Genomic DNA, 72,089 nt, shown 5'->3' on the forward strand with positions numbered 1-72,089 from the left:
CGGCAAAATAGGGTTTAACCCTAGTTCCTCTTTAAACCCTTGGCTGTGGCGGTCTAGCAGCCACATATGTACACATCTTCACCTAAGCTCTCCAACTCAAGGATGGTCCAGCATTCTTTTGCCTTTACCTGCACCACATAGCACCCGTGAGCCGAAGCCCAGCAAGAAAACTCAATATGCTCATGAACAAGTAATAACATGTTACTAAGTCATAACAGGCATGCCTAGCAGTAATAACCCTACTCATGCATGCAAGCAGGTACAATTAAATGTTTGTGAAGTTCTGCGCTCTGAGTAGATGACTAATGAGTCTCTCACTCTGAGGTAGATGACTAATAAGTCTCTCTGAGGTAGATGACTAATAAGTCATTCTTTGAACAGTTGACTGATAAGTCACTTTCTAAATAGATGACTGATAAGTCCATCTCGGTCAGATGACTGATAAGTCTATCTCGGTCAGATGACTGATAATTCTGCCTCGGTCAGATAACTGATAAGTCCATCCCGGTCAGATGACTAATAAGTCCATCTCGGTCAGATGACTGATAAGTCCATCTTGGTCAGATGATTGATATGTCTATCTCAATTAGATGACTATTAAGTCTATCTCACTCAGATGACTAATAAGTCTGTCTCGGTCAGATGACTAATAAGTCTATCTCGGTTGGATGACTAATAAGTCCATCTCGATTAGATGACTAATAAGTCTATCTCGATCAGATGACTAATAAGTCTATCTTGGTTAGATGACTGATAAGTCTATCTCTGAGGTCCCATACCCTCCTATCCATGTGACATGTAGGTCACCTTAGCCTTTTGCCTCTGGCTCTAAATAACTAGCCTTTAGACTAAACAAGTGCTTTTAGTTTTCATCGAACTTGAGGTCGGTCCAGCATTAATGCTCATGATGAGTCATTCAATGTAGATGTCAATTAGATCTAATCTTTATCGGCTGGCGTTAAACACGCTAAAACCATCCTTGACTCATAAGCCAATGCCATACGACCAATGCTCAATACTACTGCCGAACTTGACTAGTAAGTCACAGCTTCACAGTTAATACTGACACCATTGCCGATTCTGACTAATAGGTCAATGCCATTCACAAGTGAGAAAGATTTGCTAAGCATTTGATATGCAATCAATTTCCACATTTAAACACTCAACATGCCTCAATAATACCCATGCATGTCACATATGGGGTGCAGTTTTCTTACCTCTGGTTCGAGCGAGAAATAACAAATGAACGACCCTTGAGAACGATCAATCCTTTTGATTCCTTAGTGGTCACCTAGTCATAACCAATATAATCTTCGATTAATGAAATCCACAATAAAAGGGTCTTGACCTAAACCTCACTCTCAGGACCCCGAATTATACCCAAACGGTGAGTAGATTTGATCCCGAGCCTTAGGAATTGAAACCCCAAGCCAAAAACCCTCAAAAGTGCCCAAAATATGCATCAGAGAAAACAGGGCAGCGCTTAGCGCTGCCCCCCTAGCGCCCCAGTGCTACAACTAGGGGAATTTTACCCTGGCTAGCGCTGTAGCGCTACACTTTGGGCGCTATAGCGCTAGGACGAGGCAGATTCACCCTGGTTTTAGCCTCCTTCAAATCCTCCATTTCCAACCTGAAAATCAAGCTTCCAAACCTCATTTAAACCCCTAATTGAACCCAAAAACCATCTACACATGACCTAGGCATCATAACCCAAGTAACCTTTGCCAAAAACTCTCATTGAAATTCAACTTTCCAACTCAAAAACCAACTGAACCTCAAATAGAAAAACAGAGCAAGAACAAGAGTTTTAATGGCTAAAAACTCACCTCAATCTCATAATCACACCCTCTTCAGTGGTGGAACATAACCCAAAACCCTCAAGGCTTGGTTCCTTAACTTGGTTCCTCAAAAATAGCTTCAAAAATCAAATAGAAATGAAGAAGAAATGGCGTACGGGAGAGAAGAGAAATGGTGCTCTATTTTGTTGTAGCTTAAGGGTTATATCTATCCTTAAGGTCAAAAGACCAAAATGCCCCTAGGTCATTTAAAATCCTCTTAAGGCCACCAAGGGCAAAATCATCCTTTCGCGCCTATCTCGTTAATCATAATTAACACCCTCCAATTCTCGTTATTCTCAATATTCTCAAATGCTAATAAATCATATCACATTAACCTTTAATTCCCGGTAATGATCTAATCCTCAAATCACCCCGAGCCCCGAAATTAACCCCGTTATGACCAGATCGATAACTTGCATTCAAAGATCGTCTCATGCCGAATGACCCGAACAAATCCACATTATAATGTGGTCTTATTCAAAATTCACCAACATGCATGAAAATACACAATTACGCCCTCAACGGGCCAAATTACCAAAATGCCCTTATAATGAAATGTGGACCCATATGCATGCTTTTATCATCATATAATAATATAATTCACATAAACATGCATATAATCATTTAATGGCATAATAAATCAATTATGTCCCTCGTCTGAGTCACAATCGTCCTTTTCCTTCCCAGACAATAGTATTTTCATTTGCTCTTCCATTAGAGCTAGTCTTGCGAGGCTTTGGTCCTTATTCCCTAGGTTAGATGGGGGCTGTTCAACAACTCCCATCCTATCATACGTGTTTGACGGGTTATTATCCCTCCAAGCTCAAGCTTGGTTAGGTGGGGCATTCTCATTGTCGCATACTATGGACGAACCTCCCTTGTGTCGAGTATAACTAATATCTTCATCTCAAGCTGGATACCTTCTTTGCGAGTTCAGATGATCTTGCAAGTCAGGTTGTGGGTCATACCAAGGACTTTGCGCTGAACTCAAATGATTTCTTAGGTCGCTCTCGGACCTACCGCTACGATAGCTCTCCGTCCAATAACTTCCGTTTGCGAAGCTTACAGCTCGCAGTTGAGATCGAGGGTCTGGATTCTTAACACGCGTTCGTGGGATGGAAGTATGTGCAGACAGGGGAGGATTTCTCCTGCTGTCCCCATGAATGGAATATCTCGTTGAGGACGAGGTGGTGTTGGATGTCTTACAGGTGACGGAGGATGCCTTATTGGCAAGGCTACCCTCGTTCCATTAGGACGGACTAAGTTAGCTCGCCTTTGTTCTACTCCAATGTCCCTAGTTCTCTGTGCCTGGCACTCCAATCGTGGCACAGAGGGATTTTTTGGAGCATTGTGCCTTCGTGAGCCTGTCCCAGCCCCTCCTCGTGGGTTGTCACGGGCATTCCTAGGAATCTGTGAAGAAGGCACCGAGCTTGGGGTCGAAGTCCTTACTGACCAACTGACATGCTGATGACCCCTGTGATGGTCAATGGGCCAAACATTTTGGTGATTTCACCCTGAAGGCACAGAACTCGGAGTGGCGGTCCTGACAGGTCGACTTAGTTTAGAGCAGTTATTCCTGTGGGACATGTGAGACCCACTTTGCCTCTTTCTGACATTAACGTCGATTGCAAGAGGGGGTAACCGAGCTAAGACCTCCTCAATCTGCCTGTTTTCCCTAGCGAGATGGCTCCTCAGCTGCATGTTTTCCATCTTGACGGCAATTAGATAGCCTGGATTAGGATTTGGCGGGAACGATGCCGAACTCCCAGTATCACCCTGACCTGCCGGTTGTTTTCCCGGACATTGCTAAACATCCTGACCCCTTTCATTGGGAACAGCGGTATGATGGGCCTCCTGCCCACCAGGCTGTTCCATCTCATTATCGTGCATTGAGCGAGTGACCACCATGATGAAAGTTGACTGGAACTTGTGAAGCACTAATTTACTCTCAATGAAAGCACCAAACTGTTGACGCAGTTTTTCGCCAACAGTATATTAAGAAATAAAATGGGTAGATTAGTGCTTGATAGTAAACTGCAATGAAAATAATAAGAACTCACTCAAAAGCACATAATTTTTATGTGGTTCAGTGGTTAAAATCCACCTAGTCCACGAGTCAATATTATTACTGTTTCCCTCTCTATTTTGGCAGAGTTTCGGTATATCAGAATATGGTCCCCCTTCCCTATCCAATATTCCCAGTATTTATAGGGGAATTCCATGGACAGGTTTTTGGGTTACCATGTAAATAAAACGCGTAATTATATATGGTATATAATTAATATAGATTATTCCCATTTATATTGGGATATGATTTGGTAACAGAATAAACACGCTCCTGCTATCTCGGGTAATAAATGATATAGATATGATACAGCCTGGTCATTAATGAGCATATAAAGAATTCTTGAGTCTCTTAGGATCCTTCAGTATGCATTATATCTAAGTCCTCATGAGCTAAATATCTCACCCGAGCTCGTGTTTGACAGCTATCTGACTTTGAGCTCGCAGTAAATCCAGGACGCTTTATATTGGGTCTGACCATTATGAGTCTCGAGTTGTTCACATGGTAAATAACTATATTTTACTTGGGTATTTTTCCACGTATTCAATTGCCAGCTGTACACGAGTTGGGCAAGTGAACTCGTGCTAAGTTTAGGGTACAACAACACTGTCCCCCTCTCTTCTCCCTAGTCCGTCTCGGTAAATAGGAAGAGGCATGCATTGGTCGTAGGTTCCCCGGACATTGCTCTATCGTGGGGGGTCTCGAACTGCAGAGCCTAAGTTCATCTGCCTCTTGCTTCCTGAGGGACGATGTCCCGTGCCAGGAAGGTTTTGTTCATTTGTTGCATGACGTCTAAGGATTATGGGATGCTGCTCGTCCCTATTCTGTCTGTGCTGCTGTGTATTACCTAAACCAACACGAGAGGGTTATTGTTGTTCGTTATTTCTAGCAGGATTCTGAGTCTGCCATTCCTGCTGAGCAGCTGGATGTTGTTCTGACCGCTGTGGACTCCTTAGGTCTTATGGATTTGGAGGAAAATGGGGGTGATCTGATTGCAGATTTTGAGGAGGATGAGGATTCGGTGGTAGATCTGGTTGAGAGGTTGGTGCAGGCGGAGCAGGTGGCTATCCTCGAGCCAACTGAATGGTCGCCTCTAAAGTCGTTGTCGCGTTCCTTTTCAATGATCCATGTCCGCCTGTCTTTCATTCAATTCCGACATTGTCGGTCGATCTCCATCTGCTGCATTACCATAGTTTCAGCCATGTTCTCTTGGTTAGCTTTTAGGGTAGCTAACTCATCTTGCAACACTCCCAAATTTGTTCACAAGGTTCCAGCATCCATCTCCTCCTCTTCAAATTCCACTTTTGGCTCGTCCTTCGTTACACCTGGTAGAGGAGGTGGATTTGGCACATTTTCCAATGTCTGTCCAACTTGACCCGCTCTCCTGAATTTCTTAGCCATTGTTTTCTTGGAATTCTTAAGTCCAGCTCTCAACGAAAGCGCCAAAATCTTGAGTCTTGATTTAGTCAACAACACGGAGTCATGAAAAATGATAAGGATTATAGAGCTGAATGCAAAAATGTAAACAACACAAGGAAGCTATAGTGGTTCAGCCTCAGATATTGGTAATAACATACGTCCACTTAGTGATTTTATTGATGTAAAACCCCAAAAACCTGCGATCAATGGACAAGGGTTCACTGAGTTTCACAAGTCTCGAGGATAGCTACAAGTTATGTGTATAAACTCACTATTTCTCTCTTAATACAAAATATTGCGCCCCCTTAAATGAATCCTATGAGTCCTATTTATAGGCTCATGGATTTACATATGGGCCTATGGGTCGTCCTTAACTTATGTTACAAACATAACAAAATAATAGCAAAAAATTATGATATTTACATTCAAAATAGTTAAATATCTCGAAAATATCTAACTTATAACCATTTTTTAGAGTTTGCCTCGGTTCAACGAGCAGATCTAGTCGTATTCTTTGGTATACCTCATTTTCCTACTGCTCAGCATATTCGTGCGCCTATCGAGCAGCTTAATTTCTTTCATGACAATCTGGTCGTCAGTCTACTAGTCCTTCATTAATGGTCAGTCACGTGCTGTTCATGTGCCTCTTTAACATGCCACGTCACCATGCCAAAATTTAGGGAAACAAACAATAACCCTTGAATTGTTCATTAACATTCACCATTGTACTCTCAATATAAACAATAAACTCAAACTCACAAAAATATGGCAGCAAACACATTTCATTCAAATTCTTGAAATCTACACATTTATAATTAAGGAATTTGATGATACCAATTTCCTTGAGTATGTAATTGCATTGAGTTGTCTCATCCTTTGTTGACGAAGACTTTGAATCCGCATCCACATTCATGTAGTGCATATCCAAATAGAACTTTCTTTGATCTCTCATAGTTATGTGTTAAACACAAAACAAATCTTGAAAAAAGAACTTGAGAATTGTAGAAGATGAACAAGTTTCACTCATTGTTGATTATACAAAACACAAAAAGAAAGTAATTAGAAAGTAGAGATCTTGATTGTTGGGAATTTATGGCTTTATACTTTCTAAATCAATAATTAATAATGGGAATAGTTCAATATTACAAAAACTAGATTCTAATTCAAAGTGTAAATGCAAATCTTGATAATCAAAGATTGTATGATTAGATGATTATAACATGGATTTAGAATCTTTTATTCATCAAAACTAACAATAATGAACACAATTAAAGAAGTAGAACACAATTACAAAGTTAAGGGTTAGAGAGATACAACATTTTCTTTGAGCACTTGAATCTCCTAACTTGGGGAATAGCTAAGGCTTATACACGAATTAGTATAGCTGTCCAAAATATCTATTCCAAACCTTCCCTTTGTTGCTTGAAGCTTCACCAAGATAGAATGAGATTTAGGATTGAACAAGCCTTTGAAACTTCACCAATTCAAGCAATACTTGGTGAATTTATTGGAGAAAACATATGATCTTTGAAAGCTAGAGAGAGTTGAAAAGTGTGACCAAGACTTTTTAGTGTAGGCACCGTCATTAAGTCTAACCAATAGGATTAGATATTTTAAACACATCATTTGGAGCTACGTCATGCATCTATACGGTCCCGTACGGACTACCCAGGTGATGCATCACCACCCAGCAGGTGATGCATGCCTGCTTGAGGTTTTTCTTCCTAGGCACTTTTAGGCGATGCGTCACCTCCTATAGGCGACGCAACGCAGATGCCTTTGTTTTAACACCCCAAAATGTCTCCAAATGCCTCTAAACTTTTTAGGAATGTTTGGATACCTCATTGTATCACTTTATACCAATAAAAGTCCGCTTAGATGTCTACTCCACATTCTCATGTTTTCACTTCAACTTAAGTGAAAATCGTTAAGTGTTTTGCACCTCATCGTGTAAACACCTTAACAATTATATTTAACTAATCTCAACAACGTGTTGGTCTAGTCAGCAGCTAACGGAGTGTAACAAACAAAATTATTATTTTACTAAGTTTGGGTACTTTCCCTAAGAGGAAAAAAAAAAGATTGGGTCCATGCAGCGTACAAATGCCAAACAATGGGTACTTTTGTCACATTTACCTTAGCAGCTAACAGAGTGTAATTGACGGAGATTAATGGAATTATTGTTTTACTAAGTTTGGGTACTTTCCCTGTGGGAAAAAAAAGATTGGGTCCATGCCACGTACAACCGCCAAACATTGGGTACTTTTGTTGCATTTACCCCTTAATTTTATTAAATTTGCAGTGTTATCCTTGTTTTCCACCTTTGACATGTGGCATAACCCAACGGGTCCGTGAGCCCTCTTAAAAGGTCCGGGCACATCCTGAGCCCAATGAACGGGGAAGGAGGAAACCCTGGTAGCCCAAACACTATCGAGCCCAACAACACTCAATGGGCACGAGCATAATGAAGAAACTGAGACTGAGATGCAGGTCTAACTCATCTCCCCAGCCACGACCAACCTACGTCTTCCGAGAAGCTAACCAAGGTAGCATAATAATTTATTCACTGGAGATGGTCCTTATCAAGAATCCAGGGGAGATGTAACGACCCAAATTCGTTAATAAGGCTTAAGGGCCTTGATTAGTGTGCCTGGAGGGCGTAATGGGAATTATGTGTGGTTTTAATGATTGAGATGCATGATTATGATTTAAAGCATGTTATATGAATATTTGAATATTTGAGATGCATGAATATGGGTATTAGTATGCATGTAGGCCCTGGTTAGGTTAGAAGGGCATAATCGTAATTTTGGCCATTATGGGCATAACTGCTTTGATATATGTGATAATTGTCGAGACCACATTATTATGTGGATATATCGGTGATCTGTGACTCGAGACGATCCTAGTGAGCAAAGTAGCAAAAAAGTCATGGCGGGGATTTATACCCGGCTCGGGGTGAGCTTAGGGGTATAAATGGGAATTTAGCGAATATATTGGAGTTTATCTTGACATTGAGGAATGTTATTAGTGATTAATTAGGTATCGGGAATTAAGCGGGAAAATATTAGAGACACTCGAGGAGTTAGCGGGAATTGGGTAAAATGACTCAAATGCCCTTAAGTGGACTAAAGGATTAGAAATAAAGGGGAGGGCATTAGGGTCATTTGGCATGTAAGGAATAGATATGCTGAGGCTTTATGTTAGTGGGAATTATAGAGAAGTGTAGAAGTCTGAAAAAGAAGGAAAAGGAAGGGAAAAGAAAGAGAGGAAAATAGAGAGAGTTCTCTAAGTCGGTTTATATTTCCTTCATCTGTTTCTTGAGGATTTCTAGAGTAAAGCTCAGAGGAGAGCTGGGATAAACTAAGCATCAAGGATCCTAACCTAGGATTGAGAAATTGGCAGAGGTCTAGCAAGGGTTCATCAGCACTTGAGGTAAGACTTTAGAGTTCTTCAGTTTCTGTTTCTGGTTTTTGAGCTATGGTGTTTAAGTTGAATTGGATGGAACTTTAGGGAATTCAGGCTTAAGGCTGAGGAGGAGCAAGCCAAGGAAGTCTAGAGGCAACTTGAGGTCAAAATTCCACCAGAGGTATAAATTCTAAACTCCAACTCTATTGTTCAGCTGGTTTTTACTGAGTTTTAGAGCTTAGGAGTGGCTATGGTGAATTTTGAGTTTGGGGATGCATGTGCTTGAGTTCTAGGTATTTGGGGTGCTTGGGATGAGTGGAGTATGGTCATAGGGTTTTTTTTGAGGTTGGGGAAGATTTGGAAGAGTTTTGGTTGAGGTTGGTTCGAGGAAATCGCAGAAGGGAAAAACTGGTGTTGGCCAGTTTGTGACTAGCGCTACAGCGCTAGCCTTTGGGCGCTGTAGCGCTAGGCCAAGTTTGTTGATGGGGTTTTGCTTCTGTTTGTAGCGTTGTAGCGCCCTCCCATGAGCGATGTAGCGCTACCCTGCCTTCTGAAGGGGATTTTAGGGTTATTTGCAAGGGCTTTTGACCTAAGGTTTGGGGTTTGATTCCACCACCTTGTTTGGTGGAACTAGGACTTCTCGGGGGCTCGGGATTGGCCCCGAGGCTAGGTTTTGAACTTGAGGATTGATGATGACTTTGGCCCATGATTGTGTTTAGGTGAGCGCTAGGGCTCGAGGGGGATCTTGCTCAAGGAGTCGAGGGATCAAAGCTAGTGAATTGAAAGGTAAGAAAACTGCACCCGATTATATGTTTGTGACGGGACTAAGTGCTCCCGAGAATTGTATCATGTCAATGATGGTATTATGCCATGGGACATGTAAAAGCGGCCTAAGAGTGTCGTACATTATATTTGCGCATAGGGCGCGGCTTGGCCACTAGTAGCCGAGGACAGCTTAATATTCACTAAGCTCGGCTTAAGCGGGCCGGAGTCAGTGAGATAACGGAGGGAGCAGCCTGAGAGCGCTAGCCCTAGTTATCATTTGTGCAGTGATATGAGATATGAATTGATATGCTCAGTGTGTTGAGTACTTGGTCATACTAAATGATTATATGTTTGAGAACTTGTGATGCAATGTGAGATATGGATTTGTCTGTTGATTGCTTATGCTCTGTTGTTGTGTTTTCTTGCTGGGCCTTGGCTCACGGGTGCTACGTGGGGCAGGTAAAGGCAAAGGCAGATTAGACCAAGCCTGAGATGGAGAGCTCCGAGGTGGAATGTACATAGCCAGCTGTTCGATCGCCATGGTCGAGGAGTGGATCAGGACAGGGATTACCTAATTGTCTGTTTTGCCTTAATATGGCCTGATATTGTGTATAAACCTTGTGTCTTTTGTAAACAGTCTTTAAACTTAAAATTTTTGGGGATCCCGTGTAAACAGATGATGCTTCTTAACGAAAATGTGGCTTTTGAGACCAAACCATTTTTAACCCTAGTTCCTTTATAGTTTCAGTAACACAATTTTAATTAAATGACTTGATTAGCAAGTTTAGCACTTTATAAACACACAGTGTAACGGTCTTGGTTATCCAGGGCGTTACAGGAGATCTCCGGCACCACGATGTCTGCCTTGGCAAATGAACCTGGGTCCTGGTGAACAAACCAGGACTCTAGTAAATGAACCAAGACATTAGTAAATGGACCCAGACCTGACGTCCAGATAGGGCAAGCCTAGTTTTCCCTGATGCTGACCTGTCCCTACGAAATCCGACAGTTGGTCTCCTCAATTAACTTACAAAAGAGGGTATGCACGGAACGTACACTGCTCCTAGGAAACAATACTGCCACTACTCTAACAAATCATGTCCCCAGGATCCCCCTTAGTAGCCCACACGAACCAGTCCGTGCTAACGTACGATGAGCATCTATAAGGCTTGGCCAAGCCTAAGCCGGCTTAATGGGCCTTGATTAACAACATTTAGTTATCTCACATTCTTTGTATTATTGCTCCATTAGAGAGCAACCTATAATTACACCCCTATTGGGCTCGGATTAGTCCAGCCCAAGCTACTCAACTGCCTATAAATAGGGTTAGTTGTGCACTGTCGCGGGGATCCCAGATTTTCTCTTGTAAGCAAAACCCTGCTAAAACTTGTAGAAAAACTCCATTGTGATAGTGACTCGTGGACTAAGGCTCATTAATGCCCCAACCACGTAAAAATTGTGATTGTTCATCTCTAATCCTTTCTTTCCAGCTCTTATTTCATAATATATTTCTAGATTCTGAAAAACTTGGTAAACATTTTGGTGCTTTCATTGAGAGCTGAAAAAAGCTTAAGTCAACCTTGATCATCTGCAAAAATGGTGAACACCAGGCATACCGTGTTTGATCCTGCTCATCAACAACAAGACAATGGAGAACCATTGCCCAATCAGCCACCTCCTCAAGACCAACCCGAGGATATGCCTTATCAGGGGCCTCTGCTCGACGACTCCCAAAACTTCAGGGATGGGGGTGACTACGACGAAGGCTATTACGAGGAAGATGAAGGGGAGTATGAGGATCACGGGCCGAAAACCCCGTTGATCCTACCGAGAAAGATATGGATCCTGAACAGGCAGATCCAGAGGTGGTCTGTTTAAGACAACAGGTCCTAGATCAAGAAGCTAAGATGGCTGAACAATAGGAGGCCACCTGCCAAATGCAAGATTCTTTCCTAGCTCTGCAAGCCTTTATTGCTGCCCAAGGATTGGCAGCCAATCATTCAGTCGTTCGTCCCACAGGAACGCAGCCGCCTGTCCCACCTATAAGGACTGGCGTACCCAATGATGCTACCACTGTTCCTCCTCCGGGACCATCCCCACATCCCGGAGCCATCTCGTCGAACCCTGCTTAGGGAAAAGGGAAGGCCAAAATGGATGATCCTGTTGAAAAAACAAACCCCGAAAAGAAAGCTCATCCCGTTTTGAAAACCAGGGCTAACGCAAGGCAATTCCCTATGAAAGAATGGGATTAATCCTGTCCCAGGACGGGATCATCCGAACGATCCGCAGGGGAAGCACCCGCAAGGTATTAAGCCCTGAAACGTCCCCAGATAGGATGATCATTGATGACGCTTTTATCCCAGGGCCTCCTTGAACAAAGATCACAGAGGGTGTAAACACGGAGAAGAGCCATAACTAATCAGTTTGGTAGACAACACTTCCCGAGTGAACTTGCACAATGGCCTCAACGCCCAAAAGGAGCAAGCCCACAAAGAAAAGATTCGCCCCCGAGAAGGCGACTTAAGGAATAACCTCAATTACAGGAGGAACAAGAGAGTCCCCTGGATGATGGAATGGCCAAGCAGTTCATGGAATAGCTGGCCGCTCTTAAAAGGGTCACGGACTGTCTGGTCCGGAAGCAGGAAGGCGGAGGTTCCAATTCTGAAGAAGAGGAAAAAAATCCATGCACCAAGCACATACTAGACGTCATGCTACTAAAGGGGTTCAAGATGTCGGATATACGCGCCTATACCAGGAACACTGACCCCTGAGATCACTTGTCTCGCTACAATTGCCTGATGACCATAGCTCACGTCTGTGACAACGACAAGTACCTATGTTTCTCAATCACTCTAGCTGGACCCGCCGAAGAGTGGTGGAAAAGACTTAGACGGGATCGATCCATTCATGGTTTGGATTGCAATCAGCTTTCTGTAAACAGTTCGTGGCCGCCATAAAGCTGGACATGTAAGTCAGCGCATTGACCAACACCAAACAGCATCCCACGGAGACCCTTAGGGCTTACATCCAACGCTTCATGGAAGAAGCCTCAAAAACTAAGGTGGATGATGGACAGCACCTGGTAGCTCTCCAGTCCGGAATCAGAGTTGGGTCCTATCTCTGGGACAACATGCAATGCAGCAAGGCTGCCACCCTTGAAGAATTCATCAAGAGGGCTCAAGGTTTCATCAACTGGGAAGAGGCTCAAATCCAAGCCTTTGGGTGGCAGCCAGCAACCTAGTTGACAACACAAACCTTTCCCGGATACGGAGCGCAGTATCCAACAAATATCTATCCGGCACCTCCAGCGACATCCGAATCCGCTGGAAACCTTGGGTTGCAATTCATGACTCCAACAGTCTATAGGCCCACTTCAACAGGATATGCTCTGTCTCCCTCGGCCCCATTCTCCGGGTACAGAGTGGCACCCATCAGGTACTGTGCCACTCCCAGCGGTGCCCAACTGCCTCGGGTCAAAGCAGCTAAAGCAAGCATAAACCTCTCTTGAGGAAAGAGATCGGACAAAAGTCAAAACTGATCTGAGCCCTCAAAGAAGGGGAAGAGGGGGTACGAGCCCCAATACACAGAGTATACCAACTTGGTGGACACCCGGGAAAACATCTACCTTACAACGGGCAATGTAGTCCATTACCAGAAACCAAGCCCCATGTTTAAAGGGGGAAATAATTCCAGGGACACCAGCAAAAGGTGTGCCTACCATAAGGACGTGGACCACACGACCAAAGAGTGCCATCAACTGAAGGACGAGATCGAGAATCTGATCAAACTGGGGCATCTCCACCAATGGGTCAGGATGCCAATAGGAGTTCCAGGATTGCCAGCAACTCCCGGACATCCTTTGGCCCGGGGTGCGCCCGGATCGTACCAAGCTCCTCAAGGAGGGTACACTCCAGGTTCGGGAGCACAGGCCCCTCAGGGGGCCCCAATAGTGCAATCTCCTGGAGGCCCAATGGCCCTTGTTCCCAGAATGCCATATCCTCCCAGGACTGCGCCGAAATCGAGTTGATGGCCATGTGGCCACCATATCAGGGGGTCTGCACCTGGGAGGACCGTCCCGGAACGATATGAAAAGGTACCTCAGCGAGCTCGATCATGACCATGAGGTGTGCGCCTTGGTCCAAACTATGGCCCAATGCCCAAAATTGATGAACCTACCCATCACGTTCACAGAAGAGGATGCCCGAAACATTTCCTGCATCATGACCCCTGGTCATTGATGTCCAAATCACCAACAAAAGGGTATCCCAGGTGTTGGTAGATGACGGGAGTTCCGTCAATGTTCTATTCAAGCCGACATTCACAACGATTGGCCTAACAAAGGCAGATCTAGCTTCCTGCCCAATGCAGATCTACGACTTCAATGGGGATTCATTTCTCCCGATGGGCAAGATCCAGCTACCCGTTACATTGGGGAACAAGGTTCAGGGCTCGTTCAAGTATTGCCATTTTGTAGTGGTGGACTGCTCCACTGCATACAATGTGATCTTCGGTCGTCCCGCTCTAGTTGACTTTGGCGCCATAAACTCCATTCACCATCTATGCATGAATTTCCCGTGTGATAACGGCAGAGTGGGAACTATCCGGGGAGATCAGAAGAGTAACCAGAAATGTTATCACGTCTCCGCCTGACCAACCGTCATGGTTTGTGAAGAGCCTCTTGATGAGGAAAATGCTGATCCAATCCCACCACTACAGCTAGCACGAAGGGTGGTCTGGGAGAACGATGAATTCGATATGCAGATAGAGGTGGATAGGGCATTAGAGCCCATGGAGGAAGTTGAGGAGGTGTTCATCAATGACACCGACCCGACAAAAGTGATCCGAGTTGGGAGAAACCTGAACTCGGAGGTCAGGGCTGCCATAATTGCCCAGGTGAAAGAGAAATAGGATGACCTAGCCTGATCTCATTCAGATATGACCAGGATCAACCGCAACGTCATATGTCATACCCTGAACATTGACGAAAACGCAACTCCCGTCTGGCAGAAGCGGAGGCCCCTAGGGGCGGAGAGGGCAGAGGCCCTCAAGTTAGAAGTCGAGAAGTTATCCTCGATTAACTTCATCCGGGAAGCCTTATATCCCGTTTGGCTAGCCAATCTAGTGCTGGTGCCAAAGCCAAATGGAACGTGGAGGACCTACATCGACTTCACTGACCTCAACAAGGCTTGCCCGAATGATTGCTTCCCTCTGCCCCGGATTGACCAGATGGTGGATGCTACATCCAGGTATGAGTTGTTGAGCTTCATGGATGCCTACTCCAGTTGCAACCAGATTTCAATGCATGTAGCAGACCAGGAACACACCAACTTTCAAACAGACAAGGGTGTATACTGCTACATCATCATGCTCTTCAGGCTTAAGAATGCTGGGGCCACCTATCAAGGTTGGTCAACAGGATGTTCCAGAATCAATTGGAGAGGAACATGGAAGTCTATATAGATGACATGTTGGTCAAGTCCAAGACCTTGGCCCAACAAGCGGACGACCTGGCAGAAGCATTTGCCATTATCTAGAAGTATGGGATGAAGATGAACCCCAAAAAGTGCACTTTTGGCGTAGCATCTAGAAAGTTTCTAGGCTTTATAGTAATCTCGAGAAGAACAGAAGCCAACCCCGACAAGATCAGAGCATTGATCGAGATGCCATCGCCATGAAAGCACAAAGACAGTCAAAGCTTAACGGGAAGAATAGCAACTTTGAGCCACTTCATCTCGAAGTCCACAAACAAGTGCATCCCGTTCTTCAACATACTTCGCGGAAACCAGAGGTTCGAATGGATGACCAAATGCAAAAAGGCCTTCCAAAAATTAAAAGGAACATCTGGCCCAAGCGCCAATCTTGTCGAAACCAGTGGATGGGCAGCCATTGTACCTATACTTGGCAGTGTTAGAACACACCATCAGCGCCGCTTTAGTGAGAGAAGAGGGAAATGTCCAGCTTCCGGTCTATTATGTAAGCAAGAGGTTGCTGGGTATGGAGTACATATATCCCTTAATCGAGAAACTGACATTTTGCTTATTGACCGCTTCCAGGAAGCTGAGACCTTACTTTCAAGCCCACACCATCAAGGTATTGATGAACCATCCCCTACGACAAGTACTATTGAAACCTGAATCATCGAGAAAACTTTTGAAGTGGGCCATGGAGCTTAGCTAGTTTGACATCGCTTATGTCCCCAAAATTTCCATCAAGGGATAGGCCTTGGCTGACTTCATCTTAGAATGAACCGGGATAACTGAAGATGAAGAACTCGTCGACCCCATAATTCCCTCGTGGAAGATCTTTGTAGATGGAGCTTCCAATGAGAATGGGGTCGGGGCCGGGATCATCTTGATATCCCCGTAAGGTCACCAGTTACAAAGTGTCGTACGCTTCCAGTTCAAAGCATCAAACAATGAGGTTGAGCACGAAGCCATGCTGGCCGAATTACGCTTGGCCCGGGAGTGGGGGCAACAAATATTGAAGTCCATAGCAACTCCCAACTGGTGGTCAGGCAGATTTTGAGGGAATACCAAACAATGGGGGAGAAGATGGTTGCCTACGTGGCACGAACCCGAGAGTTACTCCAATCTTTCAAGAAATACTTCATCCGCCAAATCCCTGGGGATCAGAATGTGTTTGCAGACACATTGGCGAAATTGGCCACGGATGTTGAAGCGAAACTCTCTGGAGTGGTCCCGATCGACCATCTACCCGCGCCCAACATTCAAACCACCGCAATCATCAATGTCATCGATTACTCCACGTCCTAAATGGACCCTCTCATTCAGTACCTAACCACTAGGGAATTGCCCGCGAATAGGGCTGCCGCCAGGAAACTTCAATACCAGGCTCCCAGATACGTCATGATGGATGGCAAACTCTATCCCAGGGAGTTTGTCCATGCCCTATCTCAGATGCGCATTCGGGACCGAAATGAGCGCAATCATGCATGAAGGCTTTTGCAGAGATCACACAGCCGGACTCAGCTTGTCCAAGAAGATCCTTAGGCAAGGATATTTTCGGCCAAAGATGAAGAAGGATTGTGTATATTACGTCTGCAAGTGCGAACAATGCCAAAGGTACGCGAAGATCCCGCGAGCCCCTCCAACAAAGATAACCCTGATGACCAGTCCCTGGCCTTTTGCAGTTTGGGGGATTGACTTGGTGGGATCCCTCCCAACCGAGAAGGGTGGAGTAAAATACGCCATTGTAGTCGTCGACTATTACTCCAAGTGATTCGAAGCGGAACCAATGAGCACCATCACCTCCAAAAAGGCCCTAGAATTCATCATCAACAACATTTTGTGCCGATACGGCCTCCCTCACAAAATCGTGTCCGACAACGGGAAGTAATTTGATAGCATCCACTTCACTGACTTTTGTGAAAGACATGGTATCATCAAAATCTTCTTCGTGGTCACAAGGCCTCAATCAAACGAGCAAACAGAGGTCGTTAACAAGATTTTGAAGGGAACATTAAAGAAAAAGCTACAAGCCTGCAAGAGCAAGTGGCCGGAAGAGTTGCCCGCATCCTAAGGGCCTACCAGACCACATAAAGAACATCAACCGGACATACTCCTCATTCAATGGTGTACGAATGTGAAGCAGTTATCCCAGTAGAAACGTCGGTCCTGTCTCACAAACGGGACACATATGATCCCATCCAGAACCATGTCTTACTCCAGGAATCCCTAGATCTCATCGAAGAGATCCGAAAGGAATCACAAGTGCAGCTGAAGATGTATCAGGGTAAGATCGCCAGGCACTTTAACTCTAAAGTTAAGAGTCGGAGGTTCGAAACCGATGATCTAGTCCTTAGAAGAGTCTTCCCTGCATCTCAAGATCCAGGAGTGGGGGTTCTAGGACAAAACTAGGAAGGACCCTATGAAATCCAAAACGAAGTATGTCCGAGAACGTATCGCTTAAGGCGACTAGACGGAACGGAGGTCCCAAGGGCCTGGAATGCAGAAGACCTCCGCTGGTACTATCAATAGTCGAGAGGATCTAATTCTGCTCTTTTCTAACATTTTTTATTTCTAGCAATGTACGCCCCTGGGCGATTTCTTGTTTAATGGAAATGGTGTGCACAAAACACCATAAGAAATGTTGTAAGGAAAGAAAAAGTTCGCATCCGTCTTTAATTTTTACAAGTGACCTGAGACTATACTCTTTGGTCAATTGGGGGGTAAGGCCATCTATACAAGTCCAAGAATAAAGACAAAAAAGGATGCAAGGCTCAAGGCCTAGTCCTAACCCGGACCCACATTGTCCAAGGGGTTCAAAACCCAACTCCCAACAAAAAAGGATGCAAGCCTAAAAGCCCAGTCCTACCCGAACCCTTATTATCCGAGGGGTTCAAAACCCAAAAAGATGCAAGGCTCAAGGCCCAGTCTTAACCCAGACCCACATTGTCCAGGGGGTTCAAAACCCAACTCCCAACAAAAAGGATGCAAGGCTAAAAGGCCAGTCCTACCCGGACCCATATTGTCTGAGGGATTCAAAACCCAAAAGGATGCAGGGCTCAAAGCCCAATCCTAACCCGGACCCACATCGTCTGGGGGGTCAAAACCTAAAAGGATGCAAGGCTCAAAGCCCAGTCCTAATTCAAACCCACATCATCCGAAGGTTTCAAAACCCAACTCCTAAAAGATTGGTCCAGACCTAACGTGGTCCAGCATAACCTAATCCCTATTCATGTTTTCCTTATAATGGTCTGAAACTATTGGAACTTGAATCTTAGGGTTACATTGATTAAAGTTAATCTTCTAAATGGCCCAAGTCATTGAAACCTGAACCTCAGGTTCAAAATAAGCTATTCAACTAATCTATGATGGTCCAGATCGTTGGAACTTGAATATCAGAGTCAGGACAAATAAATCAAATGACAGTTAAAAACTCCTTAATGGTCCAGTCCGTTGAAACCTGAACCTCAGGTTTGGAATGAGTTAATTAATTAAGTCGTATCTGAAAAATCCATAACGGTCCAAACCGTTGGAACCTGAACCATAGAGTCGGGATAAATCAGTTAAGTTATATTGGTTAAGTCCAAGACGATCCAGGCCGTCAAGACCCAAACATGGGTCTCCGAACAGGTTAAATACCTTCCATAATATTCCTCCTAATGGTCCTAGCCATTGGATCTAGGACTCAGTAGTCAACCCAGATTCATGCAGAGTGATAAAACACTTAGTGAATTTTGAGGAAAAATAAACGAATACAAAGTGGGAACCATTATGCAGAGAAAAACCAGTATAATAACAATACGGATAATTAAATAATTGTCTTGGACGCATTGGCATCCATAAAGATAGTACGGGTACAAAAACAAAAAGGAGAAAGGGAGCTCTAATCAAAATACAAAGGCTCAAGCCTGAGCTTCATTTTGATCCGAGGCGTCCGAAACATTCTCATCCTATTGATCCTCAGCTAGGAGCACCGCATCGGCTTTCTCATTGGCTTTTAATTCAGCCTTATTTGCAGCCGGATCCGGATAGAGATAGAGGAGGAGATTCTTGTTCTTTTCCTAGAGCCAAGCCATGTAAATGGCCTCGTCAAAAGTGATTGCCAACATCTCGTCAGCCTGCTCCTTCTCTTGGCGAGCCTCCTCGCTCTGCTTCATCTCCAGCTGGACCATGCCTTCCAAAGCTTGGTTTTGGGACCTATGGTTTGCCACCTTTTCCCGCTCCTGGCGAAGTTGGGCCTCAGCTGCCTCCAAAAGGGCTTTAGTTGTTGCCTCCGAGCCACGAACCCGAGAAAGCTCTGCCTCTAGTTCATCCACCAACTTCTTATGTTCGGCGTCTTTCCTGGACAAAGTTTCCTCGTGTTGAGCCCGAACCTAGGCAGCCTCCTTGGCAAGGGCCTCCCGGACAGCGTCCCGCTGATTGACGGCCCCCTCCAGCTCCATTTGGGTCATCTCCAGCTTCACTACCATCTCGGCTACCAACTTCGCATTCCTATGGGCCAACAGGGCATCTTGGAACAAATCAAAGTTAGAAAACTCTCAAGAAATAATGATGATGGAAGAAAAGACAAATCGAATATGTGGCTTACCGCAGTGGCCTGATGGCGAATGGCCTGGGAGACAAAGAGGGCATCTTGGCTAGCTAAGGTACATGGTAGTCCCCACCTGGGCTAACATGTCCGCAGTAAGCCAGGCCATGTTCTGCCCCATCTTAGGCCTAAACCCGATCTCGGCTACCAATCGGTCCACGGTCGATTGAGGAGCATTGAAGGCCTCCGCACGATTGGTAAACTCCACCTTCTATCGGATGATCAGGGTCCGGGTAACCTCATCCCATTGGTCCCGACCTTCGTCCCAAGCCCGGGACACCTTCTTCATCCTCTCTTCCCAAAGGATCAAGTCCCCGTCCTCGGGAAGAGCTGGGTTGATAGGAAGCCTAGGAGCCTCCGTAACCTCCTGCGTGACGATGAGGCTCTCCCCAGAGGAATGCTCCTTAGCCAAGGCAAGATTCTTGGTCCTGTCCCTCTTGGCCCGCTTCGGGGGCTCTGCGGTGACCGAGTCCACCTTCCTTTTGTCCGTCCCTCCTCCTTTAGAAGGCTCCTGCTCCAAGTTAATAACCTGGAGAGGAGCGGCTTAGGGTGGATTTTGCTCGATGAGCGCCATCGAAGTGGGGATTGCAGCTGGGACTCCCTTAGAAGCCTCCAGGACTGGCTCTGAGTCCCCGAGTATCAACTCGACAATATTCTTTTTGGCCTGGCCCTTGGCGGCTCTCTTTGCCGAACCTTGGCCGTGGCCGCCTTGGCCTCGATCATCTCCTTCATCTTGGCCACTGGATTGGACATCTCTGGATTACCTGAAATGGAAATAAAAACAAAACCGATCAGTGACGTGAAGGAACAAGGATCACATACAGATATAGGAAAAACATGCAAGTCTAAGTCCTCCGGGACAAACCCTTATTTATTAATCGGGCCTAACTTAACTCCCCTAGTGCGAACACATGAATTCGATCCCCCATGTCATTCGGGTCTAAAAAACTACCACAATGAAGAAACCAGGATGAATGCATGAGGGACAGCATGTCCACGACAATGGGGCAAGGAAGCCCCACGTTGCTGACTTTCCCGGTCAAATAATGATGGTATCGTTGCCTATTCCTAACAAAGCCCTCAATACAGGGAGCATAAGTTAAAATCGAAGGTGTTTTACCTTGACTCGAAATGCTAGCCCCAGGAGTGCCAGTGTTGGGTTGCCTCCCCTCAAAAAGGGCGTCCAGCTACTCAAATTTGGCTCGCTCCTCGCGGCGCCCCTGCTCCTTTTTCATCTTCTCCGCGTCCGCCTTGGTCGCGGCCTCCACTGCCTCGATGTGGATAAGGGTCAGCTCCTCCCTCATGGCAGGATCCCTCTCGCATTACAACCCCTGGAAGCTAAGGGAATCTATCGACTGGTTCGTGTCAATCAACTTGACCAGCCGAAGGTTCTCCGTAGTCACAAAGCCCCCCACATCCAGCTCCTTGGCACTAAGAATGGCATAGTACTTTTTTCAATCCAGGATCGATTCACTGAGCCGGGTTTGAGCATATGACCTATTTTCCAGGATTGTGAGTGTCTAGTAAACAAAATTAAGGGCTAGATAAAAAATGAAGAAGGACGACTTACCCACGCGCTGGAAGTCCAGCGCCAAGGTGGGGTTCTTCTCTAGGAGGAACCCGGATGTCATGAACTAGTAGTGCCTGACATCCGGGGGGGCTTCCACGTACTGAATGGAGCCGGACTAATGCCATGGGCCTTCAGTTTATAAAACCCGTCCTGCATCTTATCCTTAGAGTTAAGTTGCGACTCCAACTTGTAAAAGTATAGCACCTCCGCGGGGGTGGGCGTTGGGATCTCCTTCAAAGTGTAGAATATGCGCCATCCTGCAAGCAACTTATACGCTTGAGCCAGAAGCTGGAAAGGCGCAATCCCCACGAACTTAAGGAACCGCGCTAAATAGTCGTGGAGCGAGAGAGTAACTCCCGCACTGATGGGGCCTATGCTAACGGAGTGTAACTGACGGAGATTAATGGAATTACTATTTTACTAAGTTTAGGTACTTTCCCTACAAAAAAAAAGATTTGGTCCATACCACATACAAACGCCAAACATTGGGTACTTCTGTTGCATTTACCCCTTAATTTTATTAAATTTGTAGTGTCATCCCTGTTTTCCACCTTTGACACATGGCATAACCCAACAGGTCCGTGGGCCCTCTTAAGAGGTCCAAGCCCATCCTAAGCCCAATGAACGGGGAAGGAGGAAACCCTGGTAGCCAAAACACTATCGAGCCCAACAACACTCAATGGGCACGAGCATAATGAAGGAACCGGGACTGAGATACAGGCTCAACTCATCTCCCCGGCCACGACCAACCTACGTCTTCCGAGAAGCTAACCAAGGTAGCATACTAACTGATTAACTAGAAATGGACCTTATCAAGAATCCAGGGGAGATCTCCGACACCATGATGTCTGCCTTGGGAAAATGAACCCGGGTCCTGGTGAACGAACCAAGACTCCAGTAAATGAACCAGGACATTAGTAAACGAACCCAGACCTGACATCTAGATAGGGCAAGCCTATTTTTCCCTGATGCTGACTTGTCCCCACGAAATCTGACAGTTTGTCTCCTTAACTAACCTACAGAAGAAGGTACGCACGGAACGTACACTGTTCCTAGGAAATAGTACTGCTACTACTCTGACAGACCCTGTCCCCAGGATCCCCCTTAGTAGCCCACGTGGACCAGTCTGTGCTAATGTACGATGGGCAACTATAAGGCTTGGCCACGCCTAAGCCGGCCCAGTGGGCCCTGATTAACAACATTTAGTTATCTCAAATTCTTTGTAATATGGCTCCATTGGCGAGCAAACTATAATTATACCCCTATTGGGCCCAAATTAGTCTGGCCCAAGCTACTCAACTGCCTATAAACAGGGTCAATTGTGCACTGTAGTAGGGATCCCAGATTTTCTCTTGTAAGCAAAACTCTGCTAAAACTTATAGAAAAACTACATTGTCAAAACTCTCTAAAGCCTAATACTAGTGACTCGTGGACTAAGGCTCATGAACGCCCCAACCACGTAAAAACGGTGATTGTTCATCTCTAATCCTTTCTTTCCAACTCTTATTTTATAATATATTTCTAGTTTCTGAAAAACTCGGTAAATATGCAGTATTAATTTTTAAAGGTCTCTAAAGGTGTTGTCTAAAAATTACTACTAATTGGGCAATACTAAGTTAATCTATCACCCATAGAAGAGGTAAGAAGAAAACACTAATTTGGGAATAAATCAAAGTAAAGGAAAGGAAGGAAAACTTTATTTATAACTTTTAAGTACATAACACCCATAATGATTTCTAAACCATGCAGGACTTTTACAAAAAAAAAACATATTAAGGAGCCGCATTACCAAACATATAAAAATAATTTGAAAGTGAATAGGAAAGTGAAAAAATAAGAAAAATAGATAATATGTAAAAGAGAAAAGTTAGGACCTCGTTACTTGAATACCTAGTTTTATATGAATATATAGATATAGATATTTACAAATTAGCAGGCAACTACTTGAAGCCTTTTTCAACCCACCCCAAACAACTAAGTCATAGGTGATTAGCAAAAACTATTATTATTTTTTATACCAATCAAAGAAAGGATTCATTTTTTTTTAAAAGAAATAAAAAAAATCAAAAGAAAGGATCTAAATATTATTTATTTTGTTATTAGAATGAATCTAGAAGGTTGTAGGTTGGGTTGGGAGTAATAGCATATATCATACCATAGCATAGAATGTAATAAAAAGAAATAGAGTAATTGACGACAAACCCCTTTATTTTTACCTTTCGTTATACTTATCCCCAATTCTTTTTTTACAGCAAAACCTCCTAATCCCCAATTCTATTAGCAATTCCAAAGTCGTTGTTAATTTTTGCTGTTAACCGTCAACGTGGAGCACGTGACCATCTAAAGTCAATGTCATGTCACAATTAATTAATTAATTCAATTAAAAAATTCTTAAAAGATTATTTAAATTAATTAAAAATTTAAAAATACATTATTCTAAATTAATTATTTTTAAACAAAACCCTGGGTCTGATTGGTTCGTGATTAGAAAACTGTATTTTTGAAAAGTGGGATACCGAAATGAAAATCTGAATTTAGTGACTGAAAACATGTTTCTGAAAATGTGATTGGTTCAATGTCAGTAAACTGTTTTTGAGTTTTAAAAAACTGAATCTGTGATTAAGATTAAATTTGAAAATATAACAGAAACTGAATATGTGATTGGTTTAGCTGAAAGTAAAATTTAATTATATTGATAAATTAAAATTTAATAATAGTGCATTAATTAAATTCATAACAATTTTGCATTGTCATTAACTTTGATTTTTTTTTTATATTAAAGTTATATTTTTTTAGGGCATGATTGATTAGTGATTTAAAAATTGTATTTTAAAAAAGTATGATTCTGAAAAAAGAATCTAGATTTAGTGTCTGAAAATATGTTTATCAAAATGTGATTGAATGTATTGTCCATTAACTATTTTTGAGTTTTATAAAATTGAATAATTTTTTGGTAGAAAATCTAAAAATTGAATATGTAATATATATTTTTTTTTTTGGTATAATAATAATTGAAGTGAAAATATTTTTTTATTTATTTATTGTAATTTTTATTTGATCAATGATTTTTTTTAGCAAATATATTGTAAATTATAATAAAATTATATTCTGTTATATAATTTTATAATTAATTATTTTACTAAATTTATATAGATAAAAATTTTAAAAAATAAATTGACTTGTAAAAATGACAAAAGAAAAAAAATCAAAACTATAAGAAAAATAAAAGAAAATTAGCAAGAATTTTTTATTTTTTTTTAAATAGTAAGATTATACTGAAAACAATAAATTTTCGTTTTCAAAATCCTTCATTAAAATTGAAGTTGTTTTTGGAATTAGTTTCCAAAAACATTTAACCAATCAAGTATTATTTGTAAGTCCCACAACTTTTAATTTTTGAAAACATAAAATCATTTTTGAATTCTATACCAATCATGCCCTAAATTTTCCCTCATTTTCCTTATTCTCTTTCTTCCTCTAGCTTCCCCTCTTCTTCTCCTTCTCATTCTTCTTCTTGCAAACAGGTAGCGATCGAAGTCTGGGCTGGGGTGATGAGGTTCGATGAGGTTTAGGAATCGACGACCGGAGACGCGAACACCGATTGGAGTTGGGGCTGGGGCAACGAACAACGACGAATGCCGACGGTGTGGATCTAGGTTGGCGAGATCTGGGTTGGAGAGGGTGAAATCTGGACTGGATATTTTGGGGGCCAAGACTTGCGTTGGATAATGAAGACGACGAGATTTGGGTTTGAAGGCAGTGGTTAGGGATGGGGAAGACGGCAAGATCTGGGTTTGTTCTGTTGTTGAATGTGAGCAGTTTGTGAGATTTCTTTGTCTTTGAAGCATCGATGGCAGCAAAGGTGTTGCTGAGTTTGGGTGGGTTTTGGCAATAGAGGTGCTACTATTTGTGTTTTTTCTGTTGAAGGAGTTGAAGGAGATGGTGGATTTGTTGGAAAATCAAAGCTCTAATGTTTGAATCTGATTTTTTTTCTAAAAAAGCATTCTCGTATTTAAGTTCTTCACTGTAATTTTTCATGGGATTTAGCGGTTAGTATTTGAGTTTGAATATTTGTGTTTGATGTTAGTGAGTTTTGTAGTTTCTAGTTATATTGAAAAAGAAAAAATTTGTGGGTATTGTTTATGTGTACTCGTTTTAAAGATTTTTGTATATTTTGTTTGATGTGAGATATTTTTTTGTTGGTGTAAATTTGTAGTGCTTTTAATTTTTTTAATTTCTAATTTTATTTTATTAATTAATATTGTTGACTTTCGAATCGGTCAACGACACGGAAAAATAAGATGAAATCTAGATAAAAAGATAAACGACCCAAATAATTCGGTCCCGATCAAATGGTAATGACCTACGTTCACTTAGTGTTCTTATTGATATAAAATTCCAAGAATAGTAATCAATGAACTGAGGTTCACGAGTTTCATTAGCTCTCAGACGAATACAATTGTGATGGATAACAACACTCTCTTTTTCTCTTTGAATCTCTAAGCTCAAGCATTCTAAAGCCAAAAGTCCCCCTCTTGAGCTCTTTCATCCTTATTTATAGGCTCAATGAGTGTTTACATGGGTCAATGAGTCTTAATTACACTTAATACGTGTGTATCTAAATAATAATGAAATTATAATTAATACGTAATTACAAGATTGCATATTTGAAGGAAATAAATGAATCTATGCGACCAGGTTGGTCACCCATAATTATGATGCCTTGAAAAGCCAATGATCTTCTGGCCGATGGTCGAGCGGGTTACACTTACTTATAATTGTCATGTGCATCTCATGTGTAGACCAATCCTATCACGTCATCAGGTAGTCCGTTTTTTTGTAAACATTTGCCCCCAAGCTTATTTTACTGCGACCAACATAAAGTAAACTTAAACGATCGACCTTCCGCGTGACTTGTCAGACCTATCAAAGCCATCAGTGCATTTTTGAAAAATGTAACCAATCATGTCATTGCAGTTTCCCAAAAAGCATTTTGACAGCTAACACACTTTCCCACGCCTCGAAAAATCATCCCCTACCATTACCCTATTAACTGTGTCTCGATCAATATAAATAATCCCTCATTTTCACTTTTTACGTTTTACTCTTCCTCTTTTCTTCAAGAACATTGAAGAACGACGCACGAAGAACCCAGAAAACTCAGACAACTTCGGTGATCCGTGGAATATCTTTCCAGCCGACGCATCAACGCCTATGAATTCGCTTCCATTTTTTATCCAAGTAAGTTTCCTGAGCTTTGTTGTTTCTGATATGCCATGCAATAATTATCTCTTGAGTATTTTAATGTTCTTGAAAAAATGATTTGGGGTAATCGGGCTTGTAGGTAGTAGCATGATAGAATAGGAAAAAAACATTGAATGAGGCTTAAGAATTGGCTTGGGAATTAGGATTACTAATTTAGGGCACAAAATCGAAGTAGAAATTCAATTTTTAGGCATACGGAAAAATCTGGGTTTTTCCCTCCGTTCCTCAGAGTCGAAAAGTTTTTCCTAAAAAACTTTTCACTTTTGCTTTTTAATCTGTTTTCCAAACTGTTCGCACACTTTTTAGTGTTTACGTTAGAAAGCTGCTGGTCGTATAAAAGCTTAACTTTTATACACGAGCAACGTTATCTCAACGTTTTCACTTCTTTTGTCTATTGGCCGTAGATTCTCATCTCCCCTTCTCTGTTCGCAGATTTTCATGCACGACCCGTGGGGAGGTGAGAGGCCGATTGACGACGACTTGCTTGCACTTTTGTTCAAAAATCAAGAACAGTCGTCATTGTCATTCTCAGAAGTTCCTTTTTCTCAACACAACCCCACAAATAGACCTCCGACCAGCCCAACAAATATGGGTCGCGTAAAGTCCATTGCTCAAAGAAAAAAGAAAACAAACACACCTTCTGCTAATCAACCTGCCCCTCGTACTGAGACTCCTCCGACTAATCCTCAACCTGTAAACACTTCATCATCAGAATTTCAAACTAAAGCCTGACCTCGCGATGTCCTTAGACTAGAGATCGCATGGTATGTAGCACCTCCTAACATCATTATAGCTAGGATGGTAGGCAATTATCTCAAGAAGTATGGCCTTCCTGGGATAACCCTCATCAAGACTTCACCCGACCACCGGGCAAACCTGCTTGGGGGCGCCTTCAGTGCCTGGTCGAGGTATCACATCGAGGCAGGGGCAACCTTGCCTCTGCATCCCTTCTTCCAGGGGGTGGCCAATTATTTTGAGGTCGCCCCTTTTCAAATCACCCCCAACGGATATAGAGTACTCTCCGCACTCTATATCACATGAGATCTACTACTTGTTCGATCTCAAATCTAACCCCAACCACAACAACACGGGGTTCTTCCATTTCTACCATCAGGAGTCTGCTCACACCTTCTTGAGTGACATCACCCACAAGTCCAACGTGGGGAAGTACTTCCAAGAGTACTTTCTAACAGCAGACCTAGTCGCCAATAATCTAGCCTTCACTCAAGGAGGTAAATCTTTTATTCATTAGTCGTTTGATTTCTTTCAGCTTGTCTATACATTCTTTAGAACTTCGGTGTTGTTCAGGTCCATGGCATTGACCAGACCCCACTCCAGAAATAGAGATAAGGGCCGCAGCTCTGGCCAGCATGACAAACATTGAAAAGAGTGTCAAAGAGTTGGTCACGAAGAACAACCTAAGGCTAGTCGGCCTTCTTGCACCTCACCAGGATGTGAGGGAGTCAACAGCAAGGAGTGCTACTGGGGGACAACCGAGCAACAACAGGATGTGTCACAACCCCCGAGGAGGTGGGCTACAGGAGTGACCATCAGAGAACCTTCCAGCACTCCGTGAGCAACTGTTGTCCCTGCTCAACATGGAAAGGGCAAGCAGAAGCTTCCTGACCACCCCGAGCCCATACTTGAGTTCTCTGATGAGAACGGTACTGACTTCTCTCACTCTTAGACAGTTTGCCCATTCCTTGTCATTTATTTTATGGGGACGTAAACTTTAAATACGCGACTAATTTAAATTTAGACTTCTTCAAGGCAGAGAGTAAGCGTAGCAGTAGTACAATAGATAATGTATCGACCAGTAATAAGGGCTCGGGTATATTACTTAGAATTTTCCTCACTCTTATTTCCTTGCTTTAGTAAGTACCACCATTTATATTGCCTGATTGCTTGTTTCTATTTTGCATTCATGTCTGCCGAAGACCCATTCAACCTGTACAGCCTACCCAAGACCATTGCTCCCGCGAGTAAGAAGAGGGGGAGTAGGCAGCATCCTGGGGAAAGCAGCGGCAATCCCTCAACGAAAAAGGCTCAGACTGAAGATCCTCCAATACATGTTCCCTCCAAGGACATAACACCTCCTCCAGTTCCCGTCGACTAGACTTCTCCACCAGCACACGTCGACCAGACTCCTCCCGCAACTCACGCTGACCAGACTCTTCCTGGTCAGACAGGAGATACCCAAGGGGAGGCCCTCGTGAACATAGCTTTCAGCTAGACCAAAGATAAGCTAACAAAGCTATCAAGGCACCGGCTCAGGCGAGAAGCGATCAGCAACACTGGCTCCCTGAAAGTTGACCAAATCTTTAGCCGCGCGCTGAACGAAGTACTCAGCGTAAGTTTCCATTTTTGTTGTGCTTTATTTGTTTACTTTGTCATTTTATTTCCACTAACAACTTTATCTTTTTTTTTATCGCATGGAGTTCTAACCATGAGCACTGGTTGGCGCTACTCGGAGGCATTGGCTGCTGAGTATGAGGAGAGGCTTGGCGAGTAGCTCAAAATGGCTAAGGCTAAACACGCCGAGCAGCTCAAGGCGCCCAAGGAGAAAAATACTAAACTACTAGAAAAGAATGCCAAGCTGGCCGAAGAGCTGAAACAACATAAGAATGCCATGGCCAAAGTAACCATGGCCAAATCCAGAGAGAAGTATAAGGAGGCATCATTGACTTCAGAGAGGCCTCCAAGCTTCAAGAGGAGCTGGCGATTAGCAGAAAAGAAACTGACGAGCTGGAGGAGCGAGACAAGCTACTCGAAGAGACTAATGCCAGTGACTTGGAGAGGTTTAAGGGAGGCACTTTTAACTGTTTTTATATGTTCTGAAAAAACAACCGAGAGGCAAATTTTTACTATCTTCCAGACCGTATGAAGCAGTTAGAGCTGACCAGGTGCCTTGCTCGCTTTGAAGAGGAAGAAAAAGCTCAAGCATCCCCTGAAATCTCTCTGGCGACGGGTATCGACGGTGTTGACGAGGAAGTTGGGGCCTCCATCGACCAACAACCTCAACAAGATCCTCCGGCTGCTCCATAATTTTAATTATTTTTATTTTAATTTGTAACTTGGGACACACGAACCATGGTTCGTGATGTCAAGACAATATTTTGCTGCGTGGGCAACTTTTCCTTTTAATTAAAATTTACATACAAGTAGTAACTGCTCGCGGTGTAAAACAATTTACTTTTGATATTATAATATTTGATTTATTATAACATCTATTCATATGACCGAACCTAGCATAACACTTTGCTTTTATTTAACAAAATTTAAACAATTTTTTTTTAAAATACTCTAAGTACCGTAGTATGTTTTCCCTTATTTTGCTCATGTGTTTACATATACTTGTTGATACGCTTCGCTTACGTAGTACCTTATATGCCCCCCAAGTGATTGAGGAGCTTAAGGTCCTCGGTCACTTGCCTTGACCAAGACATGTTTGAACATTTTTGCTCATAATAAATACATATAAAAATATAGCAAAACAACACATGTAATGAACAAATACTTGTAATAAATACAATAATTGGCAAGAATAACTGGATGCGCACAGTTCTTTTTATTTCTCGTAATAAACGGACAATTATGTCTGTACGAGTGATCGGAATTTTGATCTTACACTTATAAGCGATTAGTCATATGACTGACTAACCCTTGTTCGTAAACTTGTAAAAAGTAAAATTAATTCAAGCCAATTCTTTAAAAAGAACTGTTTATTGATAATACTTGCGCAGGTGTTCTCCATTCCAATAGCGAGCAATGAGATCTCCATTTAAGCGAGCAAGTTTATAAGTGCCTGGTTGAAGGACTTCTTCAATTTGGTATGGACCTTCCCAATTAGGTCCAAGTACTCCAGCAGTTTGATCGCAGCTGTTAAGAAAAACTCTTCTAAGTACCAAATCTCCCACACTGAATTTTCTTTCGCACACTTTAGAGTTGAAATATTGAGCGACCTTTTGCTGATAAGCTGCTACTCGGAGTTGAGCTTGCTCGCGCCTTTCATCGATTAAATCCAGAGATTCCATCAACAATTGACTATTAACACTCTGATCGTATGTCACCCATCTATGCGATGGTGGATCTAACTCAACAGGCAACATGGCTTCATACCCATAAGCCAAAAAAAATGGAGTATATCCCGTTGTCGTTTGATGGGATGTTCTATATGACCAAAGGACTTCAGGTAGCTGTTATGGCCATGCCCCCTTTGCTTCTTCAAGCCTTTTCTTTAGGGTATCCTTCAGTGTCTTGTTGACAGCTTCAACCTGTCCGCTTGCCTGTCGGTGAGCTACTGAAGAAAAACTCTTGATAATCCTGTGCCTTTCGCAAAAATCTATGAACAGATCGTTGTCAAACTATGTGACATTGTCTGAAACAATCTTCCTTGGTAATCCATAATGACACACGATGTTCTTGACCACAAAATCTTGCACCTTCTTGGTCGTTATTGTTGTAAGTGGCTCAGCTTCGGCCCACTTCGTGAAGTAGTCAACAGCAACTACAACATACTTGACGTTGCCTTTTCCTGTGGGCAAAGACCTGATCAAATCTATCCCCCAAACTGCGAATGGCCACGGGCTTTGCATTTGCTTTAACTCATTAGGGGATACTCATAGTATCTTGGAGAATCTCTGGCACTTGTCGCATCTTCAAATAAAATCTACAGAGTCTTCATTCATCGTTGGCCAGAAGTATCCTTGCCTTAGGATCTTTTTGGATAAACTCTGCCCCCCAACATTATCCCCGCAGAAACCTTCATGGACTTCTCGCATTAATTATTTGGCCTTTTCCTTTGACACACACCTTAGGAGTGGCATTGAGTACCCTCTTCTATATAAAACTCCATCGACCAGGATGAACCGAGCCGATTTCCTTTGGAGGGCTCTTGCTTGGTTTTTGTCCGTCGACAGTGCTCCATGCTCTAAGTACTCAATGAAAGGTGCCATCCATGTGTCTGTTGCTTGGATTACCAGGGAGGATTCTTCTGCTTGGATGCTTGGTGCGAACAAACGTTCAACATACACTATATTTAAGGTGTCAGCATCATTTGCACTTGCTAACTTGGCCAAAGCATCAGCGTTTGAGTTCTGGTCACGAGGTGCTTGCTGGAGAGTATATTTTTTGAATTGCGCCAATAAGTCATTTGCCTTGTTTAAATAAGCAACCATCTTCAGACCCCGAGCTTTAAATTCTCCATTGATTTGATTAACCACTAACGAGTGTCTCTATAGATTTCAAGCAACTTTATATCCATGTCCTTGGCTAATCTTAATCCTGTGAGTAAAGCTTCGTATTCGGCTTCGGCTTCGTTATTGGACACTGGGAAGTTGAATCTGATAGCACAATGGAATCTATGTCCTTCAGGCGTGACTAAGATCAAACCTGCCCCAGCATTATGTTCGTTGGAAGAGCCATCTACGAACAACTTCCAGGAAGGAGTTTGGCTTTAGAGTTCAGGCTCTTCTAATGGCTCGATATCCTGGAGCCCAGTCAATTCTGCGACAAAGTCTACTAGAGCCTGTCCCTTCAAAGCTGCTCGTGGCAAGTAAGAAATATCGAACTGTCCAAGTTCAACTGCCCATTTTAACAATCAACCGGCGACTTCTGGTTTCTATAGGACTTGCCATAGTGGCTGGTCGGTGAGTACTACAATGGGGTGAGCTTGGAAGTATGGCCGCAGCTTTCTAGAGGCCAAAGTTAAGCAATTAGCTAATTTTTCAATGGGTGGATACCGCAACTCTGCTCCAACTAGCCTCTTGCTTATATAGTAGACAACTTTTTGCACATGCTCCTCCTCTCTGATCAGGACAGCACTAGCAACATACTCTGTGACTGCCAAATAGATAAACAAAGTTTCCTTTTCGACCGGCTTGGAAAAAATCGGTGGTTGCGACATATGAGACTTCAGAGCCTGGAAAGCCTACTCGCACTCTTATGTCCATTCGAATTTCTTATTGCCCCTAATTATATTAAAAAATGGAACACACTTGTCTGTTGATTTGGAGATAAATCTACTTAAAGCGGCAATCCTTCCGGTTAAACTTTGAACATCTTTTATTTTTGTTGGCGACTTCATCTCGATCAGGCTTGATCTTTTCGGGATTAGCTTCGATACCTTGTGAGTTCACTATAAATCCCAAAAATTTCCCTGATCCAACTTCAAAGGAACACTTAAGGGGATTCAGCTTCATCGGATATTTATTTAAGACATTGAAGCACTCTTGCAGGTCCCTGATGTGTTCTTCTGCCTTCTTCGACTTAACCAGCATGTCATCAACATATATCTCCATGTTTATACCGATCAGCTCTTTGAACATGTGATTGACTAATCGTTGGTAAGTCGCACCAGCGTTTTTCAAACCGAAATGCATTACTTTGTAACAGTAAAGCCCTGTATCGGTCTGAAAGCTAGTATGATCCTCATCAGGTGGGTGCATATTAATTTGATTGTATCCAGAGTATGCATCCATGAATGATAGGATCTCGTGCTCTGAAGTAGCACCGACCAACTAGTCGATCCTTGGGAGTGGGAAACAATCATTCAGGCACGCTTTATTAAGGTCTGTGAAATCCACGCATGTTCTCCACTTGCCATTCGGCTTAGGAACCAGCACGGGATTAGAGACCCAAGATGGATAAAACGCTACCCTGATGAATCTGTTGTCCTTTAGCTTCTCGACTTCTTCTTTTAATGCTTTTGATCTATCTTTGTCGAGCAGCCTCCTTTTCTATTGTACTGGTGGAAAACTTTTATCTACGTTCAAGACAAGGCTGATAATTGATGGGTCAATCCCAACCATATCTTTATGCGACCAGGCAAACACCTCCTAGTTCTTCTTCAAAAATTCCACCAGTTTTTGTTTTGTTGTTGTCTCTAAGTTTTTACCGACTTTCACAACCCTGGTCGGATCTGCTTCATCGAGTTGGACCTCCTCGAGGTCCTTGACTGGTCCTACATCTTCCTCAAAATCCCTCAAGCGAGGATCAAAATCCCTATCCTCACTTTGGGCAACACCTTATTTGGTGACGTGCTCACCTGATTGGGCTTGTATCTCGTTGGCCAATTGCAACCCTTTTTCGACTCCTTCCCTCGATCCACCCCTTTTCGCCTTAGTAATCGAGGAATTGTAGCATTCCCTCACTTCTCGCTGGTTTCCCAACACGCATCCTATCCATGCGTCGGTTGGAAACTTCATGGCTAGGTGCCAGACCGAGGTTACGGCTCGCAGGTTGACTAGAATAGGCCTTCCAATCACAGCGTTATATGCAGAAGGACAATCAACTACTATAAAAGTAGTGAGTAATGTCCTATTTGCAGGTGCAGCTCCTGCCATGACTAGAAGCCTGATCAACCCCGTTGGAGCGAGCCCTTCGCCAGAAAAACCATAAATGGTTTGGTTGCATGGTTCCAAATCCTTTACTAACAACTTCATCATTTCTAGTGAAGACTTGTACAGAATGTTTACCGAGCTCCCTGTGTCCACTAACACCCGTTTAACCATCATATTGGCAATCTGGACGTCCACGACCAAGGGGTGTGAATGGGGAAACCGGACATGCTGTGCATCAAGCTTAGAGAAGGTTATCATTTCTTCTTCTTGGGAGTTCGCTCCTCTACGTTTAGCATTTCAATGTCCTGGTCGTGGGGTAAGGTTCAGGCATATTGCTCCCTTGCCTTCCCACTATCTCCTGCTAGGTGTGGGCCGCCACAGATGGTTAGCAATGTACCTGCCACTGGGGCTGGCTGTAAAGGGGGCGAGCGTTGGCGTACAAGTGCCTGCTCGTTGCCTTCTTGAACCTCTCACTAAGAACCTCCAGTGGCTCGTACATATCTCCTCAGGTGTCCTTGTCTGATAAGGAACTCAATTTCATCTTTCAGCTGGTTGCACTCATTAGTGTCATGACCATAGTCGTTGTGAAAACGACAAAACTTAGTTGTATCTCTTTTGGAGATATCTTTCCTTATTGGCGCTGGTCGCTTGTAAGGAACAGTGGTGTTGGTCTCCTGGTACACTTCTGCTCTGCTTTCGACTGGGGCCGTGTAATTGGTGAACCTTGGCTCGTACCTATTACTTTTAGGGCATTTATTCTCAGACGTTGACGACTCGTGGTTCACCCTTTTTCCTCTGTTTTTCCCGTTATTTTTGTCGTTGCCATTGGGTTTCTCCGACCCATTGGCAGCTTTGGTAGGATCTTCCTTTGGCCCCTTGTGATCTGCGGGCACCTTCCCTTCGTTAGCAATCACCTTTTCGAGCTTGATGTACCGGTCTGCTCGGTCCAAAAATTCTTGGGTACTCTTCACTCCATTCTTCCTCAAACTGTTCCAGAGGGGTGAGTGGCGCTGCACTCCAGCAGTAAGTGCCATCATTTTCCCCTCATCTCCAACTATTTTAGCTCCAGCTGCAGCTCGCATAAAACGCTGGACATATTCCTTCAAGGATTCTCCCTCCTTCTGGAGCCAGTTGGTTGGCTTTGGTCGAATGTACTCGACCAACATAAAACTGCCTGTAGAACTCTTTCACGAACATTTCTCATGACACTATGCTAGCAGGGGGAATTTGAAAAACCACTCCTGAGCAGTATCAGATAAGGTGGCCGGAAAGATTCTGCAACGATCGTCATCCGACACCTTCTGGATATCCATTTGTATCTCAAATTTATTCACATGAGATACTGGTTCCCCATATCCATCGAAGTTGGGCAAGATCGGCATCTTAAATTTGCTTGGGGTTTCGGCCGCCGCTATTCTTTGTATGAACGGAGTGCCTCTTCTCCGATCATATTCAATGTGGGGTGTTCGGCTCCCCACTAACTGCTGGACGGCCTGATTCAACGCATCGATTTGGGCCTGTACAACGTCTGGTACTATTGGGGCGACCGGTGCTGGAGGGCATACTCGTCGTGTCTTTCTCGCCTATCCTTGAGCACGTCCCTCATGTCATCATCTCTACGCCTTTGCTCGCTAGCACCCAGTCGATCAAATACGTTGGGTTGCCTAGGCTGCCCCCCAGCATTCTGGCTCGTTGGCCTATTTTCCCTTGGTGGGGGATTCCATTCTCCACCCCTCTTTCCTTGTCTTCGACTAGTATTTCCTCTGCCGGAATCAGCTTCATTGTAGTCATGGCCATCCCTAAAATGTGACCGGCTATGGTATGACCTACTAATCGCATTATCACCTCATCTTGCTGGCATGTCCCAAGCGCCAAGGGGAGGCCTGCGTTGGTCGGTGGGTCCCCGGGCATTATTATGTCATGGGGGCCCCCTGACCTCAGAGCCTGACTCAACTTGTCTTCTGCTAGCAGAAGGACGCTGTCCCCTATTCGGTGGATCTGGCTCCTCAGCAGTTTGGCGTCTAGGGCTTCGGGGAGGCTGCCCGGCCCTATTCTGCATTTGATGCTGGGGATTATCTCAGCCAGCACGAGAAGGTGGTTGATGCTCAGGATCATGAAACGGAATATCCTGTTGAGCAGCAGGAGGTTGCTCTGGCCTCTGAGGGCTTGTCGGCTGAGGTGGAGTGTGAAGATGTTGTGGATGACTTGGGTGTGGACCTTGTTGTGGTGGTACACTTGGTGGCTGGTCTGGTTGAGAGGTTGGCGCAGGATTTCCCCGGGCCAACTGAATGACTGCCTCCAGGGCGACAGTGGCGCCTCTCTGCCGGCGGTCCATGTCGGCCTGCCGCTCATTCAACTCTTGATGTTGCCAGTCAATTTCCCTCTGCTGCAACGTCATTGTTTCAGCCACATTCTCTTTATTAGCCTTCAGATTGGCTAACTCCTCCTATAACACAATCAATGTTGTCCTCAAGGTCTCAGAATCCATTTCCTCCTCTTCAAACTCCACTTGTGGCTTCCTCAGCCACGTTTGGTGGAAGAGGCTGGGTTGGTGCAGCACCAGAGGCTTGTCCCATCTTTCTGGATGTTTTCGCCATTTGATCTTGTTGGAAGTCTTGAGTTCAGCTCTAAATGAAAGCACCAAAATGTTGACTCTCGAATTGGTCAACGACACGTAGTCAGATAAACGATAGAAAATAAGATGAAAATGAGATGAAATCCAGACGAAAAGATAAATGACACAAACAATTTATAGTGGTTCGGCCCCGATCAAATGGTAATGACCTATGTCCACTTAGTGTTCTTATTGATGTAAAATTCCAAGAACAGTGATCAATGAACTGGGGTTCATGAGTTTCACTAGCTATCAGATAAATACAATTGTGATGGATAACAACGCTCTCTTTCTCTCTTTGAATCTCTAAGCTCAAGCGTTCTAAAGCCAAAAGTCCCCCTCTTGAGCCCTTTCTTCCTTATTTATAGGCTCAATGAGTGTTTACATGGGCCAAAAGGCCTTAATTACACTTAATACGTGTGTATCTAAAGAATAATGAAATTATAATTAATACATAATAACAATATTGCATATTTGAAGGAAATAAATGAATCTATGCGACCAGGTTGGTCGCTCATAATTATGATGCCTTGACAAGCCAATGAACTTATGGCCGATGATCGAGCAGGTTACACTTACTTAAAACTGTCATGTGCACATGTAAACCAATCATGTCACGTCATCAGGTAGTTCGTTTTTGGATAAACAAATATATTTTTTAATTATTTTTTATTTTAAAATTAATTAAAATAATTAATTAATTATAACGTGACATTGATTTTAGATGGTTACGTTGCTTCACGTTGACGGTTACTAGAATTGGGAATTAAGAGGTTTTGGTTAAAAAAAAGGAGATTAAGTGGGGCAAAAGTAAAAAAAAGAAGTTTTGACGCTAACTACTCGAAAGAAAAAAATATTGTGTGAAAAAAGTAAATATTATTTTTACATTAACTATTGGACAACATATGTATGTAAAGTAAAGGCCGAAAGGGGTAAGTCAGAAGAGGAAGTAAATAGGAGGAGAAACAGGTTTAGTTATGTCTTGTTTTTTGTTTCAGTTTTTTTTTTTAATTTAAAAAAATATATTCGAAGGCGTCGCGCTGTGTTGAGTTTGAGTTGAGACAACCGAAAACCCCCAAAAATCAATTCATTTCATTTATAAATCAAAATCAAATCAAATCAAAATCAAAATCAAAACCAGTTTTCCATTTTCATCATCAAAACCCAGAACAACTTAAACCTTTTATTGCGTTACGTTGCTCCTACGCTCTCATTTTTCTATTCTCATCATTACTCTCTCTCTCTCTCTTTGAGATCCGATACAACAGGAGGAACAATCCATATTCAACTAATTCTTTGCTTTTCTCAGATCGATTATAACTTCATTCTTAAGGTAATTGCTCCTTATTATTCTTCTTATTATTATTATTATTATTATTATTATTATTATTATTATGTATGCATTTCGTACAGATAACGTTTGGATCTGTTATTTTTTCAATACCTGGATTTTTTTTTAATGGGATTATATTTGGGTTTATTACTTGTTTAATTAGATGAAATGATTATCGATTGGGATTTATGTATAAATATTTATTATATGTTGAATTTTGGTCGAGAAAAGGTAGAGATGGCAGAAGATAAAGGCGTTGGAGAAGGAGAGAAGATAGAATCCGGAACGACTCCAACAGCAACAACAACCACGAGTGAGATTGGGATGAAGAAGAAGCGTAAGGGAATCTTTTCCAGAATTTGGAACGGAATCTTTAGAATACACGGCGATGATTTTGAGAAGCGCCTTCAGTATATTTCTAAAGAAGAGGCCACTGTTCTTGCTAGAATGAAGAGGAGGTCCCAAACATGGAGGCGTATGATTAGACACCTTATTATATTTTCTGTCATTTTTGAGGTACCCCTTTTCTTTCTTTCTTTCTTTCTTCTCTCTCTGTCGAGAAACGTTTTATTACGATGATGCCAAATCTATGTATCTTGATTATACCAAACATCTTAATGTAATTGCCTTGTTTACTCAGTTTTCTGTAGTGTTGTGAGTGAATGTCTCTGCATTCTATCGATATGATGGTTTGTTTGTTAACTTTGTTTATTCACACTTTTTCTTTTTGTTCTTACCAATAAGCAAATGAAATGTTTCAATTCTCAGGCTATTGCAGTTGGTTATGCTATTGTAACAACGCGAACAGCGGATATGAATTGGAAAATGAGAGCATTTCGAGTTTTGCCTATGTTTCTTTTGCCTGCTATCTCTTCTCTTACTTATTCGGCATTTGTAAGATTTACAAAGATGTGTAAGTTTCCAAATAATAGCTAAATGTTTTCTTCAGTATGTCATTTCCGCATATATGGATGGTTCAGCCCCTGGTTTGTTATTTTCAGGTTGATTACATTTGAGTTTTAGGGTTTTTGGGATATTATTTTACCTAGGTTCCATAGGTTAGTGGATTTATTCTCAGTCTTACTTTCAGAAGTTAATTTGTATATCGTGTTATGGTGAGAATGTTGCCAAAGATTTTTTGAGATAAATAGAAAGAAAACAAGTACATTGCAACCATCCCACGTCCTTTTTCCCATAAAGTTTTGGCAAGGAATTTCAATTCAATATAAAATTTCCTTTCTTACTGTTTGCAATGGTTAATGTCTTAAATGCTCATATACAGTTTTGGCTGTTGTTGTTTTAACTTGCTTGATTAGGTCTCTATCTGTTAGCTAAAAAATGCTAGTATGTTAAGATAAAATGGCTGAAATGCTAGCGCTTGTAATAACTTTTTGACAGCATGATAAGCTATAAAGGCTACTAGATGCGGCTCAAGGGCATTTTAGCTAAGTTCCTTAGCACGTTGTATGACAAATTTGGCTTGGATCTTCATATTTTGATGCTTTCTTTTGTCTGTGCTATCTATGTCCATGTGCTAGAGTAGAGTCTAAAGAGAGTGTTTGATTATAAAACCAATATCATTTATATCTTAGCAGCTTAAACTTTGGAATTTGTGAATTCTATACACGGATAAGTACATATTTTTTCAAGTTTGATAATAATGTAGCTTAATAGAGTGTGCATTATGCCAATCCGTCTTCTAACCTGTTCTGTTTAATAATTTGGTGTGTGTGTGTGTGTTCATCTTTCATCCTGTTTCCTGTTGTTGATGTTTTACTATATTAGTATACCAATAAATTGTATAGTGATATTTTGTGGTACTACTTGATGTTTCAGGTGATCGCAAGGACCAAAAGACTTTGGAAAAACTCAGGGCAGAAAGGCAGGCAAAAATTGATGAGCTTAAAGAAAGAACGAATTATTACACTACTCAACAACTAATTCAGGTGATGATTAAAAAAGCATGTAATGATTGTTTGATTGCATTTGCTTGAGTTTAGCATTTTGTTGATTTGCCAATGTTCCATTGTGGTGAAAACTGAGGCATTAGTCATTATTTTATTTATTTGTATATTTTGATACGATTTATTTAGTTGAGTTGCAGATAAGTTTACTTAACGGAATTGGAGGAAGCTTTTGGGTTATTCTGGGACATATTGCTTCTATTGTTTCTGAATTTATTAAAGTTCTAAGTTCGCTTCTTAAAAGTTGTTAATTTTAGTTCATTTGTTTTATTTTTTCAAAGATCAATAATTTTTTTTACTTTTTTATAATAAGTGTCTTTTAAATGTAACAAATAAGATTTTGCTATCTTGCGTTTAAGCAATGTTTTCTGTTCCTAAATTGGGTTGACCGTTGTGGAGCCTGCAAATAATTGTTAAACTTCAAAGTATGCTATGAAATCAAATTGCTTTTTTAAATATATATATATATACATATATATTTGCCAGATGAAACAGGTTTTCTTTTTAATTCTTTTGCGTAGTCCATATGCATTTCTCACATAGCATATTTGTCATTTGATAATGTTATGCCGGAAGGTCTATCATTTGCATGTGATAATGAAGGCAATCTCTTTGATGCAGAGATATGACCCTGACCCAGCAGCAAAAGCAGCGGCGGCAACTGTTTTAGCATCGAAGTTGGGTGCAGATTCAGGTCTGAAAATGTTTTTGGGAGATGAACCTAATGTTCAAGCTCCAATTGGAAAGAGCAAAGATGTAGAACTTGTTCAGTCTGGTGGACTTCGGAACAGGAAACAACCTCACACTCATTCGGGTAGTGCTGGGAGCAGTCCCTTGCTTCATTCTGGTGAAGGTACACCTCAATCTCTGGAGAGTGAGGATCCCCAGACTTCTGAGCAGAGCCCGTTGGTTGTTAGTCATTACAATCCTCAAGGTTCCCCTGCTCAGGATGGAGGATGGATTGCTCGAATTGCAGCATTACTTGTTGGTGAAGATCCAACACAGTCGTATGCACTCATTTGTGGCAACTGCCACATGCACAATGGTGAGATTTTCGTTTAATGATATATATGCCCATTTGACTGATGTGCATCTGCAGACAAATGCACTGTTGCAACCCACTACTAGTTTGATTTTAACTATCGGTTAATTGGAGTGAGTTTTGTCTTCGCACAGGACTTGCTAGGAAGGAAGATTTCCCATTCATCACATATTATTGCCCACATTGTCAGGCCCTAAACAGGCCACACCAATCCGAAGAGCGTGTTTCTGGTTCTAGTACCCCTAATTTGGGATCCATCAGAGGCGCGGGAAGTAGTGAGGTGTTGAAGACTGCTAGTGTTCCTGCAAGTGAGAGTGTGGTCACAGGTGACAGTTCCATTATTAGAGCCATTCCAGAGAACAAAATTGAGGAATTGACCGAGACAACAGAGGATTTAGCCAGTTGAGAAGCAAGCAAGCAAACTAAAGTTTGAGGCTCAAAGTTGGATTAAGATGTTGTGCTGTTCACCTTGGCATGTAAGTACGGGATATTTTAGTTTTGTCGAGGTATTTATATGGGTTTGCTTCATGCTTTGGTTGGTGTCCAAGAAAACGTTGAGAGTCCGTGTGAGAAACCTTATGTGCTTTACTTTTCTTATATGATTTATACGTAGGTAACAACGTAAAATAGGTTGTTACATTCCTGTACATTGGTTGAGTATTTCATTCTAATTATTATCTTCTGCACCAGGTACTTCTCTAGTGTTTAAATTTTTGGAAAATTTTGTACCAGTGACGTTTCATCTTATTTAGTAATGTTTTTCTATTTGTAAGTTAAAAAAATTTAGATGACAAATGTTGTTTTGGTTTTATGCATTTTAGCTAAATATCATACTTATTTTATTTTAAATTTCAATAATAATTCTTTTATTTTACAAAAACATGTCAAAATTGATTTTGCCTTTATTTTATAATAATTAATATTATTAAAATTAATTTATTATATGTTTATTTTTAAATATAAAATAGTAATAACAGTTAAAACATTATACAAGTAAATTTTGTTTAAAAAGATACAGGAGTTTAAAACAGTATTTTGTCAATTTAACCATGGGTTTGCATTTAACTAATTAAAAACCAACAGTTTTTTGTTTAACCTTTTATCAATGATCAAAATTTGGCAAGCAAGCTGACTGGTGCTTTTTTTTTTTAAAAAAAAAATTATAAAGGGGAAGCTAAGTAGAGCTTTCACATAAAGGGATTTGCTTAAAGATTCTTTCTTAGTACAGTTGTGAAGAGCTCATCTCATAAGATATGGTTTGTTAACGTGTAATGACAGGTATTACTCTATTTTTAACAAGTTAGATATATATGGGTCAGTACTTAGTACTTAATGATTACATCAAATATATATCTATCGATGTGATTATTTTAGTAATTAACTAAAAATATTTAATAAGTAAGTTGTAATTTGATACTATATTATTTATTTAAAATATTTTGTTTCTTTATAAAATACTAATTAAGATTAATTTTATTTTAAAAATAAATTTAATTATAATTTGTAATTAATTAAAAAAGTAAGGATTCCCATATCTATCCAGATCTCCTTTTTTCTTTATTGTTCACGCTGTTGCTTTTGTTTATTTTATTCATTAAAAAAAACTTTGTTAGTTCTTTTGTTTTTAGTTAAAAAATATTTGTTTTTATTAATTTAAATTAGAGAAAATTATTATTTTATGCATGTCACCCATTTCATCATTAAAAATAATAAGAATAAATAATATTTTTGTCCCCAGAACCATGATCACTATATGATGATGTCATACGAATGATTCGCGATGTTAAAAATTCTCCCGAATTATGCACGTTACTGAAATATGAGACTTTTGTCAGATTTCGTCCTAAGTAGCTAACAGATTGATGATGTGGCATTTTGTTTGTTAATGTGTCACTACCATGTGTAGAATAATTAGCAATTTTATCCCCAAAACTTTGACCGCCACTAAATAATACCAATTTTATTAAAAAAAGTTAATTTTTTTCTAAAAATAATAATGAAATCCTTAAAAATTAAAATTTAATTAATAAAAAAAACCCTTTTTTATTTTTACAATATAAAATAAATCTATTTTAGAATGAAATTTTAAAATAAATACTAAAACAAAGAAAAAACCTATTATTAAAGAGGAGGACTGATGACGAAGATCTTAAATAAAAAAAATTAATTAAGAGAAAGAGGACGAAGGGGAATAAACTTTGTGTTTATGATTTATTTTTCACTTTTATTTTAAGATATATTTATTTTATATTGTAAAAGAAAAGAAAAAGTAAAAAAAAAATTTATTTGTTGTTAATTAGATTTTAAACTTTTAGTGTTGTTTATTTTCTTAATTTTTTTGTAAAAAATTAATTTTTAAGAATATAATTATTACTTTTAAGAAAAAAAAAATTTGGTTTTCTTAAGAAAAAATCTAAATTAGTTTTAATAAAAAAATACAATTTGGTAGTGGTCAAAATTTGGGAGGTAAAACTGCTAATAATTCTACACATGGTGTAAGAGATAATTATTTAAAGTTAAATATTAAAATTTAAATAAGAATAAAATATAAAATAGTTGAAGTTCTTACTTGCAAAAGAAAAAAATTAATAAAAGAAAGTAATTAATTATTAATTACATAATTATTATATTAATAAATAATTAATTTAATTATTAAAATAAAAACATTTTGAATGTTAATCTATTGCTACATGTTATAGCAGTCGCTAAAAATGTAACCTATTACAATCTATCATGTATTCATTGAAAATTTCTATATATATATATTTATACTAGTGTATGGCTCGTGCCTAAGACACGAGCAACCTGCTGACAGTGTTACTTTTTTTTTTGTGTTTTGCTCTTTGCCAGAAGTGTTAATAATATAAGTTTTATTAATATATAAGGGTAGTTTAGTCTTTTAGCCTCTCATTATTTTGGCTATATATTTTGTTGTTCATGTACTCTTATTTTTATCTCTTTCGACATAATGAAAACCTAGGGTCTATTTTGATTCTCTCTCAAATCTCCTTTGTCTATTTTGCAAAATTATCATGGTATCAAAGTAATGTTCTTGAGTACCCTCGATTTGGTTACCCTCGTGGGATTCGGGGCAACGCCCCGTTTTTTTTTTTTTTTTTAGGAATTTGGCTCTGTCTTTGGCTTTGATTTTGAGGTTTTCGCACCAATCTTGGGGATTTTGCACTTTGTTCTGTCTATTTGGATTTCGATTGTTCGTCATGGCTGGCGCAAAAGATGATTCGCTTCAGTCCATCAATGTGCAATTGAATGGGCAGAATTATTCGTATTGGCATTATGTTATGAAAAAATTTTTGAAAGGGAAATGTATGTGAAGTTATGTTTCTGGAACTTCCACGAAACCGAAGGACGATAAGGATGAGAGCTTTGCAGAACAATTGGATCTTTGGGATGCCAACAATTCGAAAATCATCACTTGGATCAACAATTCTATAACGCCCTACTACCTTAGAGCCGTTACTAAGTGAGTTTAAAATGTGCAATCACTCGCTAATCGAGGTTTTTAAAGCAAAAGTGTACTTAAGCCATAATCAGAGTAAAAACTTTAGAAATAACTCTTTTCCATTGAAAATCATAAAAGTTTAACACTTGGGATCCCAAAATACTGTTTAGAAATATTTACAACATATAAATACAACCAAGTCAGCTAAACGACAAAATCTAGGTTTTATTACAACCATCTCCCAAAACCCACTGGCTGTGATAGCCAGGCAGACCAAACATGTACACGCCGCCTCATGCTTGCTACACTCAAGGTTGGTTGACATTCACCTTGCCCTTACCTACACCACAGAGCATCCGTAAGCCGAAGCCCAGCAAGAAAACCCACAAATAGATAACATATGCAAAAATCAACACATAGCATATAAACAGGCCATCAATAGGCTAAACACATACGGCCAAGCCGACCCAGGCGCTTTACCAGGCCCTGGGTTTGCGGTCCACACCGTGAGGATGTCCCTGGTATCCTTTAGGGTCCTGCCCTGGCAGCTCGCACTCCACGTGCTCAATACTGCTCCCGGCCCCTTGTCGTACTCGACCTTGCACTCAACGTGCCCAACGCCGTTCCCGGCCACTGCCGACCTCGGCCTACACTGTTCTCGGCTCTTGCCGATCATTCACATAATTGCACTCATAGCATAATAAACATATACTGAACACTAACAATTCAATCAAAGGGCTACGCCCTGCAATTCAAACATATTGGGCTCAACCCTGCATACAAGCTCTATGGGAACAAGGGTTTTCTTACCTGCGTCCCGAGCTTCCCGAGCACCGATATCTCGAGCACAGTCCCTTAACTTGAGCCTTGCCGAACCCTAGTCACAACATATCAACAATACTCATCCATCAAGTTCTAGTCCATTAAGTAACTTTGAATCATGACTCTAACCTCCGGGACCTTGAATTCTATCAATCTGGGTGATAAAATCCATCCCGAGCCTTAACTACTGAGTTCCCAAGCCTAGACACACTTAAAAACTCAAACTGGCACTAAGATTCGCGACCCTACCCACAAGTGCCACGGCTAGCCTCGAAACAGAGGCTAGCACTTCACTGAAGCATGCACGGGCCGCGGCGCGCATCACCAAGCGCGGTGGCGCACCTCAAGCTTCTCAACCTCCCATGGCCGCGCGCACACACGGGCCGAGGCATGCCCCTCCTAGGGCCGCGGCCCTAGCCTCCAACCCAGAAATCTTCATCCTTTTCTTGCATTTTCTTCAAACCAATTCACCCAAAACCAAACTAGCAATCCTAGATAATTATCACAAAGGTTCTAGCCCAGTTTTAACATCAAAACCTATCAAGAACCAGCCCCCAAAACTCAGCCTAACAATCAAATCCCAATTCAAACTTAGCCCACATGCAACTTCAATATACAACCTTATACCAGCTGCAAAATTGGCTCAAATCAACATATTAAGAACTTACCTTGATGAATTATACTTCTGTGCAGATTCTCTAAATCCCAAGCTCAGCTTAAATCCTTAGTTCTTGGCTAATGGCCACCCAAAGCTTAATTCCCTTGAGTTTGTCTTAGAGAGTGAAAGAGAGAGAGATGAGAAACTATCTTCAGCTGGGAAGGAAAGGTGAATGTCGGTTTCTAAGTCTCCACTAGCTTCCTAAACTTTGTTTTATTTAACTTAAGCTTTAAGGTTACCTCAAGGCTCGGGGTACCAAAACGTCCCCGAGGGCAAAACGGTAAATTTCCCCAATATTCCCTCCTAGACATTATATCCTCCAATATATCTCCAAATATTTATTTCCATACCCTGATAACCCAATACATTAACTAATGCCCAAATTACCCCTCGACTTGCCCTGAGTCGGATTCTCAACCCCGTTGTGACTTTCTGGCTAACCGCTCCCCAGGACTGTCTCGGGCCGTGCTACATAGATAAATCACATACATATCGCATTTATCACAGTTATACCCCTACTATCCAAACGGGGCCCACATGCACATTTAACTCAACTAAACATGCATCTTTATCATATGTTCACATAAATTCACATATTAGCATATTAATTCATTTATTGCCCTCCAGGCACGCTAATCAAGGCCCTAAGCCCTATTAGCAAATTTGGGTCGTTACAAACTCGATTCAACAATCAATCGGTATCCAATTGGCGAAATATGAGACGGCGAAGGAAGTTTGGGAGCACTTGGAAAGGCTGTATACACAGCCTAATTTCGCAAAGCAGTATCAGTTGGAGATTGACATTCGGGCCCTTCAACAGAATAGCATGAACGTTCAGGAATTTTATTCTGCTATGTCTAATCTGTGGGATCAGCTTGCTTTGACTGAATCAGCGGAGTTACGGGCATTTGCCCCTTACATTGCTCGGAGAGACGCACAACGCCTGGTTCAGTTTTTGATGGCTCTGCGAGATGAGTTTGAAGGTCTTCGCGGAACAATCCTGCATCGCAGCCCTCTTCCGTCAGTTGATTCGGTGGTTAATGAGTTGTTAGCAGAAGAGATTTTCTTGAAGTCTCGTGTTGATAAAGGGGGGGCGGAAAAGGGGATTTTTCCATCTCTGAATCCCTCTATCTTTGCAGTTCGTCATCGGCCAGCCTCCAACAATCAACACAAGACTCAAGCCAAGGTTGGCTACGACGAATGCAGTTTTTGCAAGCAAAAGGGACACTGGAAGGCTCAATGTCCCAAACTGTTGAATAGGGCACAATCACCGAATCAGTCTCCTCATTGGAAATCTAGCAACAAACCTCATCGACCTCTTCCCTCTATGTCTTCGAACATGGCAGCTATTGTTCCACCTGCAGATTTTGGAAGCACTCCTAGTACCTCGATTGCTACACTCACAGAGTAGTTCCAGAAGTTCATTGCCTCGCAGCCACACGCCATGTCAGCCTCCTCACACATAGGTTTGCCTTCTAGTAGTACACCAGGTATATCTTCCTCTATATGGGTCCTTGATTCTGGAGCTTCACATCATATGTCACCTGATTCCAATTCCTTCTTGTCCATTAAATCAGAACCCTCTGTATCTGTCAGGACCGCTGATGGCACTCCCATGCCATTAGCAGGGATTGGCTTGATTTGCACTCCAAAAATGTCATTCTCTGATGTATATCATATTCCAAATCTTACTTTGAATCTTGTCTCTGTTGGTCAATTATGTGACTCTGGTTTCTCAGTTATTTTCTCTAATTCTTGTTGTTATGTGCAGGATCCTCATTCCAAGAAGCTAATTGGGACAGGCCGTAGGCAAGGGGCTTTACATTTTAGATGAGCTGAGAGTTCCTAATGTTGCAGCTTCTAGTGTCGATTTGTCTTCATTTCATTTAAGTTCGTCTTCGTCTAGTTTTTATTTATGGAATTCTCTTCTTGGACATGTATCTGGTTCATGTTTAAAGTACTTAGCTTCCACAGAAGCATTAGGAAAGTTACAAACCCATGATATTTCAGATTGTTGTGGTTGCAAATTGGCAAAACTTTCTGCTTTACCTTTTTATAAGAGTGTATCTGTTTCTCTTGCACCTTTTGATTTGATTCACTCTGATGTGTGGGGGCCATCACCCGTTCTAACAAAAGGTGGATCACGTTACTATGTCTCTTTTATTGATGATTATACTCATTTTTGTTGGGTCTATCTTATGAAACATCGTTCTGATTTCCTCGCGATTTATTATATGTTTCGTGCTTTTGTTAAAACTCAACATAATGTTGTTATCAAATGTTTTTGATGTGATATGGATGGTGAATATACCTCCAATTGTTTCTCTGAATTGCTTGCTTTAGATGGTACCTTACATCAAACCTCTTGTACCGATACACCAAAGCAAAATGGGGTTGCCGAAAGAAAACACAGACACATTGTTGAAACTGCTCGTTCTCTCTTATTATCTGCTTATGTTCCTAGTGAGTTCTAGGGGGAAGCCATTCTGACTGCAGTTCATTCAATCAATAGAATTCCGTCATCTGTCACTTCAGGTCTGTCTCCCTTTGAAAAACTTTATGGTCACGCTCCTGATTATTCTTCATTGAGAGTCTTTGGTTCCACATGTTTTGTTCTTCGTCCTCATGTTGAACGTAGTAAGCTTACTTCTCGTTCTGCTCTTTGTGTATTTCTTGGTTATGGTGAATGTCAAAAAGGATATCGATGTTATGATCCTTTTAGTCAAAAACTCTATGTTTCTCATCATGTTGTGTTTCTTGAGCATATACCTTTCTACTCTATTCCATCGGACACCCCCAATCTACACAAATCTGATCTCACTCGTATTGATCCATTTGATTCTTGTACTGTTGATAATCTTAACTCTGCAGATGTCGATTCTCAGCCTGTCGAAGTCCCTTCTGTCCCTACTACTGCCCAATATGCTTCTGAGATTGTGGATCCTGCTCCTCCTCCTCGCCACCCTCAAAGAATTCATAAGTCCACACAGTTACCTGATTTTGTCTACTCCACTTATTCTAATTATTTCTCTTCTTTTTTGACTTATATTCACCAACTCTCTGAGCCCTCTTCCTATAAAGAGGTTATTCTTGACCCTCTTTGGCAACAGGCAATGGTTGAAGAACTCTCTGCGTTGTTGTAACGACCCAAAATTACTAATAAGGCTTAAGGACCTTGATTAGTGTGTCGGGAGGGCATAATTGGAGGTTATGTGAATCAATAGTGTGAGAATGCATGTTTATGATTATTGGGTAAGCATGCGGGCCCTGTTCGACTGGTAAGGGCTTAATCGTAATTTTGGCCCGTTAGGACATAAACGTAATTGTGTGTGATAAATTGTTGAGACCACATTATTATGTGGATAGGTAGATATATATATGTGAAATATGTGAGAACCACATTATTATGTGGATAAATATGCAGCCGGTGACTTGGGGCGATCCTAGGGAGCTAGATAGCAGGAAAGTCACAACGGGGCTTAATGCTTGACTTTGGGCAAGTCAGGGGTACTTTAGGTATCGTGTAGTGACTTGGAATATCGGGTGATGAAAATAAATATATGGAGATATATTTGAGGTTAGAATGTTTTGGCGGGAGTACTAGGGAATTTTACTATTTTGCCCTCCGGAACGTTTCCGGTACCCCAAGCCTTGGGATTAGTCTAACAACCTAAGGATATACTTGGAAAGACTTAGAAAATACTAGATAGAAAATGTAAACCGACCTCTCAGCCTACTCTCCCTTCTCTCTCTTTCCTCTCCCTCTTAAGGAAGAAAAACTCTGATTTTGTAAAGGGAAACCAGCTAATTTCTGGGAATTGAAGGGGATAAGCTAGAGGATTAGCTCAAGAACCAATCAAGGACTGAATTAGAGCCAAGGTAAGCATTGATTTTTTGTTCTGTGGTTAGGAACTTTAAGAAAAATGGCTGAGTTTTGAATATTTGTGGTTTTGGCATTTAGGGTGGAATTTGAGGCTGGAACTTTGAAGCTAGGTCAGGGAAACTTGTGGAGAGGTGATATTGCAGCTAAGGTAAGTTTCAATTTAAAGTTTAATGGTCGAATTCTAGAAATACCATGGCTGGTTTTGAGTTTGTGGGTTTGAAATCTCATAAATTGGAATTGGGATTTTGGTGAGTGTTAGGCTGGATTTCTGGTTGGATTGCGTTGTTTAAATTATTCTAATGATGTTGTTATTAATTGGTTTTGAGTTGGGGGCTTTGGGATGGCTTAAGGTGAGGTTTAGAGATTGAAAATGGTGGATTTTTCTGGGTTCGAAGGGTCGGGCCGCGGCATGGTTCTTAGTGAGCCGCGGCCCTTCGAGGTTGTTGCATGCTGAGGAAGGAGGGCGGGCCGTGGCATGGTCCAAGCAATGCCGCGGCCCTTACCTGTTTTTGTGCCCATGGAGGGTTCTGTCAGGGGCCATGCCGGGGCGCTTAAGAGATTTTGGGATTTTGAGAATTTAGGCTTGGGAATTTAACCTAGGGTGCTCGGGGTTGAGTCTTTTACCATATTTGGTGAAGTTCAATGTTCTGAGGACTAGAACTTGGTTTAGAAGCTCATTTAAGATTGTTAATGGTATCCTTTATCTTGGTTGTGACTAGGTGCTAAGCTAGGGCTCAGGAATCGGATCGCGCTCAAGGAGCATCGCTTATAACTAGCTCGTTTGAAAGCCAAAGGTAAGAAAGCTGCACCTGATTATGTGGCTAGGTTGGGGCTAAGTGTTCCCTATATTTGTATGCATTGTTATGTGAATGTGATTAACCATGTGGACACGATGGAACTAAGAGCTCCCTACACATGTATATCATGTCATGAGATGGTATTATTATGCCATGGGACATGCGATAACCGGCCTAAGAGTGTCGGGATCAATATTTGCGCACAGGGCGTGGCTCGGCCACTGGTAGCTGAGGCAGCTTATCTATCACTAAGCTCGGTTAAGCTAGCCGGAGTCAGTGAGTATTACACTGAGGGCGGCCCAAGAGAGCCGAAGACAATGTATTAAATAGAGTGTGCGACTAAGGGCGCTGACCTTGAATATCATTTGATTATGATCGTGAATATTGTGTTATGAGCGTGATTTGTTGGCTGTTTGGATGAAAAACTATTAATCTGTTGTGTGATATTACTGATTGGATAAATGTTATGAAATGCTGAATTCCTGGTTGTGCACTGTGAAATATTTGATAAATGATGTTGATCTTGCTATGTTATCATGCTTTCTTGCTGGGCCTCGGCTCACGGGTGCTACGTGGTGCAGGTAAAGGCAAGGGTAGGCTGAATCAACCATGAGTTGGAGAGCTCTGGGGGCGAGGTGTACATTGTCAGCTGCTCGGCCGCCACGGTCGAGGAATTGTACAGGGACGGAAACCTAAAATATATATTTTGCCATTAGAGTGGCTTGAATTATTTGTAACTCTTGGAATTTGTTGTAACTAAGACGTCTAAATCCTGTTTTGAGTTTCCATGTACTAAACTGTCATTTTTAATGAAAATAGCCTGTTTGTGACCAAAATCTTTTATTCCTAATCTGTTGATGACATTGATTTCACACTTTGTTTAAATGACTTGATTAGCAAGTCTTGCACTATTTTAAACACACAGTGTAATGGTCTTGGTTATCCAGGGCGTTACAGTTGTACAAGACAGGTACTTGGGATATTGTTCCTCTTCTTGTGGGGAAGCGTGCTATTGGTTCCCGTTGGGTTTACAAGATCAAGACTAAGTCTGATGGGTCAGTAGAGCGGTACAAAGCTCGTTTGGTTGCTAAAGGCTTTGCTCAGGAGTATGGGATGGATTATGAGGAAACTTTCGCTCCAGTTTCCAAACATACCACTATTCGTACTCTCATTGCTGTTGCGTCTGCTTGACAGTGGTCCATTTCTCAAATGGACGTTAAAAACGCCTTCTTGAACGGGACTCTTCAAGAAGAAGTTTACATGGTTCCTCCACCAGGTGTTCCTCATAATTCAGGAGAATTTTGCAGATTGAAGAAGGCTCTTTATGGGCTTAAACAAGCTCCCCGAGCCTAGTTTGAAAAATTCTCCATCGTGATTACTTCTCTCGGCTTCCACCCCAGTGCACATGATTCAGCTCTCTTTGTTAGGTGTACTTCTTCTGGCCGCACTTTACTCTCTTTATATGTTGATGATATGATTATCACCGGTGATGATGCGAATGGGATAACGGAGTTGAAAACGCACTTGACTCGTGAATTTGAGATGAAAGATTTGGGTTCCCTACGATACTTTTTAGGGATAGAAGTAGCTTACTCTCCTCGTGGCTATCTTCTTTCTCAATCTAAGTACATTGCTGATATTCTCGATCAGGCTCGTCTCTCTGATGCTCGCACTGTTGATACCCCTCTTGAGCTTAATGCTAGGTATTCTTCATCTGATGGTGTTGCCTTGTCAGATCCCTCTCTATATCGCACTCTGGTTGGTAACTTAGTGTACCTTACTATCACCAGGCCAGACATCGCTTATGCAGTTCACATTGTCAGTCAGTTTGTTGCATCTCCCACTACCGTTCATTGGGCAGCTGTGCTTCATATTCTTCGATATCTTCGAGGAACTCAATTTCAGAGTCAGCTTTTTCATCTACGTCTACTTTAGAGTTACGTGCCTACTCATATGAAAATTGGGGTGGTGATTGTACTGATCGCAAATCTACCACTTGTTTTTGTATATTTTTTGGAGATTCTCTTATTTCTTGGAAGAGTAAAAAACAGACTGTTGTCTCTCGATCGTCTACAGAAGCAGAATATCGTGCCATGGCCTCCACTACCGCTGAAATTGTTTGGTTGCGTTGGTTACTTGCTGATATGGGTGTTATTCTCTCAGATCCCACTCCGATGCATTGTAACAATGTTAGTGCTATTCAGATTACTCGCAACTCCGTTTTTCATGAGCGCACAAAACATATTGAGATAGATTGTCATCTTACTCGTCACCACTATCAAAATGGGACCATCACTCTACCATTTGTCACTTCCGCTATGCAGATTGCCGACTTGTTTACGAAGGCTCATACTATTTCTCGTTTTCGTTTCTTAGTTAGCAAACTCTCGATGCTTCCCGCCAATGCATTGTGAGTTTGAGGGGGGATATTAATAATATAAGTTTTATTAACATGTAAGGATAGTTTAGTCTTTTAGCCTCTCATTATTTTGGCTATATATTTTGTTGTTCTTGTACTCTTATTTTTATCTCTTTCGACATAATGAAAATCTAGCCTCCATTTTGATTCTCTCTCAAATCACCTTTGTCTATTTTGCAAAATTATCAAGAAGATTCAAAATAATTTCAAATAAATGAATAAGTAAAAAAAAATATTTGCGTTTTGAATTTTTGTACGTGAAGAAAGTAAATAATAATATAAACAAATATGTCATAATTAATAATTAGTTTCTCTTGAGCTTGAAAATTGAATTGAATAAATTACTTATTGAATTTAAGTTTTTTTTTATTATTATCATTAATATTATTATTATTATTATTATTATTATTATGATGATGTATTTTTCCCTTCCTTTGGTTCTCTGACCATTTTTCCTTGTTTAATAAATTCATAGTCTTTGAAAAGATAACTTGGTTGTAAACTAATATTTTTCTAAATATTTCATGAAACTATTTACAACTTCACAAATAGTTTACTAATTTGGAAGAAATAAAATGCCTCATTCTCCCATTAAAAAAATAATAATGACTACATTGGAAATCAATAAATTATAGATATAATTATTCTTAAAAACTCTAATGATGTGTAAAGTAAAACTTAAATGAGGAGATTCAATAGAAAAGAATACTAACACACTTATTACATTAATACAATCAATTTATTTAAATGATGAAAAAAGAACACATTTTCATTACATAATTTAAAAAAATACTACTAAAAAATAAACCTCAATACAAAATAAGAGAAGAAAATGAATAAAAATAATAATAAAAAATAGAAATATTCGAATAAATTTTACTGAGTAATTAATTTAAGAAAAAACAAAAGTATACAATGATAGTATAAAAACATTACATGATGGACGATAGTTCTCCATAAGGAAAAAAAACTTGACAAAACAAGAAAATGTAACAAAAAATATAACAAGTAAATAATATTAATAATAAAAGATAATTGTTAAATTTTTATTTATTAAATAAAAGACAAAATAATGTAATACATAGTGTACATACGTGTGATGATTTTATGATTAAAGAAATATAAAAAAATGAAATAAGTAAAAAACAAAAAAGAAGGATGTGTAATTTATCACAAAAGATTTTGGTTCTGAAAATTCTCTTGAACAAGCCCAAACCTGGGTTTATATGGGTGTAGCAACCAATTATTTTGGCAACAAAAGCCTAATTGAAGCTATGACCCCGACATTAAATTATTTTAGAGATATATATATATAATATATATTTATATAGTATAGATATATAGGAGATTAGTTGTAAAAACACATGCTCTCCATTAAATTAGATCATATTATAAAATCAAGAATTTGGAGAAACAAATAAATATATATCTTATCGTAAAGTTATGGAAATAATTTTACAGATATAATTAAATGAGATTTATGAGCATATATACATATATTTTTTAGAATCAATTGAACATCCAACAATAAAAAAAAATTGTGTAAATATAACACATGATGGATGGTGGGTCAATTACTGCAAAAAAAAAAAAAAAAAATAAGACTGAAACAGGAAGAACTAGGTGAAAACAGTATAAGAACAGTGAGATGAGAAATATATAGCTAATGAGATATATAATAAACAAAATAAAATTTGATGTCAAATAACAATAAACTCCTTAGAAGAAGCTAAAACAAAGGATACAAAGGATATAAAAGTAAACCAAGTAGAAATATAGTATATATGTAAGATAAGTATATAAGTAATAATTATTTAATAATAATATATATTTTTTATTATATATATAACTGTTTAATAAGAAAAAGACAAAAAAAAAAAAAGATGACTGACTCACTAAAAACAAAAACAAAAATGACTTAAAAAATTATTCACGTGTATATATATATTATAGATATGTGTTTACCATAAAAGTAAAAGAAAAATATGGAGTGAGACCAACAAAAAAAATTCATGTAGAAATGAATACAAGTAAAGACTAAAATGTTTTTATAAAAAAATATTATATTAATAATTTTAAGGATAATATAGTAATATTATTTTTCTTTGTTAACTTTAATAATTATTTAAAAAATATGATTTTAAACCAGTTTTTGCCAAATTTGCCCCTCACAATTTTTATCATTTTCCCTCCTCTCTCATTTTTCTCTTTCTCTACCGCTAAAACAAATATACACAAACCATAAATCTCTCTTTAAACACTCGTTTCATACAAAAAAATAAATAAATTATACTTATCTAAAACAACATGTACAATAAATGCTCTATCACCATTGAGGTACCCATACCCCATCACCATTGAAGCACCCATCAAGTTATTTCTTTTAATTATTCCAAATTCAATCCAAAACTTAAACCCATAGAAATACTCACTTAAAATACTGATTCATTGATTTCGAACACTTATGTACAATATTTTTTGGTTTTGCTTGAGTTTTTTTTCCAAATCTAGAACTTTGAAAATTGCATATCTTCGATTAAAATCAATACTTAATGATAGTTTAGCTATGGTCCCATAAGAACTTGACTTTATAAGCAAAATATGATGCTTAACAATGGTCTCATGAAAGCTTGATTTTTTAGTCAAAAAATTAAGCTGAATCGATGCTAAATGATGATTTAACGAAGGTGTAGCGATAATGTAATGAAAACTTGATTTTTTAGGCTAAAAAAAATCCTTAATGATGCTTTAACAATAGTCCCATGAAAACCTAACTTTTTTAGGCAAAAAATGATGCTAAATCGATACTTTAATGATGGCCTGCGATGTTTTTGATAAAATTTTTGACAAGGTATAACTTTTCACTTGGTTGTCGGTTTTAGGTGATTTTTTTTTAAAATTTTGATATTCTTTTAGAAATCTATACATTCCAAATGAGTAATGTAATATTGTTTTAAATAATATAATATTAGATTAAATAATATGACATAATGTGATTTGTCACACCTTGTAACATATTATTTAGAGTCACAAATTGGACACATGTATGTGTGCAAATGTGACATATTTTGGAGTGACAAAAACAGTTACAAATTTGTAACTCCCAAATATTACCCAATAATGTGTAGATTTGATATTATACATTTTGATTTGAATTTATCAAAGTCATAGGAGATATGGCTGCTAGAGATGTGATTTTAACTTTCATAATGTGTATGTAAATTACAAAATCAAGTGGGAATGAATTTGGAACGTTTTGGAAAATTTGGAAAATTGGTAGTTGAAAAAAACGTCGTGGGCCGTGGCCAGTATTTTTCAAGTCGTGGCCAGAGAGGTAGAAAAACATCGTGGGCCGCGACCAATGTTTTTCAGGTCACGGGCAGAGTGGCTGACACCATTTTCCAAACTTTGGTTTTATCCAATTTTGAACGTTTCCAATAGCCAAGTAACTTTCAAATCTCTATTTTAATTTCATACACATCCAATTAATTATTGGTAACACCCATGTGGTTGGTGGAATTTGAAATTCAAATAGTGTCTCAAAACTCCATAAATAGGAGTCTAATGCTCACTTGTATGACACATCATTTTCCATCCACAGAGCTCTTGGCTGGAAAATATACCCTAAAGACTAGATAATTCTAGAGAGTTATTCCCTTGAGAGAACCCTTAGTGCTTAGAGAATATGAGGAAATAAGCTTTTTGACAAAGGTCTTGAACCTTGTTCAAGTTGGTGATCCCCACTACTCTACACTTTGGTTGTGTGAGAGTTTGTGTTCTTTTTATTGTTCTTTTCATTCTTTTGATCTTGTTGTTCTTATTTACTTGTATTATTATTGTTTTGATTTTGTAATCTTCATCTTCTAAATCTTTCTATTTATTTGTATTTTGAGCAATCGAGTTGTAACACTTGTTTAAATATTACCTTGTCTATTGTATTTTTTTGCATAGAGTTGTATTTTGGTTTTACCATTTCCATTGAACAATATAATATATTCTCTAACAATCAAAAGCTTTTTTTTTTTTTAATAGAAGGAGAAACCATAGAGATCTTGTGAGGATCCAACTTTGAAAAGATGGTAAGATAAGGTAATCTTCTTCTTTGGTTTTCTTAGAATATTTAATGACTTTCATATAGTGATAAAAATGAGAAAGAAGAAAATTTTATAAATGAGATTTGTTGTTTTCTAATATCCTTTGCTTTTGCAAATATAGTGGTTAGATTAGAAGATAATTCAACCTCTTGAGTTGTTGCTATATGTGATTAATTAACATATTGTGTAAATAATCTAGTAGATTATTGGGTAACATGCTAGCATGTTATATAATTGTCTTATTATGTGATAATGAGAAATTATTAGAATTACAACTTTATGAGTTTTATATGACATTGATTTTGTGAATCAATAGAATTGTGAAATCATATGTGTATGATATTTGTAATTTATGTTTACATATTAATAAAGAGTCTTGTTAGTATGATATAAGTCCTATGTGTTGACAAATTATGTGAATTTACATTAAGACATAATTATGTTAATATATAAAAATATATTGATGTGAATTATTATGATTTTATAGTGTGCCATATAATATGATTATTAATGTGATTAGTAACTATTTATTTGGTAAACAAAAAGAATAATTTGTGAAATTAAAATTTCTCATTTAAGTGTTGAGCATCTCAACTTATGAGATAAGAAAAGATGAACTAAAGAGGGTTACATCTTTTATTGGAAGTGTCTTGTCATTGCAAGAAAAACGGATCAAGGTAGATTCAAAAATTGTGGGATGACATATTGACTCAATAGACTTATAGTCTAGAGTGTGGTCAAATGAAATATATTTGAGAATTATTTAGTGACAATAATTCTTAAATATTCAATATCTCAATGATGAGACATTGCAAAATTAGAGAAGCAATTTTGAATCTTTACACCAATTGTGAATAGATTAAATAGAACTTTATTTATTTTGGTTAAAGATGGTGATATGTTTAAATTAATCTCAATGAGGAGAAAATTTTAAACTAAAACATAAGAAATTAAAGTGTTTAAATAAATCAACGAGGGTTTATTTTCTTTGATTTAAAGTGTTTAAAAAAAATATTGACATATTCAAATTGATTTTGATGAGAAAATCAATGGGTGTCAAATTGGTGTTTTCAAAAGAATCTCAAAGAGACTCTTAAGAAATACACAAAAGTTGTTTAAGTGATTTTAAGATTATTTAGATAACTAAAATTGAAAATTAGTGATTATTTGTTTGAGAAAATTTCACATGACATTTGTGTTCACATATTTTATTTTGTGAAATATATAAAAGAAAGAAACTAAGTGAAAGTTACTTTCAAAGGAGTGTGTCTTGCTTTAGCAAGTAAATAAATCAAGATAAAAATTGAGGTTTTTATCTTGATCTATTGAGAATTGATCATATGGCTTAGATGACTCATGATGAACTTTGAGAATTATAAGTCTAGATTTATCTTGGAGGATAAATGACTTAATAGAAATGAAGAGATTTATATTTTAAAGTTATATTTTATTATCACTATGGGAGAAATGTGGGGGTGATGCTCCAAAGTTAATCAATTTTTTTTTGTTGATAATAATTGATTAATTTGGTCATCCTATCAAATAGGTGATTTGGAAATCTACATTCTAAATCACTTTGACTATATGTGTATGGAATTGATAAATTTAGACATGCTTGATGTCTAAAGTTATTGTTTGTAATATTTTGATTCAAGAATGAATCAATTTAAAACACAAAGGAGAATTTTATAAACAAAGAGGTTTCTAGAATTAATATTCAAATGTTTATCTTGGATATTGAACTATAAAATAGTGGGGGTGTTGACTATAGTCAAAATCACTATTTTGAAGGGGTAACTATGTTAATCAAACTATGGCTAGCAACAAAGTTTGAATAAAATAATGAGAGTGTTTAAGTATGCATACCTGAGAAAAGAAATAACTCAAATGGAATTATTTTTACATCTCAAGGGATGGGACTTAGACTCCCTAAAGATATTAACGGTTGATGGTAACCTATTTTAATACTAGTAACCAAATTAGTATTAGGTTCAATAGGTAATAATAAGTCAATCAAGTGAATAGTAGTAGTACTCAAATTTTGTCTCATCTGAGACATGAGTGCTAGTGTGTTAACAAAATGAAGGTTAAAACTGAAAGGTTTTTTAATAGAACTTGGTCTTGAAAAGACAAGTATTTTAGGGTAACAAAATACTGTAAGAGTTCTACCTATATAGACTTAGGGGTAGTGCCGTCCCTCATGAGAATTGGGAGTCATTCTAAAAAAAAGTCTATGAATGGAATGTGCAGATAGCCATTAACGGTGCAAAAGTGAGACATTGAGGTCTCAAGTGAACATAAAAAATGTGTGTGTGTGTTATCAAGGGATAGTGGTTCAATGCTTCGGCAACCAAAATTTCAACAAACTTTGTGGTAATTACACTAAGGTAAAATTCAAGTTGAAAGACATTTTACTTTATGCACCAATGCAAAGGTTTCTATAGAGTGTGATTACTTAATCAAGTGGAGGAATATTATATTTTAATATAATGTTTGATTAAATAAGTGTTACAAAAAGTGATATTTAATCTAAGTGGGGGAATGTTATATTATTTTAAATAATATAATGTTAGATTAAATCATGTGATATAATGTGATTTGTCACACCTTGTAACATATTATTGAGAGTCACAAAATTGGACACATGTATGTGCCCAAATATGATATATTTTGGAGTTACAAAAACTGTTACAAATTTGTAACTCCCAAATATTACCCAATAATGTGTAGATTTAATATTACACATTTTGATTTGAATTTCTTAAAGTCATAAGAGATATGACTGTTAGAGATATGATTTTAACTCTCATAATGTGTACGGAAGTTACAAAATCAAGTGGGAATGAATTTGGAACGTTTTGGAAAATTTGAAAAATTGGCAGCTGAAAAAACGTTGTGGGCTGCGACCAGTGTTTTTCAGGGCGCAGCCAGAGTGGCTGACACCATTTTCCAAACATCGCTTTTATCCAATTTTGAATGTTTCCAACAACCAAATAACTCACAAATCTCTATTTTAATTCCATAAACATCCAATTAATCATTGGTAACACCCATGGGGTTGGTGGAATTTGAAATTCAAAAGGTGTCTCAAAACTCTATATATAGGAGCCTAATGCTCACTTGTATGACATACAATTTTTCATCCACAAAGCACTTGGCTGGAAAATACACCATAGAGGCTTGATAATTCCAGATAGCTATTTCCTTGAGAGATCCCTTAGTGCTTAGAGAATAGGGGGAAATAAGCTTTTGGACAAAGGTCTTGAACCTTGTTCAAGTTGGTGATCCCCACTACTCTACACTTTGGTTGTGTGAGAGTTTGTGTTCTTTTTATTGTTCTTTTCATTCTTTTGATCTTGTTGTTCTTATTTACTTGTATTATTATTATTTTGAGTTTGTGATCTTCATCTTCTAAATCTTTCTATTTATTTGTATTTTGAGCAATAGAGTTGTAACACTTGTTTAAATATTACATTGTCTATTGTATTTTTTGCATAGAGTTGTATTTTGGTTTTACCATTTCCATTGAACAATATAATTTATTCTCTAACAAGTAAAACCTTAAATATGGAGTGTGTAGAATCTAAAATTTTGATTATTTAAATATCAATCTTCATTATGGCCTAAAATTGATAGATCTCAAAATTTGTTATTCTACACCCCAAATTTAAGATTCTACATATTCTAAATGTGTAGATCTAAAAAAAATATTAAAATTCAAAAAACATCACCTAAAACTAACAACTGAGAAAAAGTTATGCCTTGCCAAAGTTTTTATCAAATTTTATTGCAAACCATCGCAAATCATCGTTAAGCATCAATTTAGCATATTTTCTTGCCTCAAAAATAAAGTTTTCATAGGACCATCGTTAAGCATCGATTCAACATAATTTTTGCCTCAAAAATCAAGTTTTCATAAGACCACCGTCAAAGCATCGATTTAGCGTCGTTTTTGCCTCAAAAGTCTATTTTCATGAGATTATTGCTAGACTATTGTTAAGCATCAATTTAGCATCATTTTTTGCCTAAAATTCAAGTTTTTTGGGATCATCATTGAGCATTGATTTAGCATAATGTTTCACCTAAAAATATCAAGTTTTCATGAAACCATCACTAGACCATTGTTAAGCATATTTTAATTGAAAATCTACAATTTTCAAAGTTCCAGATATGAGAAAAAATGCATGGGATGCACATGGCCGTTTAAGTGAGTATGATCTGTTCGACCATCTACCAGAAGAGAATTCACTCAGCTGATGGCATATTTTATGGGCGACCAGTCTAGTCGCAGTATTTAAGATATTCTCTACAAATACGTAATTCCGCATTTATGTAATGATGGTGATTTTCATTATGATTTAGATACGCTTGTATTAATTGTAATTAAGGCCCATCGGCCCATGAAGAACTCCTTGAGCCTATAAATAAGACTCAATGGGCTCAAGAGAGGGGACTTTTTTTCAGAATTTTGAGAGAGAATTATAGTGTTTTTATCCGCCAAAATTGTATTCATCCCGAAGCTTGTGAAACTCGTGAACCCTCATTCACTGATCACCGCTTTGGGGATTCTACATTAATAAGAACACTAAGTGGATGTAGGTTATTACCATTATTTGGGGCCGAACTACTATAAATCTTTGTTGTCATTTATCTTTTTATCTGGAATTCATCTTGTTTTTATCGTTTTACTTGACTCCGTGTTGTTGACCAAATCAAGGGTCAACATTTTGGTGCTTTCATTGAGAGTTGAACTCAAGACCTCCAAGAAGATCAAATGACAAAAACAGCTAGGAAGACTGGGCAAACCTCTGGTACTGCACCAACCCAGCCTCCTCCGCAAAATGTGGCTGAGGATGAGCCACAAGTGGAATTGGAAAAGGAGGAAATGGATTCTGAGACTTTGAGGACGACTCTGATTGTGTTACAGGAGGAATTAGCCAATCTGAGGGCTAATTAAGAAAATGCGGCTGAAATAATGGCGCTACAACAGAGGGAGATTGATAGGCAACACCAAGAATTGAATAAGCGGCAGGCCGACATGGATCACCGGCAGAGGGATGTCACTATCATTCTGGAGTCGCCATTTAGTTGGCCCAGGGACAGCCTGCACCTGCCTCCCAACCGAATCAGCCACCTAGTACGCAACCACAGCAAGGTCCATATTCAGATCATCCCCAACATCACCACACTCCGCCTCAACCGGAAAACCCTCAGAGGCCGAAGCAACCCCCTGCTGCTCAATAGGATAGGTCATTTCAGGATCTTGAGCAGCAACCACCCTCTCGCGCTGGTCGAGATAATCCCCAGCGGCAAAGGCAGAATAGGGCTGGGTAGCCTCCCCGAAGCGGTAGACGCTAGACTGCTGAGGAGCCAAACCCACCGAGCAGGGGACAACGTCCTTCTGCAAGCAGAAGGCAGGTTGAATCAGGCTCTGCGGTCAGGGGTCCTCCTTGACATAATAATGCCTGAGGACCCACCGACCAACGCAGGCCTCCACCTGTCAGTCGGGACATGCTAGCAAGGGGAGGGGAAATAGTGCGAACAGCAGGTCGCACCACAGTCGGTCACACTTTAGGGATGGCCATGACTATAATGAGGCAGATTCGGGTAGAAGAAATGCTGGTCGGCGGCAAGAAGGGAAGGGTGAAGAACAAAACCCTCCACCAAGAGAGAACCGGCCAATGAGCTAGAATGCTGGGGGGCAGCCTAGACAGCCCAACGTCTTCGATCGACTGGGCGCGAGCGAGCAAAGGCATAGGGAGGAAGATTTGTGGGATGTTCTCAATGACAGAAGAGAGAGACACGATGAGTATGCACCTCCAGCGCCAGTCGCTCCAATAGTGCTAGACGTTGTACAGGCCCAGCTCGATGCTTTAAATTAGGTTGTCCAGCAATTAGTAGGGAACCGAACATCCCACGTTGAATTTGATCGGAGAAAGGGCACTTCGTTTTTGCAAATAATCGCGATGGCCGAGACTCCAAGAAAATTTAAGATGCCGGTCTTGCCCAACTTCACTGGATTAGAAGACCTTGTATCTCATGTGAACAAATTTGAGATACAGATGGACATCCAAAAGGTGTCAGACGATGCTCGGTGTAGAATCTTTCCAGCCACCTTGTTCGAGACTGCTCAGGAGTGGTTTTTCAAATTCCCTCCAGCCAGCATAGTGTCTTGGGAAATGTTCGTGAAGGAGTTTTACAGATAGTTTTATGCTGGTCGAATACATCCGACCGAGGCCAATCAGCTGGTCGAGATATGCCAGAAGGAGGGAGAAACCTTGAAGCGGTATGTTCAACGTTTCATGCGAGCCGCTGCCGGGGCTAAGACGATTGACGATGAAGGAAAGATGATGACTCTTACTGCTGGAGTACGGCGCCATTCATCCCTCTGGAACAGTTTGCGGAAGAATGGGGTCAAGAGCACCCAAGAATTTATGGACCGAGCAGACAAGTACATCAAGCTCGAGGAGGCCATAGCCAATGAAAGGAAGTTACCCAAAGACGACCAGGGTCCGAAAGAAGATCCCACTAAAGCCACCAATGGGTCTGGGAAACCCAATGGCAACGACAAAAATAATGGGAAAAATGAAGGAAAAAGAGCGAACCACGAACCATCAACATCTGAGAACAAGCGCCCTAAAAGTAACAGATATGAGCCGAGGTTCACCAATTATACGACCCTAGTCGATAGCAGAGCATAAGTGTATCAGGCCACTCACACAACTGTTCCCTTCAGGCGACCAACCCCAATCAGGAAAGATATCTCCAAGAGAGATACAACTAAGTTTTGTCGTTTTCATAACGACTATGGTCATGACACCAACGAGTGCAACCAGCTCAAGGATGAGATTGAGTTCCTTATTAGAAAGGACACCTGAGAAGGTATGTGCAAGCGGCTGGAGGCTCTCAGCGAAAGGCTCAAGGAGGCAATGAGCAGGCACTTGTACGCCAACGCTCGCCCCCTTTACAGCCAGCTCCAGTAGCTAGTACATTGCTGACCATTTGCAGTGGCCCACACCTGGCGGGTGATAGTGGGAAGGAAAGGGAAAGGTACGCCCAAACCTTACGTCATGACCAGGACATTGAAATGTTGAATGTAGAGGAGTGAACTCCCAAAAAAGCTCGAACAGAGGAAGAATTGATAACTTTCTCTGAGCTTAACGCTCAGCATGTTCAATTACCCCATTCGAATCCTCTGGTCGTGGAGGTCCAGATCGCTAATATGATGGTTAAGCGAGTATTGGTGGATACAGGAAGCTTAGTCAACATTCTGTACAAATCTTCACTGGAGAGAATGAAGTTATCAGTACAAGATTTAGAACCATGCAACCAAACCATTTATGGTTTTCCGGAAAAGGGCTCGCACCAACTGGGTCGATTAGACTTCCATTCACAGCAGGGGTAGCACCTGCGAACAGGACACTACTCGCTACTTTCATAGTAGTTGATTGTCCTTCTACGTATAATGTTGTGACAGGAAGGCCTATTCTAGTCGACCTGCGAGCCATGACCTTGGTCTGGCACTTGGCCATGAAGTTTCCAACCGATGTAGGAGTGGGATGCATGTTGGGAAACCAACGGGAAGTGCGGGAATGTTATAATTCCTCAATTACCAAGGCAAAAAGAGGCGGATCGGGGGAAAAAGTTGAAAAAAGGTTGTTGTTGGAAAACGAAGTACAAGCCCAATCAAGTGAGCAGGTCACCAAATAGGGTGTTGCCCAAAGTGAGGATAGAGACTTAGATCCTCACTTTGAGGATTTTGAAGAAAATGTGGGACCCGTGGAGGACCTCAAAGAGGTCCAACTAGAAGAGGCAGATCCGACCAGAGTTGTGAAAGTCGGTAAAAACTTAGAGATAACAACAAAGAAAAAATTGGTGGAATTTTTGAAGGATAACCAGGAGGTGTTTGCCTAGTCTCATAAAGATATGGTTGGGATTGACCCAGTAGTTATCAGCCGTGTCTTAAATATAGACAAAAAATTTCCACCAGTGCAACAAAAAAGGAGGCTGCTCGACAAAGAAAGATCGAAGGTGTTAAAAGATGAAGTCGAGAAGTTAAAGGAGAACGGATTCACCAGGGTAGCGTTTTATCCATCTTGGGTCTCTAATCCTGTACTTGTTCCAAGCCAAATGGCAAGTGGTGGACGTGTGTGGATTTCACAAACCTCAATAAAGCATGCCCGAAGGATTGTTTCTCACTCCCAAGGATCGACCAGCTGGTCGATGCTACATCAGGGCATGAGATTTTATCATTCATGGACGCATAATCTGGGTACAATCAAATCAGTATGCATCCACCTGATGAGGATCACACTAGCTTTCGAATGGATACAGGGCTTTACTGTTACAAAGTAATGCCTTTCGGTTTGAAAAATGCTGGTGCGACTTATCAGTGATTGGTCAACCATATGTTCAAAGAGCTGATCGGCGTTAACATGGAGATATATGTCGATGACATGCTGGTCAAGTCAAAGAAAGCAGAAGAGCACATCGAGGACCTGCGAGAATGCTTCAACATCTTGAACAAATATCAGATGAAGCTAAATCCCCTCAAGTGTTCTTTCGGTGTTGGATCAGGTAATTTTTTGGGATTCATAGTAAACTCGCGAGGTATCGAAGCTAATCCCGAAAAGATCAAGGCCCTAATCGAAATGCGGTCGCCTGCCAAAATTAAAGATGTTCAAAGCCTGACTGGGAGGATTACCACTTTGAGTAGATTCATTTCTAAATCAACAGAAAAGTATGTTCCATTTTTTAATCTGCGCAGGGGCAACAAGAAGTTCAAATGGACCGAAGAGTGCGAACAAGATTTTCAGGAGATAAAGTTCCATATGTCACAACCACCGATCTTATCCAAGCCAGTCGAAAAAGAAACTTTGTTCATCTACTTGGCAGTCAAAGAGTATGCTGCTAGCGCTGTTTTGATCAGAGAGGAGGAACATGTTCAAAAAGTTGTGTATTATATAAGCAAGAGGCTAGTAGGAGCAGAGTTGCGATATCTACCCATTGAGAAATTAACCTATTGCTTGATTTTGGCTTCCAGAAAGCTGCGACTATACTTTCAAGCTCACCCCATTGTGGTACTCATCGACTAGCCATTACGACAAGTCCTGCAGAAACCAGAAGCCACCAGTCAATTATTAAAGTGGGCAGTCGAACTTGGGCAGTTTGATATTTCTTATTCTCCACGAGCAGCTGTGAAATGACAGGCTATAGCAGACTTTGTCGCAGAATTCACTGGAATTCAGAATGTTGAACCAATGGAGGAACCTGGACCCTAAAGTCAAACTCCTTCGTGGAAATTGTTCGTAGATGGCTCTTCCAACGAGCACAATGCTAGAGCAGGTTTGATCTTAGTCATGCCCGAAGGACATCAATTTCATTGTGCAATCAGGTTCGACTTTACAGCGTCCAATAACGAAGCCGAATACAAAGCTCTGCTCACAGGATTAAGATTAGCCAAGGACATGGATATAAAGTCGCTTGAGATCTACAGTGACTCCTAGCTAGTGGTTAATCAAATTATAGGAGAATATCAAGCCCGAGGTCTCAAGACGGTTGCTTATTTGAACAAAGCAAATGACTTATTGGCACAGTTTGAAAAGTATACCCTTCAGTAAGTACCTCACGATCATAACTCAAATGTCGATGCCTTGGCCAAGTTAGCAAGCGCGAAGGAGGCTGACACCTTAAACATAGTACCGGTTAGGGGTGTTCATAAAACCGCCCACACCGCACCACAATTTGCGATTTAGAACCCTTCGTGGTGCGGTTGCGGTTTGTATTTTTGCCAAACCGCGCGGTGCAGTTTGCGGTTTTAAATTTTATAAATGCAGTTCAAACCACACCGCACTACATCATTATATATATTAACTTTTTATTTTTTTGTTCAATTTTAATACATTTAAAGTTAATGCATAAATATTCATATAGTATAATATAATATACACAATATCTAGAAAAAAATATATAATGTTTCATAGGATGCTAACACATATTCTACTTCAATATAAAGATATTCCTTCTTAATTAAAATAATATTTACTTTTATATTAAAAATTTATTTGTTATTAGTTTGTTATATTTGTATTGTTTTGCTTAAAATTTATTAGCTTGTTGTACATTTAATTATTTTGTTAAACACTCTATGGTTATGAGATTTATTATGAATCTTTCTTAATTATAATATTTAATTGTTAAATTATTTGGCGATAGGTATAAACCGCTCATACCACACTGCACCACACCGCATTTTTGCAGTGCGATTTATGCGGTTTGAGGTCTGTGCGGTGCGGGTTGCGATTTAAAATATTGTTCAAACCGCATATGCGGTGTGGTCTAAAAAATTAGAGAAAAACCGCACCACCTGCACCACAAACACCCCTAGTACCAGTTGAGCATTTGTCAGCACCAAGCATTCAAGCAGAGGAGTCTTCACTGGTGATCCAAGCAACAGACACATGGATGACACCCTTCATTAGATACCTTGAGCAAGGAGTGTTGCCAGTGGAAAGAAACAAAGCAAGGACCCTTTAGAGGCAGTTGACTCGATTCATTCTGGTCAATGAAATTTTATATAGAAAAGGGTCCTCGATGTCACTGTTAAGGTGTGTTTCTAAAGAAAAGGCCAAGGAACTAATGCGAGAAGTCCATGAAGGTTTCTGCGGAGATAATGCTGGGGGGCAAAGTTTGTCAACAAAGATCCTAAGGCAAGGATACTTTTGGCCTACCATGAATGAGGACTCTGTGGACTTTGTTCGGAAATGTGATAAGTGTCAAAGATTCTCCAAGATACCTCGAGTAGCCCCAAATGAGCTCAAACAGATGCAAATCCCATGGCCATTCGTAGTATGGGGGATTGATTTGATCGGGTCTTTACCCACAGGAAAGGGAAATGCTAGGTATGCAGTAGTTGCTGTTGAGTACTTTACGAAGTGGGCTGAAGCTGAGCCACTTGCGACAATAACAACCAAGAAGGTATTAGACTTTGTGGTCAAGAACATCGTGTGTAGATATGGGTTGCCAAGGAAAATTTTCTCTGATAATGGCACGCAATTTGACAGTGATCTTTTCACTGATTTTTGCGAGAGGCACGGGATTATCAAGAGTTTTTCATCGATAGCTCATCTGCAAGCAAACGGACAGGTTGAAGTTGTCAACAAGACCCTGAAGGACACCCTGAAGAAAAGGCTTGAAGAAGCAAATGGGGCATGGCCAGAACAACTACCAAAAGTCCTTTGGTCGTATAGAACATCCCATCAAACAGCAACAGGCCATACTCCATTTTCTCTGGCCTATGTTGCCTATTGAGTTAGACCCACCATCACATAGAAGGTTGGCATACGATCAGAGTACTAATGATTAGTTATTGATGGAATCTTTGGATTTGGTCGATGAAAGGCGCGACCAAGTTCAACTTCGAGTGGTAGCTTATTAGCAAAAGGTGGCTCGATATTTTTACTCTAAAGTACGAGAAAGAAAGCTTAACGTATGAGATTTAGTACTTAGAAGAGTTTTTCTTAACACACGTGATCAAGCTGCCGGAGTGCGTGGACCTAACTGGGAGGGTCCATATCAGATTGAAGAAGTCCTCCAACCAGGCACATATAAACTTGCTCACTTGAATGGAGATCTCATTCCTCGCTATTGGAATGGAGAACACCTGCACAAGTATTATCAATAAACAATTCTTTTTAAAGAACTAGCGTGTATTAATTTCACTTTTTACAAGTTTATGAATAAGGGCTGGTTCATTAAATGACTGGTCTCTTACAAGTGTAAGATCAATTTTTGATCACTCGTACAGATACGATTTTGTCTATTTATTACAAGAAATAAAAGGAACTGTGCACAACCAGTTATTCTTGCCAATTATTGTATTTATTACAAGTATTTGCTCATTACGTGTGTTGTTTTGCTATATTATCATTTTAATTACTAGGGCACAAACAGTAATGTTCGAACAGGTCTTGGTCATGGAAATAGACCGAGGACTTTGAGCTCCTTAATCACTTGGGGGTCATATAAGGTACTAAGCAAGCAAAGAATATCAACAAGCATATGTAAACAAACGAGCAAAATAAGGGAAAGCATACTACGACACTTAGAGTATTTTTCAAAATTTTGGATTTTGTAAGATGGAAACAAAGTGTTATGCTAAGTTCGGTCATGCGAGCAGATGTTATAATAAATAGCAAATATTATAATATCAAAGTGGAATGTTTTACACCGTGAGCAGTTGCTGCTCGGATGTAATTAGTAATTAAAAGAAAGCCGCCCTACGCAGCAAAAATCGTCTTGACATCACGAACTGTGGTTCGTATGTCCCAGTTACAAATAAAATTATTGAGTAGCATGAGGTCGACTGTAGTCCCAGCATCCTCTTCGGCGCCTTCGATGCCTGTCGCCAAAGAGATCTCAGGAGATTCCTGAGCTTTCTTCTCTTCTTCCAGGTGAGCAGCGCACTTTGCCAGTTCAGCCTGCTTTATATGCTCTGGGAGGTAGTCAAAGTTCATGTAATGCCCCAAATTTCCTAATAAGGTTTAGGACCTTGATTAGGAGGCCGAGAGGGCCATAATTGATTTATTATGGTATCTAATGATTATATGCATGTTTATGTGAATTATATTATTATATGATGGTGAATGCATGCATATGGGCTCATATTTTAAAAGCAAGGGCATTTTGGTAATTTGGCCGTTGGGAGCGTGATTGTGTAATTTTATGCATATGGGTGAATTATAATTTTACCACATTATATGTGGATTGGTTCGAGTCATTCGGCATGAGACGATCATGAGATGCAAGTTTTCGGTCTAGTCATAACGAGATTAAGTTCGAGGCTCGGGGTGAGTCTCGGGGTCATTTTGATGATTAGAACATTACCGGGAATTAAAGGGTAATGGGGTATGATCTATTGGCATCTGAGAATGTTCAGATTAGCGGGAATTGGAGAGCGTTAATTATAATTAACGGTATAGGTTGGAAATGACAAATTTACCCTTGGGAGTGCTTAGAAGCTTTTAAATTGGCCTAGGGGCATTATGGTCTTTTGACCTTAAGGATTTATATCAGCTTTGGGGTTTAGAAGGATGTGGAAACAGAACAAAAACAGAGACATCCCTCCTCCTTCCCGTACGTTACTTCTCTCCATTTTATCCTTTGGTGTTCTTGAGCTCTAGGAGAGGTTTCAAGCTAGGAAACTCAAAGGCTGAGGTTGTGGACTTGGTTTAGCTATTGAGGAAGGTTCAAAGCTGGTTTCAAGGTGAGTTCTAGTCTCTAAATTCAGGTTGTGCTCTGTTTTCCTTTTGGTTTTCAGCTTATGGTTTTTGATGTAGAAAGTGGGAATCAAGGGGAGTTTTTGTGTATGTTTGGTTGGGTTTTGGTGAGGGGGAGTTATGGGTGATGTTTGGAGGTCTAAATGAGTGTTTGGAAGAGGTTTTGGGTTGATTTGAAGGGCTGGTTTGAGAGGAAAAACACAGGGGAAAAATTGAGTTCGTGTGCTGAGTTTTGGCTAGTCTGGGCTGAGCGCTGCGGCGCAGCTGTGGAGCGCCGCGGCCCTTGGCATCTGGCAGGGAGGCCCTCTCTGTCTGGAGGGCGCGCCGCGGCGCAGCAGGGGAGGGCCGCGGCTCTTTAGGTCATTTTGGCCAGAATAGTGTTTTTAGCTTGGGGATTCAAGCCTAAGGCCTCGGGGTTGAACCTACTACCCAGTTGAGTAGAGTTTGAGGTCCCGGAGGTTAGGTTTTGGTTTGGGAACCTTTTATTATTCATTTTATAGATGGAATCCCATAATTGGTTATGACCAGGTAACCGTTAAAGGACCAAAGGATTGATCATTCTCAAAGGTCGTTTCTTTTATTAATTCTAGCTCGAACCCAAGGTAAGAAAACTGCACCCCGTATGTGATATGCATGGCTATGATTGATGCATGTTGGATGTTTAAATGTAAACATGGATAGCATAATGAATGCTTGGCAATCTTGCCCATTTGCATATGGTTGTTATTGAGGCATGCTGGGTGATTAAGTGTGATGCATGTGATGCACGAGAAACATGTGATTAGGGCGTGCCATGAATGATGAATATGAGAATGGTCAGAGCTTGAGTCTCTGCGTTTGTGCACGATTATAATTATGCTAGCAACTGTTTAGCAAGCATGCTGAATGCCCTGCTCTTGGATAATTGGCATATGATACACATTGATAGCATTGCTTACTTGTGCATGGTATTGACTAATTAGTCAGGTTTGGCAAAGGTGCTAGTATCAACTGTGAAGCTGTGACTCACTAGTCAGGTTCGGCGGTGGTATTGGGCACTGGTCACATCGTGCTAACTCACTAGTCATGACAACCCTAGTGTGTTTAGTGCAAGCTTTATTGATTGGATCTAATCGACCCTCTATATTGAATGATTCAAAGAGCATTAATGCAGGACCGACCTCAAGTTCGATGAATATAAACAAGCATTTATCTAGCCAAAAGCTAGTCATTTAGAGCCATTGCAGGAAAGCCTAGGTAACGGTGTTGTTACACGACTATGGGCACTGGGCCCCTGGTGACTTGGTTGTCAGTCACTCAGTATGGTTTACCAGGACCTCAAAGTGATATTCACTCATCTGATCAGAGCTATGAGCTCTGTATGATCATTTTGATCATCATATGCATGGCTTTGGGCACTAAGGCCCCAGTGACTTGCTTGTTGGTCACTCAGCATGGTTTACCAGAACCTGTTGAAGGTTAGAGGCTTACCTAACAGCCAGCCTTCCATTTGAATTAGTGACTTGCTTGTCAGTTACTCAGTATGGTTTACCAGAACCTGTTGAAGGTTAGAGGCTTACCCAACAGCCACCCTTCCACTTGAATTAGTGACTCGCTTGTTAGTCACTCAGTATGGTTTACCAGAACCTCAAGTGTTGCGACACTCATCTGATTAGGACTGACTTGATAGTCCTCCAATCAGAAGGCCAAGACTTCTTGTTCTGGATACCCCAACATCTGTTTGAATTCATTTGCATGCTGAGTAGAGCTATGAGTGCTAGGCATGCCATATATGATTTGATATCATGATATGACTGTTTATGAGCATATGAGTTTTCTTGCTGGGCTTCGGCTCACGGGTGCTTTGTGGTGAAGGTAAAAGGAAAAAGGAAGCTGGACCATCCTTGAGTTGGAGAGCTTAGGTGACGACGTGTACATATGCAGCTGCTCGACCAATACTTGGGCGAGGTTTGAAAGTGGAACTAGGGCTGAACCCTGTTTTGCCGCTTAGAATGGCCTGTTGT

The 72,089-nt window shown here is 40.2% G+C and overlaps 1 protein-coding gene across 1 annotated transcript; it reads left to right on the plus strand.

Moving 5' to 3' along the window:
* Positions 1-37,332: 37,332 nt before the first annotated feature.
* Positions 37,333-41,441, plus strand: LOC133807339 (uncharacterized protein At2g24330). The gene is made up of 6 exons (XM_062245598.1): positions 37,333-37,670; positions 37,902-38,186; positions 38,439-38,583; positions 39,507-39,616; positions 40,256-40,679; positions 40,811-41,441. The coding sequence occupies exons 2-6, from the start codon at positions 37,908-37,910 to the stop codon at positions 41,080-41,082; spliced, it is 1,230 nt and encodes a 409-aa protein (XP_062101582.1). The 5' UTR covers positions 37,333-37,670; positions 37,902-37,907; the 3' UTR covers positions 41,083-41,441.
* Positions 41,442-72,089: the final 30,648 nt, after the last annotated feature.

This window comes from Humulus lupulus, chromosome X, assembly GCF_963169125.1.
Source record: "Humulus lupulus chromosome X, drHumLupu1.1, whole genome shotgun sequence".
Taxonomy (NCBI): domain Eukaryota; kingdom Viridiplantae; phylum Streptophyta; class Magnoliopsida; order Rosales; family Cannabaceae; genus Humulus; species Humulus lupulus.

Coding starts and splice junctions, on each gene's coding strand:
- LOC133807339 (XM_062245598.1), top strand. CDS start 37,908: ATGGCAGAAGATAAAGGCGTTGGAGAAGGAGAGAAGATAGAATCCGGA. Junction 39,617..40,255: donor CTACTCAACAACTAATTCAG/GTGATGATTAAA, acceptor TCTTTGATGCAG/AGATATGACCCTGACCCAGC. Junction 40,680..40,810: donor CAACTGCCACATGCACAATG/GTGAGATTTTCG, acceptor GTCTTCGCACAG/GACTTGCTAGGAAGGAAGAT.